Genomic DNA, 71,499 nt, shown 5'->3' with positions numbered 1-71,499 from the left:
TTTTTTTTTTTTTTGGACTGACGAGGCTTCTTTTCCTAACACTAAAACTACTATACATACCTGCCTACCTCGCCCATGGGTAGCTTAGGCAATTAAATAACTGGAGGACCTGCACATGGGGAAATTGGCGTTTGCAAACGGCAAAACATCGCAGCTGGTGCTGCCATCCCAGTATGTCTTCTGCAGAAAGAGCCTATAGCAGTGCTTCCCGATAAAAATATGTTTCAGGGGTGTACGTGAATCGCAGGCGTGCCGCTAAACGGAATCGCCGCTTTTTAGAGTGGTCCAGCTGGAACAAAAGGGCCGAACGGCTGCCTTGGGCCGGAAGTTAGCTCTCTGTCGCCCTTTACCACGCTTTCACCTTTTGCTTTTATCTTGTTCCGTCTTGATGTGTCATTGGCCTTCATACTTCGGGCATTCTTGTCTCCTTCGTGTACGGTATCGTGCTGGCTGAATAATCTCCCGTTGTGAGTTGAGCTCTTGTGCGGGTGTTGTCCTCAAGTCGTCCGCCCAGTCTTCGCGCTGTACATTCACCGTGAACATAAACCAGCTCGCACAGCTTTCCGTCTTCCCGCAGCGCCCGAGGAATCGCTGCACCCGGAGATGCAAGAGACCGTTTGAATAGCAATATTTCCATGGAAGATTAGTTGGCCGTATGCAGGCATCCGTAATGGTGGTGTCTACAGAAATGATGTGACTTCTCTGCTCCCGTCAGTCTCGCTCGGTCGCACTTCATTGTAAAATTGTTGGTACCAGCAGCTTGTTGTTTAAGCATAGCTTGGAGTTTTCATTCACCGTCCGGTGTGAGCTTTTTATCGCGTTGTTTGAGGCCAGAATAAAGGTACGTATTATGCGTAATTTATTAACCTCCTTTTCATGCCTCCGGAATATTTTAAGGCGAATACCGGCTCGACACAGATCTCGAGGATGTGGACTGAAAGTGGTAATATACATCCACTGCTCGTTCGTAATTTCACAGCAATTCAAAATGTTTTCACAGCAAGAGATGCTATATGCGTTTTTATTGTGTAGAATTTTAATTTTTTCTCTTTTTATTCTTGTTACTGCTTGATACATAGTAGAATTTTATTCACTTTACAGGTTGTTTTAATTAGAGGCCATTTGAAGCCTTATGGGATAAAAATATGTCCTCGGTGGTGATATCTGCACGCTGACTGGAAGGAAGGGATGTCACTTCTTGTAAAGGCATGAACAGCTTCTAGTGATTTCAAATTTCTAACAAACGAGATAATTAGGTGTGCCTGAGCGTATATTTTGTCACCACTTTTATGAGATAAACTTTCCACATGCTCCTTGTTTGAGGCTGTAAATTAATCCCGTAGCAGTTTTGGGAGTACAGCGACGCAATTTAGGTTTTCTTTCTTCTTTTAACAATATTGTTTCATGCCGGAGTGATAAGAAATATTCAGCGGTATGCTTAATGCAAGCGAAGACAGGAGTAAGTTGCGTTTAAGGGAGGTCGAGCAATGGCAAAAAAAAAAGAGTAAGCGATCTGGCAGTCCTCTTTTAAAAACCAATTCGCAATACTTTGTGGTCACACGTCGTTGACTGCCGCAGCGTAATATGCAGCGTAAAACAACGTTGAGCTAGGCTCCTGTTATCAATATCGCTTATTTTTAACCTTAATATATTCTTCCGTGCGCAACGCAAACCAAAACTGGACACGGCACCGCCTCCCCTAGTAAGTTCAGCCGCACTTGAAGCTGCGCAACGTTCAAGAAACCTGCTCGGCGATAGCCCAATTCGCGATCATGTCATACCGAGTAAAGTGAGCCGATGGCCACGGCGGTCCTTCCTGTGCAGTACAGGGCAGAATGCGCATGTTCTTACTATTATTTCGTCTGATAAGTGGTCGGCGGTAAAGTATGTTGTCCGGGTAGCTTCACCAGACGTTGCCCACTGCAGTTTTTTTGGCTATCTCTCAATAACTTTCAGTGAAAAATGTTTCTAAGGCTAAAGCACTCCTGTAGTAAGAAACTCTGTAGCTCATATAGAAGCTGGTTTTCGTAATTTCAAGCAGGATGTGAAAGGTCTTTGTGAAAAGTATTGATCAGGGTGAGATTGTTGGGAGCTAAAAAAACAATTTTGATTAGAGCCTAAGAGATTACAAAGTATACTTAAAAAATAAAACACCAATTATAAAACTTTAGGATGCCAGTAAAAACATGTAAAAAGTTTATTCAAAACAAGCAATTCGTCTTAGACACGTTGCCAAAAATAGTTTAACTGAACGATCTTCTTTTCCACTGAAGTTCGTAACAGGATATAGTATAGTAAATAAGTAGCACGAGTGTTTTCTGTATGAATATGTCACCACCACCCTTAGTGAATAAAGAATAAACTGAACTCTACTGTAGTAGACAGAAACGAGAATGCATCACTGTGCACTGCAAATTATAGTGTAGGCAAAAGCAAAAAATACCGTCTGCCATGTGCAGCATAATAAATAGGTGGTTCATTGCTTCAATTTTGTCAATTAGCGAACAAAATTGTACCCCGAAAACAACACAGCCAAGAAGCTGCAGTTATCGCGGGAGTGGTATGAGAAATGGGCGTGCCGAAAGCAGAAAGGGGTTGTCTGTTAAAGACGCCTTCGTGACATTCGCGGCGCAGAATGAAGGATGGCGCAGCTGGCGAGATCTTTGTGCATTTAAGAAATGTGATAGGTCCTCGACTAGAACGACAGGACGCCGACGAGACGTCGGCGACGAGCGGACGCGTCGGCAGATTTCGTCCCAGACGCGCCACTCTGTCACACTAGAAAAATGATGGCGCCAGATGAGCAACGACCGGATGCCGTCGTCACAGAGTAAAAGGCTGTCACGCGAGCGGCGCCGATAAAAGCGGTCGTTGACGTACCGCACAACCCCTCTTCGGCACATTGGCTGCCCAGTGAAAACTTCACGCCACTCAAAAGTCGGCCTCAGTAGCAGATTTGTATTTATCTTATAAAGGTGATAGCGAACTCTAGCCGGCACTTGGCATTTGACAGATTTTCAGCTTTCTGCTGCGTCCGGAACTTCGCTGAAATGTAGATTCAGCTTATCCGCAGAGCCATCTGTGCGAATTGACCGATTTTTCACACGAATGTAAGCAATTCTGAAAAATACAGTAAGTTACCGAGAAAAATTTATGGAACAGTCACTTGATTGACTGAGGGAATCAATAAATACGTAACTGAATCAATATATAGAAAAAGCAAATCAGAGGTGACAGCGTCCCGGTGAAAAGCGCATCGTTTGTGGGGTCAATCCTTTATGCCGCAGCAAACATGTATTCCCTACATCATATCGGCTTAGACCTTTCCTTTTGTGAAAATATTAAAGCACAGCAATGCGACGCTTGCTTGTAGTAACCACAAGTTTGTCTACCCCTGTGCAGTCCCAGACATGAATTAATCATTTGCACTGCAAACACGCGTAAGAAAGTGAAGAAAAGATTCGTTTTTTTGTGTACAATCAATTATGGTTTTAATAATGCTTATATTTGCAAATTTAAGTTTACAAAACCTCTGTTCAATCCATTACGTTAATCCAACAAGCTTATTAATTGTTTTTATGTGATTTGCTAAAGCTCACCTAGAATAATTACTGCCTAAACAGTCCCTTTTTTCTAATAGCTGTTACCTATTTAGGCAAATCCACTGCATTGTCGTCATGATCGTTTGCTAAAGATTTATGAATTTCCTACGTGTGACCTCAGATGCTCTGAAACAATAGCTACAAGGGCTTCTATACTTTATTACTGATTCTTGACACCACCGTACACGACAAAAAGTTAGAGCCTATGTTTTTAAAGTAAACTTCAACATTAACCACTTAACAATGACAATATTTTGCATCCACGCAGTTGTTCCCGTAGCGGTTTAATGAGAAAACACCAGAACCAGCTGTCTCTGGTGATTTAAAAAATACAGAATGAACCGAATAGATTTTTTACGGACGATAACTATGAAATGCTTAATGAATCCCTGAGCAAGATAAGTAGAAAATAGAGACTGTTAAGACTCATACGAGGACGCAGCCTGGTCTGGTCACACTGATGAATACCACGCTAGCTGAGCAGCCTCTATTGCCAAAGTCCGTAATCTTCATCAGTCTCAGTACAACACAGGACAAGTGGCTCTCGAATATCCCTTCAATTAATCCTTTCTTTTGCCAGCTGGGGCCTCCTTATCCTCACCTCATCCGCCCGTCTGCCTTCTTCTGTTACGCTTGCCTTATTTTCATTTTCGGTCGGTACCCCTTAAAGCCATTCGGTCATGTCGTCCTCGCAAATGCCTACACGTGCACATTTCTTCTCTATGTCGACTACGATGTAATTACCACGCGTTTCTTCCCTGACAAATTTCTCTCTTCCTCTCTGTTTAGGTTGCACCTATCATTTTACACCTCCTTAGGTTACACCTGCCAGTATTCTCAATAAACATACACAGGCCATGAAATGTATTCAAAAATATGGGTCCGAGACACCTTTTTAAAAGAATGCTTCAATTATCTGCTTTCTTGTTCTAGCGATTAATGGGTTGTTGATAGAAATATTCATTGTTTTGAATGTTAAGTTGACTGTGTGAATTTTTATGCATTTCTGACTTCATTCACACATTGGAACTATTCAGTGTAAAATTTACTCATTGCAAAAGTATGCACTTTCCTCATTGTTTACTTTTCAAACAAAGTGAAGAATTTGGAAAGTGCTTTCTCAATGTAATAAGTGCACGACGTTCTTGTTCCTTTTGCTGCCTATTCTGAGCTGTGCGGCGGTTGCTTGGGCCCTGTCAGGCAGATCACATCTGCCTTTTGCCCCTGCACCCGAGACGTTGTTGTCTGAAGAAAGAATATCTATTTCTATATTTTCCTTTTGATGCCTAACTGCGTTGTGTCCTAATTAAATTGAACCCTTTTCGTTATCATCAACGATCCTTCAGTATAGGTGAGTACCGGTAATGTATAATAACTGTTACTTGAGAGATACACATGTAAACTGCAATTTACATTGCGAGAGTACTTGCCAAATCTACTCCGCCCTAATATTCTTTGCCTAGATATATCATATTCGTGTTCTGGGTCTGCGGTCGCTAACACCTCTAAGCACATATACTCTTCTACCGCCACCAATGCTTCGCTGTTTATGGTAAGCAGGTGTGGCGTTCCGAGACAATAAAACAATACTTTTGTAACGGGGGCTTAGGTTAGCGCTCAGGCCGCGGCGAAACCACGACGGGGAAAGAGGCTTTGGTCTTTCCAGGTCAGCAGGTTCTCGCTCTCAGCGATGGCAGTGCGGTTCGGGTAATGGCCTTCTTCTTCAAAATGACCCCGGCGAGCAAAGGAGCCATCCTGGCGACACATGGTGCCGACAACACAACCTGGTCGTGGTACGGCTTGTGTTGTGGGACATGCACAGTATCGTGACCACGTCGGAGGAGATCATAACACAGTGTGAGGGGCTCAATGAGGTACTTCACGGAGGACGTGCGCACCAGGACACGGTAGGGGCCAAGGTGCTTCGAAAGTTTCTTTGAGAGGCCGGGAGCAGTGGAAGGAATCCACAGCCAGACGAGTGAACTGGACGGAAAATCCGGATCAGGCTGACATACGTCGTGGCGGTGGTTTTGGCGCCCCTGGGTGTCTGCCGTGAGCGATCGTGCAATCTCGCGGCAGACTTCTGCGTGCTCGGCAGCTTCAGAAGTAGTTGTACACTCAGGTGAGGCAGGGCGGTATGGGAGAACTGTGTCGACGGGAGCGGACGGATGCCGGCCATAGAGTAGAGAAAATGGGGAGAAAGCGGTTGTAGAATGAATTGCAGTGTTGTAGGGGTAAGTAATATAGTGTAGAACGAGGTCCCAGTTCGCGTGGTTGGCAGCAATGTACATACATAGCCAGCATGTCGCCCTGGGTGCGATTAAATTGTTCAGTTAGGCCATTTGTTTGCAGATGGTAGGCTCTACAAGTCCGATTACTCATATTGCAATCGGCGGGTAGGGCTTTAACGACGTCAGACAATAAGACGCGTCCTCTGTCACTGAGGAGTTCACGAGGACTATCGTGGCGAAGTATAAAGCACTGCAAAATGAAGGACGCCACCTCACGAGCTGTAGCAGCTGGAAGCACGGCGGTTTCTGCATGCTGAGTCAGGTGATCAATGACACCAATCACCCAGCGGTTGCCAGCAGACGTGTACGGCAGAGGACTGTATGAATCTACGCCAACACGATCGAAGGGGCTAGTCGGGCAGTGTAGTGGCTGCAACTCTCCAGCAGAGTGATGAGGCAGTTGCTTACGGCGTTGGCAGGACGGGCAGGAGCGGACCTACATCAGGAGGAAGTTATACATGCCGTGCCAGCAGTACCGGAGACGGATGTGAGTGTACGTTTTGAATGCTCCCGCGTGGCCGCAGCGTGGGCCAGCTGAAACCAGGTGCAGATCTGGGACCGGAGATGTCGAGGAATGACGAGAAGCCATTTACGTCCACCAGAGTTATAGCTGCGCCAATAAAGCAGATCGTCGCGATTTGCAAAATGTGGAACTTGGCGACGAAGGGTGCGGAACGCTGGAGCCGTAGATGGGCCGGAAATAAAGTCAAGAAGAGAGGCAATTCATTGATCGTTACGCTGCTCAGAAAGCGTGCCGCAGGTGGTGAGTGAAGGCGCAGTGGATTCGAGGGGAGAGAGGCTGGTGAACTCGGCCAGTAGCGGAACAGGACAGGGCATCAGCGACCTGATGCTTGCGGGCCGACTGATAGACGCCGCGTATGTTTACTATATTCTTGTAAGCGAAGATCTCATCCAGCTAGGCTACCGGAGGAATCTTTCTGCGAAGAAAGCCAACATAGGGCATGGTGGTCGGTGACCAAGTCAAAAAGACGGCCCTAGAGATAACGTCGAAACATGCCAAGGGCCAATACAATGGCCAAGCACTCTTTCTCCGTCACGGAGTAGTTGCATTGGGCTTTCGTGCCCACATATTCGTCGAATCCAGACTTGCGAGCAGAGCCCCGAAGCCAATGCCACAGGCGTCCGCGTGTACTTCGGTTGAGGCTTGCAGGTCGAAGTTACGCAAGATGGGTGGTGCAATGAGGAGACTGCGCGAAGTGTAGTAGGCGTCGTCGCAGGCAGGCAACCCATTCGAAAAATCCACGTTGCTGCCGAGAACCTGAGTTAAACGAGCAACAATGGCCGCAGAGTTGCGAATAAAACGTCGAAAATAAGAACAGAGGCTTAGGAAGCGGCGCAGTTCTTTAATGGAAGCAGGCTTTGGGAACGCAGTCACAGCACGACGTTGGGCGGTGTCGGGGCGGACGCCCTCTTTGGGCGCAAAGTGGCCTAAAATTGTCAGTTCACGAGCAACAAATCGACACTATTTTAACTTCAGCTGAATGTCGGGGTCCGTAAGGCAGGTCAAGACGTGCTTCAGCCGACACAAATGAGTCAGAAAATCGGGCGAAAAAATCCCGATGTTGTCGAGAAAACAGAGGCACGACTTCCATTCCAGGCCGCTCGTAATGGTGTCCATCATGCGCTGGAAAGTAGCTGAAGTATTGCAGAGGCCAAAAGGCATGACGTTAAGTTCATGCAGGTCATCAGAGGTCACATATGCGGTTTTAGGGCGGTCGTCGCCGTCCATGGGGACCTGCCAGTACCCAGAGCATAAGTCGAGAGAAGAGAAGAGTTCCGCTCCTTGAATGCAGCCCAGAGCAATTCAATCTGGGGAAGAGGGTAAACATCCTTTCGCGTGATCTTACTCAGGCGGTGGTAATCAACGCAGAAAAGAATAGAGCAATCTTTCTTCGGCATGAGTGCCACGGGTGAGGCCCTTGGACTGTGTGAGGACTGAATCAAGCCGCTCTGAAGCATGGTGTCAGCCTGTTCTTGAATAACTCGGCGCTCACTGGCGGAGACACGATATGGGCGCTGACGCAGAAAAGCGTGGTCACCGGTGTCGATGGGGTGGGCGACAGTCAAAGTGCGCGTGAATCGAAGCAGGAACAAAATTGATGAAGCATCGCGAGAAGTTGACTGCGTTGAAGTGCAGGGAAAGATGCGTTGATGAAGGGAAGGAAAACGTCTGGATGCAAAGTGTTGAAGGCAGGAACCGGCGGGCTGAGGGCATCTACGTAGAGGGACGGCGAATCATCAGCCTCATCGGGATAGAGATTGAAATTAATGATCTGGACTGTACCGAGGCACTCACCGCGACGCACAGAGGAAACATATGTGAACGGAATGGTCACGAACAACGCGCTACGGCCAGCTGACAGGATGCGGACGGCGTAAGGTATGGGCAGGTACTTGAGACACAGAAAGAGGGGCGATGGTGTAAAAAGTACATTGCCGACGCGAACAGCGTCAGAACTGGTGGGCACAAGAACAGTAGAGCAGGCAGGCAGTTCCAGCGTCTTCGGCATCGAAGGCTTTAGCAGGAGCAGTAGCAGGGGCATCGGGCGACGAGGAACCGCTGAGGGCAAAGAACTCGAGTTCCGCGCGAGCACAATCGATGACTGCGTCATGGCGCGACAGGAAGTCCCACCCCAAGATGATTCATTAGAACAGGTTGGAAAAATAATGAATTCAATCACATAGAGTGTCTCCTCAGACAGCGCAGTACAGCAAGCCAATATTAAAAATCCGTTGGCAAAGCATGGCCCTAAGTTCCCCATGAGCATCTGCTGTTGGCTGGACCCCTCACTAACACATCCGATGACGACCCTGGTTCTCCATCGCATTTCCCGTACTGGCTGTGCCGGCTTCAAATTATGGCTATCATGGGCTACGTTAGCCAGAATTCTCCAACTCTTTGCCATTCCTGGCTCTGTCTTCTTTAATCATGACTATCACGACCCATGTTAGCCAGAGTTACCTCACTGTTTCCAGAATTGGCTATGCATTCTAGAAAGCTGTGTATATTGGCGTAGCTTTTTCATCACTCATTAAGTGTTAAAAGTAACTGGCAAACAATGGTGAACCTTCCGCCGTCTGCTAAAACGACATGGCAACTCTCAATATTGCCACAGCCGAGAGAGACAGTTTATGATTTTTCGAACTCGTAAAGACTGACATAAGCTCACCTGTATAAACCTGTCTCATATCTGTTAACCATAATTGGCATGTATACGTGGCCAAAGTAGATGTTCTACGTTGATCCTTGAGATCAAAACTAATGTTCCTGGAGAACATTAGAGCATTGGAACAGTATTATACTAGTAGTGCTGTGCTATTGCTCTACTACTACTACTACTGCAATTCTATCATAATACCAATGCTACGCGGACTTTGAAGTGGCATTTGGGTCAAATGCTGTTCGATGTTTCGAATGGCATCCTGGGCGCTGCCCTAATGAACGGCTCCTACAGCACAGAAGAAATTGTCATTTTCAGCAGGGTCCAGGGAATTTGGTCGATCAATGTCTTAAACGCGAATGGACACCACCGTTTGAAGATACCGTAATCCTGGCCAGTGCAAAAGACAAGATTAAACTTGAGGTTATTGAGGTGTTCTGAACGATATCTGGCTTGGAAGGCGACTACGTAAGTTCCCCATCGGTTGCCCTCACCTGGAGAGATGGTGCGTAACGGAAAAAAAAATTTGCATGATTGCCAGCCACGCATTGGTACCAGTAAGACAGAGTTGACATGGATACGCGGCGGAACTCCCACGCTGGCTTCGTAAACACTTGTTTGGTGATCATGTTTTCTTTCTCTTGGATTGTTAACTTTAAATGTTTCTTCTGTCATATTTGCTGCAATCGTCGTGCGCTTCTTAGTTGTCTTCTCTTCCTCTCTTAAGCTTTGTCAAGTTTTGTGACATGTTATTCTCTTTCTTCGACTGGAATGGTATACAGATTGTTTTGGTAGATTGCGCTTCACCGTTCTTGATGTCAGTAACTATGTCCTCGACAATCTAAACAGCGCCCGTCTTGCATATGACCATGTTCCAACTAGCGCAACCCCCAGCACTTCTTAAACGGATACTGCTCTAAATTTTAGGAGGTCTAGTTTTCTACTGGAATGAAAGCTTGAGCTCCTAAGGTGACTGGAACCGCATAGTTTTTGGCACGAAGCCAGCGGAAAGCCCCTTTTCCCCTCATTTTTTTTCTTGAACTGGTGTACCTGGCGGCGGAGCCCCGAACTACTGCTCCTTGGAAGCGGCGACGTCCGGCGTGTGTCTGCCTCGCGCCCGGCCGGCCCGGCCGCTTCGGCGGCACGGGGTGCGCCTGCTGCAGCTGCGTTCACCACGGGGACGCTATGCGCCACGTAAGGGACGAGCTTCGAGTGCCGCCGCTTGTGTCCGGAGTCCTTTGAGCTCGAATTTGATCCATGCCGCTGCCAGATGAGCGAAGGGTGGGGGTGCCAAAGTATTATTCCTCTAAAGGTTGTAACATTAGTGCGGTGGGGGAAGGGACACGCCATGTCATGTCTTCCCTAAGCATGCTAAGCTCTGAAGAATGAGCCCATATGGCGCAGTTAGCCTTCGCGACAAAAACTGTAGGCACGAATTTTTATCGCGGCAATTTATTCGACTGCGACTAATATACAAAACTTTCTGTGTTCCGAATCCACATGACTGAAACGACAGTGCCTCAAACCGGACTCATTTCTGTACATAATGTTACGTATATTTGTGAGGGAGACGTTATTGAAGATCTAAAGAGCCATGCAGGACGAAGCAATTGTTGTTCTCCTCGATATAGCGGTAATAGAGGTCGATAAGCGATAGCGCAAGCGCTACATTGTTGTCAGCCAGGTAAGCTGTGCAACACCTCGTAACATATGGCGGAAATATTCCCTTGAAAGCACAGGACCAAATGCATGACAGCCGCTCTTTAGCGAAAAGGGGAAATAAACAACACGAAAATTACAGGTCACTTATAGAGTGCGCGGAGTTTATTCCAAAAAATGTGCACTCTGTACCACATGTTAGTGCACGACCATCTCGGATGCGACGCGGAACAGAAATACACAATATAAGCATGCTCGTCTCCCCTATTCCGAATATGCAGTGCATTAACCGAGAAAACGGCCCGCAGGCAATGTATAAGTGTGCTTGAACGTGTAGTAGATAAATATATCGTGCAATGGTGTTTTCATACGAGCATGCGCACATATAGGAAAAATTGAGGGAGAACTTCTTCGCTCATGCCCGAGACCATCAAAAAGTAACAACGTTGACAATTTACTAAGAGGCCAATGCGACGAGAATCGCCCGCCAGATGCCGTTCGTGAAAGTTACGCACGCATGTCTGGTTGTAACAGTGCTCCGGTTACAAAAACTGCGTGCTGCATACTTTTTCGCATGCAGTTAAAGTGGCTGCTTTTATATGTCGAGCACACGCTTCTCTGTTGGCTCTGCCTACGTGATTTATAAGTCCTATTTCAGATCACTCCCCCCCCCCCCCCCCCCCCGCCCCATCACGGCGCCGAGGCTGTTCATCTTGTGGCTGGAGCAATAAATGAAGGTGATGCCTTGATTTACGTTCGGCAAAGGAAATGGTTTAAAACTTAACTCCGGAAAACTTCGCTGGGTGATGCCAAATTGAATTATCATATGCACAGCTACCACAGCAGCGAGCGCGCCTGTGCATACTGTCATTCTCCAGGCTCGGTTTACTCGTCGTCGCTCGATGAGGCTGCGGGGTTGTACCTGTATCTCCAGTCCATGGTCATTTAGATATCTGAATGGTATAATCGTTACTACCATTGCGATTTCCAGGCTGTAAATGTCAATCTTCTTCGTGTTTAAATGCTGCCGACTCTGAACTTCCAGCCGCAACCGCTGAGCCGATGTCAGCACGGTGCTACGGGAGCAGACCGCCGCGAGACGTGTGACACCACACACGCCTCTCGCCTGGGCGGCCGGCAAATGGTGCGAGCGCACAAAATCTACGAAATAATGCCATCTGCACAAAAAGAAACGAAAAAAAGACTGAAACTTTAGATAATCGGACCTACTGAAGCCAATTTCGTCAATTTTATAGAAAGTCGCAGTTTAATGCGGTATCCCTTTAAATTCAAAAGACAGCAGTGCATGCTAGCAGTTCAACTATAGGTGGCCTGAAAAAGAAAAAAAAACTTCAGAAACAGAAGTCTCACCTTCCTCCCGTTAATAACCGCTGCGAAGCATGAAGAATACATTACAAACAACAGACTTTATTGAACTGTTCGTAACAGCAGCAATGGGAAAACAAAGGATGCTGCGCTGTGGCCAATGATATTTCCAAGTGAATAGCATGTATCGAGTCTCCTTGGCACAACACTGACTCAGACCCAGCCTAACCTCGTGTGATACTCATGAGGATGTGGTGAGTACCGACCAAGAAAAGTGCATAAACGAACCCATGAGTACCTCACAGTTCTCAAGAAACACAGTTCTCAAGTCCTTGTCTAAGTCGCGCTGTTTTCTTCTTTTTTATGGCATATCAACTCGCCCAAGCATCAGTACCTCACAGTAGATCTAAGGCACGCTAACTCAGTGGTGAAATACGTCCAAGGCACAACGCTCTAAGTTAACGACATCAAGCCTTTTTACAGCTTTTTGGATCACGGAGCCAGAAGAGCCGCTTGTGAGACGGGAACAATAAGAGGTCATGCAGTGGGAACATAACAAAGGCCAGGCCTCTTGTAAGCTCCGTCTCAAATAAATTCTTCAGTATGAGATTTACTTTATCGCGCATACAAAATGCGTGCAATGGCTTTCGTAAATTCGCTAGAGAGAACATGCTGACATGAATGTGCCGGCTGTTTTGCCAAGGGGCCGACCAGGAGTGGGTTTTCAACACAGTATCATGTTTGGCTGGTCTAAATGGTACAGGCCAAGCACTATGAAGAAATAAGCTCACAAAAAATGCACTCATTAATGCAGTGCGCGCCCTCTCAAGGATTGACGATGAATTAATATATACAATGTGAAATCTCGAATAAAGCAAAGAAGGCTATTCTATGAGCGGACGGTAACATAGCTGTCCTAATTACATATAAATAGAAATTATGCTACCAGGCGACAATAATTCGGTGCAATATTTCCATCTGCGCAAGATATACAGACTCAGCTTCCACAAAAAAAAATTGTAAAACTGGTATTCGAGGGGGGGGGGTGGGGGGGGGGGGGGGCAGGTGTTTCTTTTTAGTGAAAGCGAGATCTGGCCGGCTGGCAACGCATGGACTTGACAGAGCGGCGCCCGACCCACGGAACGTAAAAGACGAAAGCGGTGCACACTTCCTTGGCCTGGAAAAAGGAAAGCAAAACAGTGAATGCAAGGAAAAAAATAGAGTATCAGAGTTATATACTGCCAAATTACCTCATAGTTAGGCATTTAACTGACTAAAACTGCATGTTATCAAAATAAACTTGGCGATACTAATTGCATCAGGTTTTAAGCAAGTGCTACTTCTATTTTTTTCTCTTTGTTTTCTTCAGTCTTTTGGGCCTATAGCAGAAATGCTGAACAGCTTTTGCTAAGAACTGCCCTATCATCATTTCTTGTCTTGAGCTTTGAGAAGACTAGCGCAATAGAGCACAATACTTTAGACCGTAACGCAAGGCGTTCGGAGTGGCAAAAACTCTTACGCCTTAAAATGTGAAGAGTCACGTTGAAATTGAAGTGTTTTACGAATTCCTAAGATTCTGAGTCCGTGCATTTCAGTGCAGACCGTTAAAAAGGACGCCTGCACAAGGACTATATTTGCATCGTAGTTTGTGGACTTCCTTTTCATTTTTATAATTCCACTGTGGTTCCGTGAACATCTCGGGAATCGCAGTTTACCTTATCATTTAAGTAGTTTTGCGGCGATGGCAATGCTGACGAATGTTGCTGAATAGAAAGCACAGAGCAATGCTTGATTTTAGGCGCGAAATAAGGTTCACGCCCAAATTTTGCATCTGATACATAAATATATCAGTTGCTCATGCTGTGACGGTGTATAACTGTTGAACATTGCCTAATTTAAGACAGTGTAAACCTACCTGCTTTTTCTTGGGCCAACATATGTCTGGGCTGTAGGTCTCTGCTCCTCTGCATGTGGACTCAGCTGTCGTGAATCTCAGCCGGTAGTTGAAACCAGCGGCGCTCTAATAGAGCACGTGTTGCGGTGAAGAAAGTAAAAAAAAGAAAGGTTACAGGAATACTAGGTTTCACCAAACGCGGCTAAATGTTTCTGCGAAAAGAGTTCGAAGCGGCAATAGTAACGTTCGTTTTAAGAAAGTTTTTTTTTTTTTCAAGTGTACTTCCCGCCTTGACTCAAAACTGGTACACAGGGTATGCTACATTTCGAGCAGGAAGAGGAGAACTGACGTTAACGGGGTACAGTCATTACCATTATTTAGAATGGTGCTGGCCAATAATACATTAAATTGTTTGGTCGCATCTCTAGCTCCTACAAAACAACGCAGCCAGTGGTACGTTAAACACGTGTCTCACAACACGGCTTCGCTTCACGCCAAAGAGTGCCCGCTCTCCGTCATACACGGAACAAAATGACTTGGATTACATGATCACAAGGATTGCATCATGAAACACTATTAACGGTTTTTCTATTCTCTCGCGCAATGTAAATGTGTACTGAGATAACGGCAGTGCAAAGGCACAATCATGTGCATATCTTTTTTATTATGCCTAAATTTTATTATCATTCCTAACGTCCTTATTTCTCAGTGATAGCATTTCACGGCTTACGGCATAGTACTCAGCCGTAATGTTTAATAACATCGAGGCCTAATGTTATTGGTCAGATGTAAAATGATAATAATGCGAAGGAGACATGACTACTATGCTTCTTTCCCGCAGCAAAAATTGTTTGAGTTCTGTAAGGAATAATTAGCTAACACCCTCCTCCCCCCCCCCGCCTCCAAATTTTGAACATTGCCGCTCTGCACTAGGGCTCCAGTCCTGGTTTTGAGACCGCCGCAGTGGCGCCCGCGTGTAATGCGGCAGGGTTCGAGATTTGTAGCGATGAGGCAATTACTTGTGCTTATATCGAGTTATAGTGAGAATAACTATCCTCCTAAAAGCTATTATAACCACAGCCATGATTTTATGTAAAAATCCAGTACACCCCATTCCTGGCAGTGTGGCACGTATTTGCTTGTGCTAATTTTCAAACAATAAAACTTTTGTAAGCAAAAATGGTGCCGTTACGCATTGCACATTATAGCGGGGGTTTCAATTTATTCAGCAAAGGTTTTTACAGCCATCAGAGATGAGACAATGCTACTTGTGTAGAGATATTTTAAAAGGTGAGTTCTAAATTATATACCTGATAGAGCTGTATATATAAAGGGATATTTAACGTATTATAACAAATCAACTTTTGATTTTTCATTTGAAGGGGCAATGTTGTATCACGAAATTGAAGACCGGCAAGATCAAAGGTAAGTAAAGTTTGTAAATTTTTCAAATCGGCTACGTCGCCCGAAAAACTGAACGCAAAAAAATCCATTTCAGATCCAGTTGAAGTGGCTTCCCCTAATAGCACATTTATAAATTTATAAATGATGACGCTGTATATAGTAGCGTCACCCATCACTTTAAAATGCGTAAACGACGTGTCTATTGGCTTCAGCAGAAATCCTAGCAACGCCGTTTTATAAATGTGCAAGTGGGAAAGCCAGCTCAACTAGCTGTCAAATGCGTACTTTTAAGTTCAGTATTTCGAAACACGTAGCCAACTGAGAAAATTTCAAAATTGAACTCACCTGTGACCTTGCCGGCCTTTCGTTTCGCAATTTAATATTGCCACCTATTATTGATAGTTAAAAAGTTAATCAGTTATATTTGTTAAATATGACCTTTATTAGCCGAGCTGTCACGTATAGAACGTCCGAAATGCTTTAGCATCCACCAGCCAAAACCTCTTCCTAGTATCTCTCGTGGCATTTCCAAAAAAAATCTCTGTTCAACAGTTTGAAACACAACGTACGACTAAATGTTGATAAGCGACGACGCGTAAGCGTGAGGAAACTGAGTATTAAACACAAGCGTTAAAAGATACTCAACATATTAGCGCCCATCGGCAAAGCAGACCGAGTCTTTTACGTTCGCCTTACCTGGACGTCCACTTCGAAGAGCTCGAGAACCGTGTCGAAGTACTCGTGTCCCGCTGTGTGCTGGGCTACGGCGAAGTGCGCCATCTGGCTGTAGATGGGATCGGCGTCCCATCTCCTACGGTAGAAACCGCCCGGAAGGCTGGCGCCGAGCACAACTCCAGGCAGGAAGACAACGCAGAGAGCTAAGAGCTGTATGCCTGACATCTTTGCTTGTACACCTATTCCTAAAAATCGGGTCTCTAAATTCCAAGTAGCGCCAACAAATATTTTTCTCTCTTTAGCTCTGCTCCTCCCAAACACCAATCTTGATGAATATACCGGCCTTATTGAAGTACCTTCTTCCAGCACGTTTGTTGGATACTCTTGACTTGCTTGACAATGCGGACGACAGTCACTACATTCCGATCTTCGTCTACTCTGCTGGCCTCCCTTAGTCTTCACTAATGCTCTGAGCGGCTGATTCGGGCCCTTTTATCAAGCCCCGTGTTGAGTTGAGTGAACATTAACGGAGTCAGAAAAAAAAGCGCGATTTCTCTGAACTCAGCGGAACTCGGAGGCGTTTCTCACAGGTTTCGCAAGCGGCAACAAATGAAATGGGTCATGCGACACGAGGGACGCTTGCTCCGTCTCTGGGTCGGCAACTTGTGAAATTTTGCTCGACGTCGCGTAAATGCGGCCGTTCGGTGTCCTGGACTTCCTCCCTGCTCTCTCCTCACACCACAGCGTTTGAGTTGGCTTGATTCATCTTGACAAGTCACAGCCGCCCTTATAGATACACGCTGAGTGTACGTGACTCCTTATCTGCCGGCGGGACGCCGTCTTATTTTTGCTTCTTCCGCCGGGACGATGACGGCTCGGTTCGTGGAATTTGAGAAAGTACCGCACTCATAGCTTCCTTGTGTGACCCGGGGTGCTATCGCAGGTCGAGTTGGTTCCGTCTTGCATTTGTCGGTTTTTATTTACATCGCGCCTTCCGTCTCGACATCGAAACCACAGGCAGAAAAACGACGTGTCTACACTCTACTATGCAGTAGTACTCCGTTCCCGCCGTTTACTCCAGCGTCCATTTGTGACCCCCAGACCTTTTGGGTGGCGCGATAGCCACGCGATAGCCAAATCTTGCGGGCTCTTTGGCAGTGGTCTGAGAAATGTGGCGCAGTTGCTCTTTTTTTTGTGACAAGTTCTGTTTCTACCACTTCGTCATAGCTTGAACTGAATTCTTGGTTTTTTAATGTCCATTACTGCAGATGTGAATAACGGCAACCAGCGTGTCACTTATTTTAACGAGAAAGCTGTCAAGAAATACCTCAGATACGAGATTTCACCCAGTTTTTTATTCAAGTTACCTGATTAACTGCGAAATGAATGAAGTAATAGCTCCCTCAATATTATATAACCGTCCGAAGAGCAGATATATTTCGCGATTACGTGTTTTTGTTTAAGCTAACCTTACCACGCTGGTGCCGTTCCGGAGATGTGTCTTAAGTCCTGGTGCCTTGATCTTTCCTTGAGATGCAGCGAGGGCTTGAAACCACAGCCGCATGGAACGAATCATCGGTTCTCTCGAACTCATCGATGGAGTGGCGTTCTGAATGCGGGAGGGGTTGTTTCTCGAGCAGAAATTATCGCTGACACAATTTTTCAACATGATTTGAGTGCATTATCAATCATTGTTTTTGTTTTTCCCTAAAACAAGAGAAATTTGCGTCCCTAAATTTTTGATCAGACTTACTGGCATTAGGAGCGTACTTTGGTCTTTAGTTCAACAAACTATTAACAGGGGAAACACCGTTCAATAAATTGCCACTGGATACAAACTCGTTGTTGAGCATTTCTTGCATGGTGAGGTATTGAGTGCCATGAGCGCTTGTTATTCAAAGGCAGTTACTGCTTTTAGAGGAAATTCAGCAGAACACCCGAGCTCTGTCAGCGCAAAAAAATAATAGGAAATCCAGGATGGAATCCAAAACCTTCTTGCAGGGCAGCGAATACGGCCGGAAGAAGTATTGGACTAGTTGAAGAAATCGAGTCTGTGAAAACCTGCGTGATTGAAATAAATTGTGGAGCAAAACAACATTCTTCATTGGAAAGAAATCTTGCTGCCACTTGTTTTAAGCTGCAGGACTCTCACTACAACTTCAAAAAGGCTGAGAGTAATAATTCAATCCTTAGCAGAATGTAGGGTACCGACAATAAATTATGAGCGGACACTGAGCAACAAGTGATTTCACTGTGCTGTGAGAAACTAAATAATGAAACAGGCCCTTAGGTCGTGGATATTGCTCACAGAATGCGATATTTCTCGCGCACGAAGTGGCTACCGCTGAAAGTAGTGTTTTTGTCATTAAATACAGCGGTTGCCGTCAGTGCTCTCAAAAATAAAGGGACCAAATTTAGGTTTAACTACGTACTTCTGGAGCAAAGTTAGGCTTGGAAGCCAAATAAAAACTCAGTTTCGGCAGAACCATCGTGGTGAGATAAACTTCTGGGTGGTAAGGGTGGTAAGAAGTGTTAGGGTGGTAAGAACTCGTGAGTAAATGACCCCAGGAAGGGGCAGCATACGCAGCACTCAGAATAATCGCTCGTTCACGCGTGCACCGCGCTGCATGCCAACTTCATCTTCCTCGTTAAACACGTGTTGTTCGTCGTTTTTATTTGCAAACTGCGAGCTGCAGCGCTGGCAGCATTGCTGTACGCGTCGCTATTTCTGGCCACTTGCTAGAGCAGCAATTCAGTGAATTGAATTTCTAGATTTATTCCATATTTCTTTACCAGGCTTCACTGTGTACTAGCAGTATCTGCGGAGTAGTATACGCAGTGCAGTCGCTAGCCAGGGAAAATATATGTGAAAGAAATAAGTCGACAAATTTGCTAAGATAATGATAGAATGACAGTAGTTGAGCCATAATGGACAGTCGTGGCTTCGAATGCAAAGCTGCCACTAGCAGGATTAAGTTTAGCCACATTGCAACCGTAAGTTCAATTAGTTATTTTCACCAGTACCTGTGCATGAGAATTAGACACACATCTGTGCAATTTTAGTCTCGCAGTGAGAATGAGTTCAGTGATGCTTAATTCACTACAAAAATGCCGCGATCACGTCCTTCAAATGTCTTTTTTTTGTAATAGCACATTTAACAGCTCAAATGATATTGATTTGTCCAGGAAGCTGAGACGGACAGGCAATTCAACTGGGTCGTCTGGTGTCACATGGATCGTCTACTGGCAGCTGCGCAGTTTCCTCGACTGCCTAGCCATCAACCATGATAGGCAAGCCGAGGAAAGTTTTGTGGTAATTTGTGGTTTCTAACATTGTCTGTCATCTGTCGTACAGATTAGTTGAGAGTTCTACTGCTGCTTATTGTCCAGTGTGGCGAAAACTAATTATAACACACTGGTCAACAACAGATAATGAAGACCCGACTCAAGGAGTTGTGTAAAGCATTCCCACAAACATGGGCACAGTCCTCCACGTCTGCATTTTTGCCTGGCGATGCTGTTCTTTTTCATAAAGAGTGAACCAACTAGCCAAGCAACACCCGCTGCTCGTCCATAAATCCTTGTTTTTTCTACCAATTCTACTTGTCGGTAGTTAGCTGGTTGTCTCCGGATATACGCGATCTTACTATGCCAGAGTAAAGACTGCTTTGTTCTGCAGGAAGTTCAATGCGCATTGCTAGTTTAAGTTGCGTCATTATTCTTCAGGTGGGAGTCATATGTCAAAAGACACACTCTGCGGGCGGGTACGGCTTGTCTCTACTAAAGCTGCGCCCGCATTTAACGCCGCCGCACACTAGTGAACTGCCAGGCAGAAAATTACCTACCTTATAAGATTTCTTGCTGTGTAACCTAAAACTAATCCCAAGATTAAATTATTGTACGCCGGAGAATTTTGGTGCGTTGGTTTACTTGATATATTATTATTGCGAGTGCTGCATGGCGTTTCATCGTTTACATCTGTGCACGTGCAGCTTCACCTTCATCATTAGCTCTTGTAGATACCCATCATCATACACTGATTCCATTAGCAACTGGGGTTGAATATAGTGCAGTAATAGAGCAATCTGGGGATCATAAGCTTTTATGTGAACTGTTGTTATTCTACAGGGAGACTGATTGGAAGTAGCAAAGTGAATACTATATTTCTATGTGATATCTGTAATGTGTAAGTAATTCAATAAAACATGGTGCAGGGATAGTTGGGGATTCATACTTGGAACGAAGACAGCGCTAAGAAGGACAACCACAGCAAAGAAGTGTTCTTTGTGTCGTGTCATCTTCTATTCTGCGGTTGTCCTTCGCGCTGCCTTCGTTCCAAGAATCTAATATCTCGGTTTCATTTTTTTTTATCGACAAGCTGTTTGTGTATGCTTTCTGTATTCATTGCCTTTTCACATGAAATCCACTCAATTGCAGATTCTGTGCTGTCTATTGCTTCTTTCTGTATCATAACATTTTTCGTGCTTTTTTTAAGCTTTCAATGATGAACCAACTGGTACAAAGGTTATTTTTGTTTAAAGCAAGAAATATATATTTTTTTTTGCACTCGACCTCTCGCGTTGGAAGTTGCGTTGTCTCTTTATGTATTTCACCGAAAAGCACGGCACCTGGCGCGACACGACACATATGGCCATATGACCACTACAGTTCGCCTTCACTCGCAATCATACATCTTTAGGGCTGGAGCGAAAACAGATATCACATGAGATTCGGAGGGTGGCATGCGATTAGCGAGTTTCGTTTCCGAAATTCGAACGGACCCGCTTTGTCTAAAGAAGAATTAAAAAAGAGCAGTTAAACAAGGGTATTCAATGTACTGCCTAGCACGAAGAAGGAGCGACCAGCCGGCACGCCAGCCGCAACACCAGTACTTTATTTGTGCCCGAATAGGAACGCCGAGAGCGCTCGCCTCAGAGCACACGTGACTGAGCGATGTCCGCACCACTGCTTCGAGTAACGCGAGACACGCTGACGTGTTAGTGCGGCCCGCTCTCGCCGAGGTGCCTCGCTCTGCAGTAACCGAACATACCGCAACTGCGCGCACCGGTCCGCCGCGCCGTCTCCTCTACACGTCTGACATTACATACAATATAGCTCTGACAACGCTGATTGAGTGCTGCGTGACCACACTGAACAACATTCTCAAGGCTGCATTGTGCCGCCTCGGCAGCTCTACGAAAACTATTCTCCCGAACCTGTTCGACTGCATAATGTGCCGACTGCCTGCAGTGACAACGTCACATAGGAAAGAAAATTCTGCATTTCGTCTGGCCGAAGTGTCGACGGTGCCGCTTTCTGCTTTGAAGAGGCGACACAACTTACGGAGCAAGAGCTCAATTTCAAATATTCTTTCCTCGCTTTAACCAAAAATCGTGTCGATTAACAGATCCGAAAGGAAAGGCAATAAAGTGTTCTATTGTACCTGCTATCGTTTCTATTTTTCTTTGGGCCTCCTCAAAAGGAAATAAAGGGGCGTTTATGGTGAAAACGCGCTTTTGCGCAAATTGTGTATTTTATTTCACTTCGACGTATTCAGTTTCATCAGCTGTAACATTTTTTTTATATGTAATAGGCATCTAGGGCAGTAAGAAGGACATTTCTTAATTTCCGAGAGGAAGTTGAGATGTGAAAAAATGTTAAAATAGTATAATTTTCACATTTAATATATATTCTAAAAACTATTTACACCGCACCGTACAAAAATACATGATCATATCGAAAGTTACAGTCTGAGGAGATGCCATTAAATGTTCGGATTTTTATCAATTTTTGAGCGGTGCCTGCTTTAACGCCTTTTCGAAACGTTAAAACGAAGCTCCCCTCAAGAGTATAGTTTTGTGAAAATATTTTAGGATTAAATTACGCACGTTGAGAAAAGTTTCCGTGAATTATTTTGAACATAACATATGTAGTCGAGCATGACGGACGGGATGTTTGACGGCATATAATGACCCATGACTGCTCCGTCCAGCCCGGACTTTTGACAGGTGCCCGTCGGTAACTTGTTTCTTCCGTTGCGGAGAAGACTCGCTGTGCTTCGAGCCGCTCTGAAGGTACGAGGCATGTTCTGAGCCACTCCTGGCCGCCAACAGGGTCAGAAGATTGAATTTTGTACAATGACACCTGAGATCTACCTTGGCATTGCAATGCGTAGAAGTTCAAAGCGCTTCGCTCGAGCTGTCAACTTTTTTTTCTGTTACCTAATCTGAAGGTTAGTCGTGTATGATAATTCGTGGGATAAAATGTTAAGCAGATAATTTATCTCTCAGATAATGTCGAACATTGAGCGTTCTACCAGTCCCTGGGACCGTTCAACAAAGTGAGAGAACTCACAAAGGCAGCGTTGTAAATTTCGGTACAGGCAATGAAGAGTTTTCTGCGAAATTCCGTGGCGTTTAAAAATTTCTTGCGTGCCCCCCGATCGGAGTAGGCAAAAGTACTAAAGCTTATCGCAATTTCATAACACCCTCCATTTAAGCATAGGCATTTATAAGAATATTTAAACACCAAATATATGTACCCACGTGTACGAACCAATTTTACATGTCCGTCTATACACTTGCATTAAAAATGTTTTCAAGCATAGATTTTTTCCCAACGACTCTACATATTTGAAACGGCTCGCTTAGATGAAATTATCTTTGGACCTCCTTCTTTAATCCTAAATATTCAAAATTTTCATTTTATCTAATTTAATACAATTTACTCAAAATCTTGTTGCGTTTTATCCCACTTACTCTGTTATTGATAGATTGAGGGGCAGAAAATTTGTAGTTACAAGAGTTGTATCCCTTATATCTACTCGTCGATGTGAAGCTGATTCAGGGTTGTCATGTCTGCGCTCACGTCGATTCGTTCCCTCGGGCACCTTTGAAATCGGACGCAAGAGCGCTGTATGTATGTGAAAAAAAAAATCAATAAAAGCTAAATACGCCCAGGCCTCTCCCTATTCCACGGCTGTTGTTGAAGTTTTTTTAACACATTATTATTATACTCGTTTAGAGTACTCGTACAAACCAGCGAGAGCGAGTAAACTATGCGTAGAACTCATGTTGCCCTTCTAATGAAGCGGCCAAGCTCGTCTTCGCCAAGCGCTGCTGATTTCATGGGCCTGAGATAGACCATCATTTTCATTACGAAACTTTGGGAAGCCGCTGCTCTGTCTCCTATCCCCTTCACTTTCCTATCATTCCATGTAGGAAGGCAGAAAAGCGTGCTGCCCATGATCAAGACAAACAAAAAAAACTCGACAACTGCTATCTCTCACAAGCGGTGACATGCGGCGCTCGGCGCTTCCTTCTGGCAAAACTTCCTCTTTTGAAAACGTCGCCGACTTATCGGCGTTGAGACAGTGTGTGGCACAAGGTCAGCCGATACCACAAATCCATGCAATGAGCTTTATCAAACGACTCTGTCGATGTGGTGTGCTTCTAGAAGACTGCTTGTCCAACTATACCACCGCAGTGAACAAAGCGCTGATCCCAATGGCAGCGTTATCAAAAGTAGGAAATTTCTTCCAAAATAGCGAAGCTCAACGAGTGTGAGAGCTCAAGCACAGCGCATGGCGGTATTCTTGGAATAAAAGTCCGAAGTGTCTACAGTCTAGAAGAGCAGACTTCAGTTCCGTAGAATGGGTTTTTTTTTGTATCAAAATTCAAAACAAAATTATATTTGCAAGGAGAATATTTTGCTTCTGTCGTTCATATCGTAACGATTCAGGCGAAATAATCAATGGCAAGTGGACCGGGTCAAATTAAAATTCGCAAACAGTCGCACTGTTAAAAAGCCGGCGCTGTGTGCTGTGTGCAATGCGGAAGCTCGTAAAATTCCAGCTCCGCCTTGAGGGCATGACGCGATAGCGTAATAGGCTAATTTTCTTGTATGCATAATTGGTCATTATTTATATTCATAAATCTCTGAGGGTCCTCGTACCACTCCTGGCACCCTATTGCAGCGTTTAAGCGATACGCCGGTGCCCAGCGATGGCAGGTGTTGCCACCGGTGGGCCTTGTGCGACCCAGGTTTATCTCCGCGAGCGGCCAATCATTAACTTAACTGCCACTGGCCACGGTTAGCTGCTCACAATCCAGTGGGCAGGTTGTGTGATGACGCCACAAGGTCACGTGACCTAGGTGGGCCGCCTACGTGCTAGGTTGCTTCTCTGGGGAGGAGGAGGAGGAACTTTATTTATGTCATGGCCTAATGGCATCATGACCTAATGGCGCCGTGACGGGGGCCCAGGCGGCAACTCAGCGGAGGATCTGAGGCCTTTGTCGCTCAAGAGCCGCCGAGACCTGCTGGACGGCCCAGGTTTGCACGTCACGGTCAGAGCATTCCGCCGCAGCCGCGAGTCTTCTCTGGGGATTTTTTTCGTATTTTCGCTCACGCTCAAAGACGCCAACGACGGCGACGCCGGATTTTCTGCCACCCGAGCTTCTTAACGTTGTCGCGTTAAAACAGGCAGCACCTTTTCAAGCGGACGTGACCATGATGGCGATGCAACAGAGCCGCTCCATAGTTTTGATTTGCCCAGCTCCTGACCTGTTTCGCGTGTAGTCCTTTCTAAGATATGGAACCGAGGTACCGGCCACCCGCTCTGCTTGTACAAGTGAGCAAAAGCTTCCGGTCGGGACACCGGGGTGCTCGATGTAACTTCAGTGAAGTCGTCGAGGACAAGGTTCATCTGGCGCTAGATGGAAGCCAGTTAACAGCGACAAAACTATTTTTTCTGGCTCTACAGCAGCCGTAAGTCAACCGGTGGTACTTCTGGGCGCGTGGGTGCGGCCTGGCCGGCGACTATGATTGACGCTTGATATCTCTGTTCTGTTCAGGTCTGTAATCCACACTGTTTATGCGCAAGGCCCTGGAGCAGCCATTCAATAATACTGCTTCTATCCTCACGCATGCTCCGCTGCACTGTAATTGGCCGCTGTCCTGCTGGTTCTGGATATATTAAGAAAGCAGGCCCCACTGAGACCAGGCGTCGAAGATAACCTCTGAAAAATGGTACAGCACGCACGCGGCGAGAAGCAGTAAAAATTAAATCAAAGCCCAATCGCGTGCTTCTTCGCACAACTGCTATCTCTCACAAGCGGTGACATGCGGCGCACAGCGCTGCCTTCTGGCGAAACTCCTCTTTTGAAAAGTATTGCTCCCCTATGTGCGGCACGCCTTCTTTTAACATTCCTGCAGGACACTGATATTGTTTCTAAATGGTGACAGAAGGAACAGATTATGGTCTACTGTGATGGAATGTGTGCGTAGATGGTGTATTCTGAAGTGGACTATGTTATACTGTGCGTGAATGTGTGCAAGGATGGTGGCACTGCAATGGACTATATTCTACTGTGACTGAACACGTGCATAGATGGTGGCCTCTGGAATGCACTATGTTCTACTGTGATTTAATGTGTGCATAGATGATGACTGTGGGAGCGGAATATGTGCTATTATAAGTGACTGTGCGCATAGCGGGGCACATTCGTCATGTTTTAGGTACATATTAACATATAAGTGACGCTACGATGGAGCAATGGCCGGCAGAGCAAGCAAGGCTAATCCCACCTGTAGCATACAACAACTCAACTCCCCTTCGAAAACTTAGCCTAAGCATCATCTACGCTAGCTTTCATGCTTTGACGATGATGTCATCTCCCCAATCAGCCGTCGTTCTGACTGGCGGGTGAAAGCCGGGCGTAGCCATGTCCTCGCGTTGTCTGCTCCTAACGCGCTCGGTTTTAAGCCGCGACTTTCGTTTTAGCACGCGCATACAAGGCAACGAAAACAAGTCTCAATTTCTTGTCCCGGTTTCTGTATGCTCCAGCACGTCCGGGGTGCTGCACCGTTTCGCAGAGCCTTCCCGCTATGCACACGCGCTATTTCTAGCTTCTTTATTTCGCTTTCACTAAAAAAATAATAACTGTTTTTTGGGGGAAGTAAATGGCGCAGTATCTGTCTCGTACATCGGCGGACACCTGAACTACGCCGTAAGGCAAGGAATGAAGGAGGCAGTGAAAGAAGAAAGGAAGAAAGAGGTGCCGTAGTGGAGGGCTCTGGAATAATTTCGACCACCTGGGGATCTTTAACGTGCACTGACATCGCACAGCACACGGGCGCCTTAGCGTTTTTCCTCCATAAAAACGCAGCCGCCGCGGTCGGGTTGGAACCCAACAACTCCGGATCAGTAGCCGAGCGCCTTAGTTAACCACTGAGCAACCGCAGCGCATGAAAGAAAATGAAAAATTGGTTATCGGGGAAAGGGAATTACGCAGTATCTGTCTCGCATATCGGCGGACACCTTAACCGCGCCGTAAGGGAAGGGATAAAAGAGAGAGCGAGAGGAGAAAGGAAGAAAGAGGTGCAGTAGTGGAGGGCTCCGGAATAATTTCGACCATCTGGGGATCTTTACGTGCACTGACATCGCACAACACACGGGCGCCCTTGCGTTTTGCCTCCATAAAAACGCAGCCGCCGCGGTCGGGTTCGAACCCGGGCACTCCGGATCAATAGCCGAGCGCGCAAACTACAGAGCCACCGCGGCGGGTATTCTTCATTAACGCTGTCCTGATTTTTCGCAGCTCTGTTAGAAGCGACGAACTTGGAAATAGAGAAAAGACAAATGCGCATAAGAAACTCACAAACACACACACAGACACGCAGATGTTTGTAGGCTTGCTTTCCAAAAGATGTCGAACGATTCGAGAGTCCGTGCTTCGCCCTGCGTTCTGCACAAAAAGAGACCCCCGACCTCTGACCGCACAACGGTAGGGAAACGCCTCATGGAATCAAGCACACAGGAATGAAAAGGATGCTTGCTAGCTACGGACGACACTCACGAAACCAAACAGACGTAATAGAGGCATGCGCTATCTAACACGTTGCGATGGTCGAGCTTATCGCGTCTCTCGCTCGCTTAGTGTGCCAAGAAAATGTCAGCGCGGCACTGTTATTGTTAATGTTGCACTATTCGTAAGATAACTATTAGAAGATTAAGTGCACTTTTTGTAAGGTTCTATGACTTGCACGCCAGTTGAAAAGAGAACATCTGTTCCTCGGACAGCCGTCGTCATCGCCTCGGTGGACGTAGTTGCTTCGACGCGCGACCTTTCTTTCAATCTTTGCAGGCCCGTGCTCTGCCCTATCCCTCTCCCCTTCAGTCACAATGGCAGTCAAAATGAGCAGCAGCGCCTTTCAGCTCGCGTTGGCGAAAGCGTGGCTTAAGCGCGCAGGGTGGCTACTGCTAATGCTGGGATCTAAAATTCGTGGGCTCGAATACATACCTCTCTGCGTTTTTTTTTTACACTCGAAGATGAGAAGCAATAAAAGGGGGCGAGAGGTTAGTCTCTTTGGGGATTAACTAACTTGCCTAAACCTTCAGTTCTTTTCGGGCTGAACTTGCAACTGTTGCTCCCCTATGAAACGGATGCAACAGTTTGTCCCTGGGAGCAGCCTTTAAAAAAATGCAAAGTGCCATTTTCAGCTTAACTCAGAATAGCATAATCCGGGTGTAAGTATTTATTGCATATAAAAACAAGAAGGGTAACAGCAGTTAAAAAAACATGAGATTACAAGGATGCGAACTCGAAACCTTTGTACCGGCAACCAAGCACGGATACCAGCAGAACAGACGGCACGTGTTTCAAAATATACGCCTTATACGAAGCAAACACATTGATTCGGTTTTATAAACGCAGTTTAATGAAACGTATTACTCTTCAGAGCAAAGTATAGTGAATTTGCTGTCATATCATTTTGCAACAACTTAAGGTAAAGCTTGAAATACACGCACAGTGGTTTAAATCGCATTTCAGGCCAAAAATAAGTGTCGAACCATGCATACATTCTTGCTGGTAATTTACAACCATAAATACGCGTTTTATTTTTGTTTCTTTGCGGATAAGCTGGTCTTATTTGTAGAAACTCACAGCTGCACATTGCGACCTATTGAAAACAAATACTGAAGGCCATGGATCACTTCGTTTTTTATGGGCGCGCAGCGGCGTTGGGGAACAGAATAATTACTGTCCACCGTTTCGCTACGTGTCGCCAGCCCTTATAAAGCATCAGATAAGCCCGTAAAAAAAACGGCGACGACTTGAAACTACCTATACTCACTTAACGCTAAGCCTTTCAACTCACATTCGGTATGTATTGAAGCCCGTAGTACTTGTTTATGCACTTTCTCAGCTGCCTTTCGCCTCGAACGTTCCACGAAGCATTTTTCTCACGCAAAACAATCTATCCGCTTCGGCACGGATAGCGGCGGTGCACTCACTCGCCTCCTGGCTCATTCACACTTGGGCATTTGGCGGCGAGAGAGAGCGAAATCCGCCGGCGCTGAAATGCTGCCTTGTTCACACTTCCCGGCCATAACCTCGCCGCTCTTGGCGTACAAAGATATAATTAGAAAACTGCATAAAGCGACGCTGTCGACGTACCATAAGCGTATGCAAGCTTAGGTGCGCTAAACGCAGGTATTTTGCGACACTTCACGTCATATCTCACAATCCCTCTGTTAGTTCAGCGTGTGCAGAGACGCAACGATAACCGCAGACTATTGGTGCCACCTGGTTGTTACTACGGCAAGCATTTCGTCAACAAACCGACGCACGTCCTCAGCCTAGCAGCGGCAAACTCGTCACTCTAAATGAAAAATAAAGCAAATTTATCACTCATACGTTTTGTTGTAGGCAATGAGACGAAGCGAAAGATCGATGCGCCGTTTAACTTCCGTGGTTGCACTGAAAAGGAAGTAGCAATGACGAAAACGAAATCAGTATGAACTGAGGGGTCCTGCTTTGAGGGGCGCCGCCATATTTCTTTGGGGAGCAACGCCGAAGCCGAGGGAGCAGATTCGGTCGTTCTTCCTTCAGTTAGTCCATCTCAGGCAAAGGACTAAGCATTCGGTCCGTGAAGTCTGCACACGGCACGCACGCGGTCGCAGTTGCTCCTTTCGCGCTGCTCACAGGGACTAACGGCTGCTATAGCTCCCGCGGGACTAATTTTGGCTAAAAGTGTATCTTCTCTTCTTGTCGTGAAACGGCAGGATGAACATCTGAGAATGAAGAGAGGTCAAGATTTAGCCGTTAAATGCACTGCCACAAAAGAAAATTTTTTTCCAGTCTCGAACAACGACCGCCTTCGATTTCGTGGACTCCCTTTCGTTACGGTATTGGCAAGCGGGTGTGACACTTTGGCACGACACTGCATGCAGGAGCAGTATTATGCACTGGGACTTAATAATAGGTATAATTCGCTTTTTTGGCCGTAATGTGTCCAATGAGTGCCAGTCTTTAAGAGAAGACTAAGCTAAGCACTACATGGGATTCAATTTCATCACCCAATTTTCACTTTCCTGAAGGAATATTGGCAGTATGAGAAGCATGTTTCTGAGAGAGGAAGAAGAGGAAGACGACGCTGCTCGATCTGTTGTCACCTCAGCTCAGTAATTTTGCCTTGTTTTCTAGTTCTTAACTAGGTTATTTCCATCCTTGGAAGACGGCCGCGTCTTTAAGGCGGTACTGTCCCTACGGGAAGGGTACGGCAGCTCCGGCGCCGGTATCCTTAAAGGGACAGCGCTATCCGAAGGAGCCCAGTGGGGCGGAGGCGGCCATGGCATCACATGGCGGGGATCTGCCAGTCATCAGGGACGTCCAGCAGTGCAGTTCGTCATCATCGCTCAGTGGGGACGACTCAACTATCGTCGCCTCTGACGAGGAAGTGGCTGACATGGCGGAAATGGACAACGATGGCTTCAAAGTGGTGAGTCATCGGAAGCACCGGCTAGTCGGCATCCCAGTGATAGTTCAGCCAAAAGAGAAAGGAGTTGACTTCAGAGAGTGGAACCCTATCAGGCTGTTCGATGATATTAAAGTACTACTGGGATCTGCTCCGATTCGCAGTCGCTTCACAACGCAAGGGGCTCTTCATCTAGATATCTCAACGGAAGAGCAAGTAGACATTCTTCTGCGGTGATCTCAGATCGGTGGCATACGAGTTCAAGCCCGGTTGCCACACTCCTACATGACTAACACATGTGTTATAAGGGGAGTACCAGTGTGGCATTCGGAAAGTGCCCTTCTTGACTACTTGAAACCGCAAGGAGTTCTGCACGCGCGACGGTTAATGCGCCGGGTGGAGCCTGGAGAACAACAACGGGCAGCGAAGCCTACAAACTCTATTGTGCTAACGTTTGCTCCCAACACCGAGCGCCCTGGAATAATTGACCTTGGTTTCACCAAACATGCAGTCCACGAGTTCGTTGAAACTCCTCCCCGGTGCTTCAGGTGCCAACGCTTTGGACATGTAGCGAGAGTTTGCAACAAAGATCAACGTTGCAAGCGGTGTGGTGGTGGCCATGATTACAAAGAGTGCAAGGCAGATTTTGCTTGCGCTAATTGTGGAGGTGACCATCCAGCGAGTTTCAGTGGCTGCACATTCCGTGTAAGCGCCTTAGACCGTCGCAAGTCCTTCATTAGTGGCCCCAAACCACAACCTACTGAGAAGCCGATACATGGAAGTGAAGAGTTCCCTGCGCTCGAGTCGCACGCTCGGGACGTGGTAGCAAGCGACGTCGCTGCACGACCTGATCCGAGCAAGTCGGCAACGGCCTCCGAGGGGGAGTTGGCTGTTCGATCTGCTTCTGCAAAAAGTGTCCATGGTCCTCAGCGACCAGATCACAGCAAGACTCGACAACATGGAGGACATCCCCTTGCCTTAAAAGAGATGCAGACACCAGCTACCGTGGCCAAGAGTGGGTCCCAGTCCCCGTCTTTTGTCGAAGTGGTGCGCCAGTGCGTGCAGCAAAATAAGGAGCTCAAAAGCCGGAATCTCTCCGACCTTCTACGCGTTTTGTTTGATGTCCTGCGTTCATTTAGCCAAGCGATGCAGCCTGGCACTTTAAAGAACTTTATACAGCTGGTGCTTTCCATTGAGACCTTGATCACCGCCTTCGCAGAGAACTTCAAATCCTAGATGGCTAGTTTTCTTCAACCTGTTGCAACTAAAAACCCTAGAAAAGTGCCGTTTATCATGCAATGGAACTGCGCTGGGATTATAAGTCGATTAGCAGAACTAAAATTGTTCTTGAAAGAGAACTGTGTTCCAGTACTGGCCCTCTCGGAGGCTGGCTTGCCAAGCGGGAGGTCTTTGCCGGGATACGTCGCCCACAAGAATTGCAGCATCAAGTCTTTTCCCGCAGGAAGTGCCGCCCTTTACATACGAAGGGAGATTCCTCATGTGGCTTTGAACGTCACCGATCTTTGCACCGACAGTATTGAGGTAGTGGCTGTGAGGATTCGGCTCGCCTTCCGAACTCTGTCCATTGCATCAGTATACGTGTCCCCGCGGAAGAAGGTCGATATGGCTTCGTTTCTCCAGCAACTTTGTGACCGCTGCCCAGCACCCAGAATCATCTGCGGTGACTTCAACGCCCACCTTCCTGCCTGGGGTGACAGGAACACAGATCCTCGCGGACGCCAACTTGTAGAAGTCATCGACAGTTTGGACCTGTGCGTGGCCAATGACGGAAGTCCCAATTTCTTTCGGCCTCCAACCTCACCCACATCTATAGACCTAACCTTACATTCACCTGACGTCCGTGTGCAGTGGTCAACTAGAGCTGACCGAATGGGAAGTGATCACTACCCGATACTTGTCTTTACTGCCGACTTCCATCTGCGTGGTCCTAAAATTTGCCATGTTGTTAATTGGGACAAATACAGGGAGCACTTAGTCTGTGTTTCCGGTGATGTGACAGACAAAATGATTTATGCTAAGATGGCTGCTACCACGGCGCTCAAGCTACCTGATCATTTTCCGACTCTGGATTTAAAACTCAGGAACCTCTGCGCAGCGCGCAGAAGGGCGGAGCGACAACTGTTGCGGAAGAAGGACGACAGAGCCTTGAAGACAACTTTCAACAGGCTCAACTCTGCCATTAGACGTCATGCGAACAAGCTCTGTAGGTCCCAGTGGGCATCCTTTTGCGCTAGTTTGACTGTTTTCTCACCGATAACGAGAATTTGGCGTGTCGTTGGCAGTCTTGCTGGTGGCTCTCGTCCGAGTAAACCTTTCGAGGCGCTTGCATTGCGCACGCAGAAACATCTCGTGTGCTTGGCAGAGGAATTTGCGGATGCGTTTGTAAATTCCAGACCAGGCATTCATCCCTGCGCTCTGCCTGCTACGTCTCCGTCTGATATGGACGCCCCGTTCACACTTCGAGAACTACAGACAGCGCTCCGCAGCCTGCGGCGTCGCTGTGCACCAGGTCCTGACGGTATTACCAATCAAATGTTACAGAACCTGCCTCTGGAACACCGGAAGATGCTCCTAACCTATCTCAATCGAGTGTGGGAGTCTGGTGACGTTCCCCCTTCATGGAAGGTGGCTTGTGTAGTCCCACTGCTGAAGGCCAGCAAAGAGATGACAGACGCGGCCTCGTATCGTCCTGTATCGCTGACGTCGTGTGTGGCTAAGCTCATGGAGAAGATGGCAAGTAAGCGTTTGACTTGGTGGCTTGAGGATAGAAGGGCACTACCAACATGCATGACTGGATTCCGCACAGGTTTAAGCGCGCATGATAGCGTCCTGGACTTGATAAGCCACATTGAACATCAGAGTGCTTTTGGACTTTCAACACTAGCTATTTTCCTAGACGTATCAAAGGCTTATGATAGCGTCCTCCAGAGCTCAATACTGAATAGTCTGCAGGTCATAGGCGTACAGGGCTATCTTCTGCGATTCATTCACTCATTTCTCAGTGATCGTAAATTTAGAGTGCGGTTAGGTAGTACAATGAGCTCTGAAAGGGCGGTATCGCGAGGGGTACCTCAGGGTAGTGTCCTGTCCCCAATGCTTTTTAATGTTGTCATGGCTGGTCTTCCCGCAAAAGTGCAAAAACATTGTAGGCATGTCCATATGTCGATATATGCAGACGACATTTGTCTTTGGTTAACCGGATATCAACACAAACGCTTAGCTCTATTAGCGCGACAGGCCGTGCTTTCAGTTAAAAGTTACCTTCAAGGTGTTGGGTTGACTCTCTCGGTGGAAAAATCTGGCTTCGTCCTGTTTCCAGGTAGGGGACGACGGTATGCGCGGCTGAGCATAGACCTTGATCAGTCTTGCCTTCGTCAGGTTAACCACATACGTTTTTTGGGCGTCACTATTGACTCACGTCTACAGTGGCGACGAGCTGTGGACTCGATTGTGGCTTCACTATCTTCGCGTCTCAATGTGCTTCGTAGAGTTGCTAGTGAGCAATGGGGAAACCATCCGGCTTCAATGATCAGGCTTCACGATGCCCTGGTGACAAGCCGCATAGTGTACCAACCCCCTTTAATTTCCCCCTCGGTATCGCAGCTGGAACGCCTTGAGGTTTTGCACAGAATGGGACTAAGGAGGGCTCTCGGCGTTCCGCAGGCTGCTCCAAACAATGCAGTACTGTATTAGTCTCAATCGAAACCTCTTCGGCTAGCCGCTTCACAAAGACTTTTGCTGCAAATCGGCCGCCTCAGAGAGACTATTGCCGGGAGAGCGCTTCTACAGCGCCTTCGAAAGAGATCTGAGTCCCGGGCGTACTTGGCTTTAAATACTCTTCGTTCTCATGGTCTCGACCTTCGAGATCGACCTAAGACGTTGAAGCCACCTTGGTCCTTTCCGAGCCTCGATTGTTCCTTGACAATTCCCCACTTTCGCGCTAAGCGGAATTCTCCTTTAGCGGCAATGCGTTCGCTCGTACTGGAACATCTTGAGACCGAATATGCCAGTCATCTTCAAATTTTTACAGACGGCTCTGTCGACAAGGTCAGAGGATCTAGTGCAGCTGCTTTTCATATTCCGTCTTTGAAGTATGATTGGTCTGTTCGTTTTACTAAAGTCGTGTCCTCCACAATGGCCGAAAGCGTTGCCATTGAGGCAGCTCTAAAGAAGCTACGGTGTTGTGCGCCTCAACCTACTGTCATAATTACGGATTCAAAATCTGCCCTTCAAAGGTTAGAGTACGGGTTCCCCACTGATGCCTTGAGTCTTAGATACCTACGTTTGGTGCAGAATCTTCATAGCAAAGGCTTCTCTATACGTTTTCAATGGGTGCCCTCGCACATAGGTGTCTTAGGCAACGAGATAGCAGACAACCTCGCCCATACAGCTCTCTCCGGGATTCCACTACATAGAGTCCCTCATGAAGTCAAGCAAATGTTCAGAGATGTGGTGTTGTGCCACTTCAGTTCTTTGTGGAGCTCTCCTCATCAGCCATGTGTGACCAAGGGTCTCAAAAGGTACCAAGCCACTTTGCTGCACCGCGTTCGCACGGATTCTGCTCGTACGCCGGCGTGGATGTATAAGACTGGCCTAGCGTTGTCACCATTGTGTTCAGCGTGTGGTGTGTGTGGTGACATAGAACATTACCTCTTGTGCTGTACATTGTACAACGCGGAACGGGCTGTGTTATTCGGATCCCTCAAGAAGGCAGGAGTTCCTCACAGTTCTCTTCAGGACATTGTTTTCCCGCGCGGGAGCCAGTCGAGTAGAAGGAATGCTTCTCGCCTTCTTCTACTTTACCTGCAGGACACGGATTTGGCCTCCACATGGTGACCTCAGGAGTGTCTATTTGGGTTTTTGCGGACATTGTTTCTGTGATTTCTATTTAAGTGTCGCTACGGTGGAGCAATTGCCGGCAGCAACTGCAAGGCTAATCCCACCGGTAGCTTACAACCACTCAACTCAACTCACGTTTCTGAATTGAAACTTTCTTGTGTTCTGTTTCTGAGCACTATTGGAGGTTCCTTGCGTTGAATTTGATTATATGTTATTAGTGCAACCACGAGCAACACTTTTGGACGCTTACATGCTTGCGGTGTTTGTGGGTGAAAGTAAAAAAATAAAAATAAATGAAATAAATATTCACGACTGGGATTCGAACACGCGGCGGCGGGAACAGATCAGCATCGCAGGGTGCTGCGCGAGAGCCCCTGGTTATGGCAAAAACACAGCACTACATCAGTACGCGTTCGTGTTGACAACAGTGCTGTTGAGGCGCAGCACTGGAGCATAGGTCACCGGCGTGCGTTAGGTATTTTGGAATTGAGGATTAAAAAGTTGAAATGGTGCGTAGCTGGCTCCATGGGTCATTGGAAACCTGAATCGCGATTTCAGGTGCGTGGCGGTTGTGTCCACATGCAAAAAAAAATACTTTCGCATAATAGTTTGTGCTTTACAATGCTAAACAGCCAGCAATTATGTTTTTGCTCACTGAAGATTCAGGCCCTTAGCCATGAACGCATAAGAGCCTGGCCCGAATCTTTTCAAAAAAAAAACTCTGTTCGCATTATTATCTACATCATGAGCAGACATGCATCAAAGCTCTCAAAACTAGTGTGGTTCCTACATGATTTCCGTCTCCTCTACCTTAAATTGGTAGTCATATTACTGCCGGTTTTTATCACAGTGTTGTCACGATACATAAAAAGCTTTCTTCCTTTCAGTCATCTGTGCATTTTACATCAAATTATCAAAACATTGAATGAATAACAAAAAATACTGCTGGCGTTTGGGATTGATAAACACAGTGCAAAAGTAGTTTTTTCCAGGCGGACACCAGGTAGACACTGATATTTTAAATTCTGAGTCGCGAATATTTATTTCAATTTTTTATTTTATATTTCACTTGGCAGAAACTCACAAACACCGCAAGAATACGAACATCCTAAGACCTTGCTCGGGTTTGACCCATCATAATAGTGTTTTCCCACTTATAATAAATTCTAATTAAGACATTTTTCCACTGATGTGGCCTTATATTGTTATGTGGCGACCGGTCGAAGAATGAGGCGACATGAACGATGGCAGTGAGATGATTTTTAATGGCTGCTGCCCCAGCGCGAGCCCTCCGTCCTGCGCCACTGCCAGCTTCGTCGTCTTCGTGACACAGCCGGGGCTGCCAAGCGATCGTCCCGATCGTGAAGAGATGACACCGACGAAGAGATGCGCTCGATGGTCATGGGTTCAAAGGACGGTAAAACATAAATGGAATGGGGGAAGTGCAGGTCACCCCGGTGAGAGATATGGCCGAATGAATACTGGTCCAGGAAGCTTCCGGGCCGCTGCGTCTCGTGTCGGTCGGGTGATGGGGTCGGGTCGCGGAAGCGTCGTGATGTCGCCGTCTCTTATGATCAAGGCGGGGGACGGCACTGGGGTGAGCGGCGAGATCGGTTCGGTCTTTGTAGGCTGGGGCACGGCCGGGCGGCACGGATCAGAAACTCACGGCCGACGACCGCGGCTGACGGAGGGCGCCGAAGCTGCAAGATCAGGATGGGGATGATACTCCGCACCTCACACCAAATGTTACCTGGCGACCGGTCGCAGAATGAGGCGAGATTAACGCTGGCAAAGCGATGATTTTTAATGGCTGCTGGCGCAGCGTGAGCGCTCCGTCCCGCGCCACTGCCAGCTTCGTCGTCTTCATGACAATATTTTCATTGCGCAAAATTTCTGTTGCATACTAATGCATTTTTCCTGGCCCATTTTTTCCAAAATACAGGTGATAGTATAAGGTGTTTAAGCGAACTCATTTTGAAAGCATGTGAAAATAAGATTATCTAAAGACAGCGAATATCTTTTCTGGATCCAGCTGCCAAAGTCGGGAGGCGTCATGTCGTTTCAAGATCATATAAATTTTTGAGCTTATTAAATTAATTTTAATAACGAAAAGTTTAATTTTAAGAGTCTGGCAGTCAGTAGAAAAGTTTAGTGCCTGGCCGCGGACATGCAAATGTTATATCAGTTTTTAAAAAGAACAATCGCCTTGTATCTTATCGCGCCCTGTAGCGCGATAAGATACTGTGGTTATTCCACAAAAAAACAGTAAATCGTGCGCATGAGGCGTGCAGACGCTCAGTGTGAACGCAGCGACTGCTAGTGGCGTGTTGGAATGCCCACGTGGCTAAATTTTAACTCCTTGCAATATTGTATCACTATGTGTACTTTTGGGCATCGCCTGCTAAACCTTCCTGCCTTTCTGTCCATCTGTTTCTCTCTCTCTCTCTTGATGTACTTCTTTATTTCGCTCCATCAGTTATGACTGTCATATAGTTGACGATTACCATCCCCTTTCTGTCACCATATGAGGCAATAAATATAATGCAGGCGTGACAAACAAAAAACGGCTAGAACAAGTGACGACACCGGCTTGGCGAAATCACGCCGCGAGCCTGGCGCGGTCCCGCTGCTTCCGAACACGCCTGGCACTCTTGTTATCGGTGTTTTCTTAACCGCAGCACAGAGCGTGGTCATCCGCCCCTCCGGCGCACGTCACTTCTGGTAATCTTTTTTGTTCATGCCTCTATATGCCGGACAAGAATTGCGCAGGCAGTTCGAATTGAGCGCCATTGGCGTCGCAACACGTCATCAGCTCATGCTGCGTTGACACGAAACTTCCTGCGTGCCTCTTGCGCTGATTTCTGAGTTTTGCTGATAAAACTGCCGGATTTCCTCGCTCCAGACGCCGGCGAGGCCGGCGGGGTTTCTGCAGCGAACTAGACGACCAACGATGCCTTTCCAGCAGATCGGTGCAGCACTTCTTGGCCCCTTGCTAATGCCGACACCCGGTTACAAGTGGATTATCAACAACCGGCTGCCTGACCCTCTACGTCACACCGAAACTCCTGCCCCGCGCTACCGCAGCCGAAGGCGTAATATTTTTCGTCGCATTTAATTTCGCCAATGTGACATCGATGCTATCATCACGGGCAAGGAAACAGCATTTACTGCCGGACTTATTAAAGTAAACCTGCGCTTCATCATAACTAGCCACCACGATACAAGTGCTACCGCCCACAAATGACTAGGTTAACGGAAGGCTTTAAAAATATCGCGGAGAGACTCGCTAGATATCTCAACACGAACACAATACCTCAGACGTCATTTTAGCCATGTAGTCTTTGCTTACAGCACCAATGCGGAAAACAACACAGGAGACGATTTTCAAGCTCATGCGTGGCAGGAGGGCCACAACAACGATTGACAAAATGGTGACTAACATTGAGGACCAAGGCAACCTCGTAATAGCCGTTTACCTACAGCGCTGAGAAGCAGACTTTGAGCTTACAAGATGAAAAAACTTCTGCAACGAAACTTCTAACCTTAAAATATCTTCCTGCTTTGAGTCAATTAATATTTAAAGGTAGGCAATGCCGTGATGCTTTCAATTTTTTTATATTTCATGTAGAATGCCGCTAACACGTAGCTTCGCACATTTCCGCACGCGAGTGGAGACCATCTTTATCAGGATGAATTGCAGCAGCTTACAGATCTTTCTACGGTGTTGACGCTTACAACAAGTCTTACACGGACTTCGTCTCCAAACTTCGTCAGCTTTAAACTGAGCATGACCGAGAGCGAAGCCCAATCTTAACATGTGGGCATTCGAACCAAATCTCTCCCATCTTCGCGGTTGAGATGCAGTGTCTTTGCGGGCACAGATGTATTAACCCAATGAAAACTTGGAGTTCCACGCCTGTCTACCATCATCGTCTGCGTCTGTGCCGTTATTTAAACACGTTGCTCGAGAAAGAGATTAACATAAAAAATAATGTAAACATATAATAAACAAGAGGTTGAGTATTCCAGCAGCAGTTTTATCTTAATGAGAACTAGATAAACTAAAGTGCATGACAGTCGGTTTTATTTATTCCAGATATACGCCGTGCGACAGCGCCACTGCTCTGCGTAAAAAAGCGAGTATTTCTTTGCCCGGATGTGTGTTTGTATGTGTGTGCGTGTGTGCGAGACATGAGCCTCGTGTGATAAGCACACGAATCTATGCAAGAGACAAGTGCGAGCTAGAGTGTGTTCATACACAGCTTCATAATCCGGGTCACTCCTTTCAACTCGTTGTGTTATGATATTGTCACGTAGTGGTGACGGCAGTCGAAGCAGCGATGAGGACGGACGAAAAGGTTTTCTAAAAGAAAACTTTATTGGGCTGGCTTGCACCCAAAATGGACTGAATCACTCGGCGGCGGCGAAGCGACAAGCGTGCTCGGCGGTCGTCGAAAAGAATGGCCGGCGCTGTAGGCCGTACTCAATTTAAAGCTGATACCGAGCTTTCGAGATAAAGTGTGCAAAGTTACTAGATCATTCCGGAACAACGTATAATCAGCTCTGCGTGGCTGCGATCAATGGAGATAAATCTAGTCGCGTCTTGCGTCGCAAAGAAAGCGATAAGGTGGTGTGGCGGCAGTTTTTAAAAACGAAGAAACACTGCAAATATTCGCGGCATTACTCCCCTCTCAAAGAAGCATCGACCCGATGCATTAAAACAAATAATGTGTCTAGTAAGAGAAAAAAAAAATACGGAAGTTGCGAAAATAGAGCATGGAAATGCAGCGGCCTTTAGCGCGCATAATACGGCTTCAGACGGACTACATGGACAAATTCTGGTCGTACGCGGCGTCGCTGGGATGCAGTCATTGCGTCAGGGATGACTTCATAATCCAGTTCACCTAGCCGACGAAGAACCTTGTACGGGCCGAAATAGCGGCGCCAAAGCTTTTCACTCAATCCACGGCGGCGAATGGGTGTCCACACCCAGACTTGGTCTCCTGGCTTGTATTCCGCGTTGCGTCTTCGTAGGTTGTAGCGTCTGGCGTCGGACTGCTGCTGATCTTTGATCCGTAATCGGGCAAGCCTTCGAGCTTCTTCTGCGCGTTGAAGGTAGGCGGCAACGTCGATGTTCCCTTCTTCTGTAACGTTGGGCAGCATGACGTCTAGCGTGGTCGTGGCCTCCCTGTCATGGACGAGTCTAAATGGCGTCATCTGGGTGGTCTCCTGCACTACGGTGTTGTAGGCGAAGACGACGTAAGGCAGGATGACATCCCAGATTTTGTGTTCGGCATCGACATACATGGCGAGCATATCGGCGATGATTTTGTTCAGGCGCTCGGTCAGTCCGTTGGTCTGCGGATGGTATGCAGTTGTCCTCCGGTGGCTGGTTTGGCTGTAACGCAGGATGGCTTGCGTTAGTTCCGCTGTGAATGCTGTTCCTCTGTCCGTGATGAGCACATCGGGGGCGCCGTGTCGAAGAAGAATGCACTCCACGAAAAATTTGGCGACTTCTGCTGCTGTTCCGTTCGGTAGGGCTTTCGCCTCGGCGTAGCGGGTCAGGTAGTCGGTCGCTATGATGATCCACTTATTTCCAGATGTTGACGTTGGAAAAGGGCCAAGCAAGTCCATGCCGATCTGCTGAAAGGGCCTTGATGGAGGTTCAATGGGGTTCAGAAATCCTGCTGGTCGCGTGGGAGGAGTCTTTCGTCGCTGACAACCTCGGCAGGTTTTCACGTAGTGTGCTACATCGGCAGACAGTCGGGGCCAGTAATACTTGTCTTGAATGCGGAGGAGGGTGCGAGTAAACCCGAGATGTCCAGCTGTCGGCTCGTCGTGTGAAGCCTGTAGAAATTCTTCGCGGAGACAAGTTGTACCACAAGGAGGTAGACTGTTTTGCTCGCTGTAAAGTTCTTATTCACAAGGACCCCATTCTGCACACAGAAGGAAGACAGTCCTCGCTTGAATGAAGCGGGGGGTGAAGAAACCTTGCCTTCCAGGTACTCGAGGAGGCATTTTAGGTCGGGGTCTGAGCGTTGCTGCTGAGCAAAAGAGCTGGGGCTGATGGGTCCCAGGAAGGCATCCTCATCGTCGTCCGGCGGCGGTGCATCTACAGGGGCTCGTGAGAGGTCAGACGTGTTGATCCGTTATAATGCGATGCTTGGCAATTGGCGTCTGTCGCACCTTCGGCGATGTCGAAAAACAATCACCGTAGCTTTGAAGCAGATTGCGGATCTGGTCTTGTCTGTTCCGTTTGCCTTCCGTTTGCCAGCTACTTGCTCCCTTGATTCCTTTCTCTTTCGCGCAGGTCGAGAAGCGCGCGAAGAGCGCGTTACCGTAGGCCGACATATGAGATTTTTCTCTTAATTAAGTTTTTTTCTCAGTCTCTCTAAGAAAGTTGCAGAAAAATGAAGCGGCCATGCCTATTTCGAGACGTGCAAAGTATATTTCCTGCGTTGTTAAAAAACACAAAAGATGCCATCTCTGCGTTTAGGCATCGGCTGGCTGTTTCATTTCAGTTCATTTAATTACCCTCAAGAGCAGAAACATTAGAGAAGGTCGTGGTGCATAATATATAGCGAGAATGAGCGCATAAGGATAAAGCCTACACCAAAAAAAAGCTTAAACAGAACTACAAAGAACAAGTACCGAATAAACAGATACCTTGAAGACCAGGACAACCGGAATACAAGAATAAAATTTGAAAATAAGCAGACAGTAAGTGTAACAGCCACAATCGGCTTATGCATACACATCTTCATCATTATAATCAACCTGACTACGCCAACTGCATTGCAAAGCCCTCTCCCATGTCTCTCCAATTATCTCTGTCCTTCGTCAGCTGTGCACCCCCCCCCCCTCCCTATGAGAGTGCAAATTTTCTTATCTCATCCGCCCACCTATCCTTCTGCCACCCTCTGCTACGCTTGCCTTCTCTTGGAACCCACTCCGTGACCGATAAAGACCGGCGGTTATCTTGCCTTCGCACCACACGCCCTGCCCAAGCCCATTTCTTCCTCTTGATTTTGACTAGGATGTCATTAACCCGCGTTTGTTCCCTCACCCACTCTGCCCGCTTCAGGTCACTAAACGTTACACCTATTATTTTTGCTTCCATGGCCCGCTGTGTTGTCCTTAACTTAAGCTGAACTCTTTTCGCTAGCCTCCATGTTTCTGCCTCGTAGGTGAGTACCGGTAAGATACAGCTGTTGTAAACTTTTCCCTAGAGGGAACTTCAATGATAAACTGCCATTCATGATATTATTGATCTGAGAGAACCCCCATATGCGCTCCACCCCATTCTTATCCTTCTAGTTATTGGCCTCTCATGATCCGGATCAGCTGTAACCACCTGCCCTAAGTTACCATTTCCAGCACCTCGCTTCCAATTGTGAACAGCGGTTCCCTAGCTACAGACCGTTGAACATTACTTCGGTTTTCTGCATGTTAATTTTTTAGACCCACCGTTCTGCTCTATCTAACTCATTGAGCCGTTCATCTCCTTAGTGAATATGCAAGGCAATGTCAGCGGCGAATCGTAGATTTTTTAGGTATTCTCCATTAACTTTTATCCCCCATGGTTTTCAATTCAGGCCTCGGAATACCTCCTGTTAACAGACGGTGAAAATGCTTGGCGAAATCGTGTCTGCTTGCCTGACGCCTTTCCTTATATGAATTTTATTGGTGACTTTATTAAGGACTATGGTAGCTGTGGAGTTGTTATATAGCATCTTCTAGTATTTTGACTTAAGACTCTTCTACACCCTGATTCCGCAATACATGTATGATTGCTGAGGTTTCCGCAGAGTAAAATGCTTTCCTCTAACCAATAAGGGCTACTTATCGGGTTCGGTTACATTCTGCGCATTTTTCTATCACCTGATTGATAGTGTGAATATGATCTCTTGCGGAATATTCTTTACAAAACCATGCCTGATTATTCGGTTGATTGAATTTTATTGTTGCCCTGACTCTATTAGCGATTACTTAATCAATACCTTGTAGGCAACGGACAGTAAGCTGATCGGTCTGTAATTTTCAGACCCACTTAAGCAGAACCCTTATCTTTAGGTTCTATGCTTCTGCCCCATAGGTGAGTACCGGTAAGATACATACCGGTAACATACGCATAGAACACAATGAACTGGGAATAAGATAACTGGGCATTAGAAGGCAAAAATGTGAGGGATCAGCTCCACACATCAGGTTGCATATATTATGCAGAGTGCATAAGAGTGAATAATTTCAATTTCTGCCCGCATATCTACTTGAACTGATATTATATTTCAAATAAGAATCTTCTCCAACATATTCATCATCGCATGCAAGGCCAAAGTATAAGGCCCGTGAAAACATAAATTCATGCAAAAGGTAGCCACAGCGTTAAGAAGACTAAAATGTATGCGGTCCTATTGCTGCATTACTAAATAGAGCCGTTTTGATTTTTAAACTTTAATTCCTGCTTGCGCCTGTGTGTTAGCACATGGTTTGGTGGACCTTTTGCATTCAGATATAGAAATTAACGGAAATCAGCTAAGATACAAGCAACTTTTTCTTAATAAATGACAGATTTTTTTCTCATTTTTGCGATCAAGGGTCTTTTAAGAAAGAAATCCTGGAAAATCATAACTTTTATCTGACGTTTTCAATGCGTAGGTATTAATGAGTTAATGCGACGTCGGACGGAAGGAAATTGCACTCAATCGATGTACAAGGAAGAAACGAATGGTAAAAGACAATGGTTTTACAATTCATGACGCTTATTCTATAAGAGTGGTCGAAGAGAGAAGAGCGACACGATGGCAGCGAAATGAATGCATGCTTCAACTGGCTATGATGATAAATTTTGTGAAAAAGGATAAGGCGTGACACTTTCCTACGCATCTCAAGAGTTGGCAGTGGCAGCGTTAGTTTCACTGAAGTAATGCTGCCAGTGCGGTAGTAGTTGGAAAGAATGAAAGGCGCTGAATTATTTTGAACTTTCTAGAGTGAATATGTCATGTTTGCAAAACCGGAGTCTTAAACTAGAGAAGGATATTCTGCTTTGGTTTATGGGGTTTAACGTCCCATAACGACTCAGGCTATGAGGGACGCCGTATTGAAGGGCTCAGAAAGTTTCGACCGCCTGGAGTTTTTTAACGTGCATTGACATCGCACCGTACACGGGCCTCTAGAATTTCGCCTCCATCGGAATTCGATCGCCGTTGCCCGGATGAAGGATATTCTAATTCTAACGTATTACATTTTTGTACTTAGATAGCTTAGAAGGGACATGATCTGTATAAAGGTTCTGGTGCACGTAACCATGCCTGCAGTAACTGTCCTTAATAATGTAATCAAAGTGTTGCTTCCAGCTAAGGTTATAATTTTTATGGAACCCAAGTATTTGAAAGAAGTGACGGGATCCGAAGCAATATTATTTAATGTGTAGCAAGCAGGGGTGATATCAGTGCGTGACACTCGCATACCCTTACATTATTTGACGTTTAAATCCATGTTTAAATTTCCAATATTTCTAACATTAAATTTCTAACATTTCTAAAATTTGTGACGCTAAACTTCTAAACATTTAAATTTCCTTCATTCCTGCTGTGTTTCTCCGAAATGGTTGCTAGAAAACCTATATCCTGTCTAGTTCTTCGCTAGACCGCAAGGCCTGGCGAAAAATTAATTTCATGGGACATCCCTGCTATGCTTGTGCAAAGGACGATGCAATATCTTTTTATGCTGACTATTTCGTGCTATCTTCGGCAGCAACACAAAGCAAAATACGGCCAAGATTTCTGGGGCTCCAAAACTCCTGTTGAGCTGCGTGCCTACCTTAACAGATCCAAGTTTTCGCGTTCCTTTGTAAAAATAAAAAGCATGATATAAAACTATTCCACACTTGATTGGCTTCGCTCTGTTTCTAGGCTTGAAAATACTTTTTTTTTCTCTGCACTGTAATTCGACACAAGGTTCTCATCACTGCCCAAGTTGCCTAGCGCCACACGCTGTGTAGAATGTCGGTCGTGTTCAGAGCTAACAACAATTGCGGAAATGGCTTCGTGATAGCACCGCGATCTGGCGAGCATGAAGCAAGTCACAAGGAATGGCGGGAGATTTAAACCACTGCAGCAGGGCAGCAAAGAGCTTAAGCCGTTATTAATATCAGTAAATTCACTTCAACATAAAGCCCTCACGAAATCTTTGTCAATAAGTTAACCCATTCACTACGCATGAACCGCATTGATCGCCCGTGAATTTTTCTTTCAGTTGGTTTTCGTCTCAACCTTGATGTATAGCAGCAAACATCAACCAACTGCAAATGAAACAAAATGCGCAGTGACCCGCAGCGGTCATTTACTCATTATTGTGCGCAATGGGTACAAGAGCGTCAAAAACTCCTACTTACGACGCTCCTATGTGCTTCTTGAATTCAGTGATGACTTCACGTTATTCGACTTCGATGTGAGACTTCGCAGCTGCAGTACATCTTCGAGCTGTGCCCGCGTCCCCTATGCCTACTGTGTGTCAAGCCATGTTGACAAAGCCATCTCTGTTGGCGATCTCACCAAAGAAAGCATCAGCGCTGTATTCATCTAGCTCCCTCCCTTCAGCACGGTAGAGCAATTGCCGGCAGATAAAGCAAGGCTAACCCCACCTCTAGCATTCAACACCTCAACTCAACTCCTGCCTTCAGCGGCATGGTTCTGAACTGGTCCCGGTTAACGACAAATTTTTGTACAGGTTGCCTGAAGAAAACAGTGCAATAGGGTCTAGAAAACGCCTGAATAAAACGTTTGGCGTAAAATGGGTACAGACACAGACTTCTAAACGCAAAAAAACGATATTTCTAATACGGGCGTAAGGAGATGCCTTCGGGCAAGTTTTAGTTGCAGGTGTGAATGCAACATAAATTAATGTAGTTTATCTTTCATCTATATAGTAGGCTAAGGGCCCATTTGGGCATTAAATAGGGTGTGGGGGGGGGGGGGGGGGGGGTAACCGGATAACTTAATTTCCAGTAAAAAAAGGAGCAAAGTGTTGCAATAAATGCAAAGGTTGATATGACAACAATGCAAATACACTGAAAACAAGAATCATAGAACATGTAGGCTAGTTGTAATAAACTCAATATAATAAATGACTATGAAGAGCGCACAAAGGGGAACACAATACGTAAAGGACAGCAAACTCAAGCAGAGTGCAATGCTACATATGAGTGTTATCTGAAGAGACGCTCGGCATTTAAACTTGCATCGAGTGGCGTAAAGGTGCACTTACCACAATTATTGTGACGTTGCCCGTACCAGCGGTTGCTCATAAGAACAACCAGTGCTTTCCCGCGACACTGACGTCACCAGAAATGTGCCACTCGAGGTTCTCCTGCCGAGCGTGACATCGAGGCGCTCTTTAGCGCTGGCGGCATCCGAGTCCGAAACATGGTGGTCCAACATCGTTTGTAATTAATTATTAAAGGCGTGCACCCACGATTACTAGGTCCTAGGCCTCTTTAGTATGTGACAGCAGTATCTTATCGGTACTCACCTACCAGGCAGAAACATGGAGTCTAACGAAAAAGGTCCTGCTCAAGATGAGGACAGTGCGGCTAGCTATGGAAAGAAAAATAGTCGGTGTAACGTTAAGTTTAGTTTATGGTTTATGTGGATTTAACGTCCCAAAGCAACTTAGGCTATGAGAGACGCCGTAGTGAAGGTATCCGGAAATTTAGACCACCTGCGGTCCTTTCACGTGCACTGACATCGCTCAGTACACGGGCATCAGAACTTCGCCTCCATCGAGATTCCACCGCCGCGGCCGGGATTGAACCCGCGTCCTTCGGGACAGCAGCCGAGCGCCATAACCACTCAGCCGCCGCGGCGGCTGGGTATCGTTAGGAGACAGGAAGAGGGCAGAGTGGGCGAGGGAACAAACGCGGGTTAATGAAATCCTAGTCGAAATCAAGAGGAGGCAATGGGCTTGGGCACGGAATGTAATGCGAAGGCAAGATAACCGGTCGTCCTTAAGGGAAATAGGCTTAATTTCAAGGGAAGGGAAGCGTAGCAGGTGGTGGCAAAAAGTTAGATGGGCGGAAGAGATCAAGAACTTTCCAGGGCCGCAGCTGGCACAGGAGAGTTAATTGAGGGATATGGAAGAGGCTTTTGTGGAGCAGATGGCGTAGTCAGGCTGTTGATGAAGGTGATGTGGCCTCTTTCGGAGCAAAAAACGCACGCCCGAACCTTTTGCGTCCTTTCAAGCCGCTATAACCAGAAGTTGCTGAGCTTCTCTGTAGACATTGGACGTACTCACGCGGCGAAATTGCCACTGATAGGTGGTGAATGCTAAGCAAAATAACCACATATCTGATATACTGATTATTCAGCCCAAGCGTTCCAGAGGGCAACAAGTGAGCTCAGCCAACTTACAACGGTTTTTCACGTGACAGCGTGTTCGTGTTTACTAAAACATTACTCTCCCTCTGTGCGGTTTGTAAACAACTGCTGAAGAGTTGTGTCTGGGACGTTTCGCACGGTATGTGGCGCCTACTGAAGGCGCGTATCCACTGTAACCTTGTCGGCTGGTATTTTTATGTAGCGATAGCTACACTACGGTAGCATTTCGAGCCCTCAACTTGACGGCGCCGCCACGCTGTCATGTGGTTGGTCACGTGGTGCGGAGCAGCTGCCGATGGCGCGGCGCCGTGGCTGATCACGTGGTTCATCACGTAGTTGGTCACGTGACCAGCCACGTGGTGAGGAGCAGCTGCTGCTGCCGGTGGCGCGGCGCGACGGAGAAACCGAGCTGCCATAGCTGTGCTACCCGCCGCGGTGACTCAGTGGTTAGGGCGCTCGACTACTGGTCCGGAGTTCCCGGGTTCGAACCCGACCGCGGCGGCTGCGTTTTTATGGAGGAATAACGCTAAGGCGCCCGTTTGCTGTGCGATGTCAGTGCACGTTAAAGATCCCCAGGTTGTCGAAATTATTCCGGAGCCCTCCACTACGGCCCCTATTTATTCCTTTCTTCTTTCACTCCCTCTCTTATCCCTTCCCTTAAGGCGCGGTTCAGGTGTCCAACGATATATGAGACAGATACTGCGCCATTTCCTTTCCCCAAAAAAACAATTATACAGCTGTGCGCATGCGCCGTGTCAACAGGGTCGAAGACGAAGATCAAGAAGGATCTACTGAATCTTGGCAAATCCCCCTGCGTGGGTATGTGCCATGTGTACTAAGGAGAAGAAGAAAGCCCAGCGAAACGGTGCGGCGAAAGACTGACTTTGCAATTCAACTGAGCAAGTTCCACTCTGCCAGCTGCAGCTATCGCGTCACTTCAGGTTTAATCATGGCTAAACCACCGACAATTTTTTGCATTCTATTGGTATATGAACGTAAATAATACAGCAATCTGCGCACCAATCTGGGCACTGCGCTTAGGCGGGCATCAGTCGAGCGTGCAAGTTCGAACAGAGTCGAATTATACCGCTGTTTGGTGCACGGGACAAGGCCATTATGCAAACAAAATCGCCGCCGCAACTTGACCACTGGCTTACTGCGTATGTTACACTGCGTGCACCAAATGTAAAGTCCCAATTGTGCCGACAGCCGAGTTACTGCGGCAAGCCTTATGGACTTATCTTATTTTTTGTTCACAATTAAAGACGAGGTTTATTTTTTGTGTGCCTTTAAGTCAGAAGTGATCAACATCACCAGCATCAGACGAGCCCGCAATATGATCGTTTATTCCTAGCGGTACCTTAGACTTCTTTGTTGACAGAGAAATGTGCGCAGTAGTCCTGTGCATCACATGACTGTGGAGAAATTACGAAGAATCTTTCGGATCGTCGGCGCGGGAAAGAGCTCGGAACCCCTACGTAATTGCGCTTTCCCAGGTGAGAAAGTTCTCGGTACGATATTATACGTTTGAGGGCTGCCGCGGTGCTTGGTGTCGGAACGTAATGGACGAATTGGTTGCTCGAACCAGTTTGATACAGGGACAACAACTTAGCGTTCCGCCACTTGTTGAGTGATGCTCTGTTAAAAAACCTGCAAATGAAAGCTTAGATTATTATATCCGTGGTCATCTTTCTCTCTTGTGAACGCCGGGCAAGGCGGCCACGGGAAGGTGCTGCATTAACATAAGCTCACTCTGAACTGTACCCCAGTTAGCTGTATAGCTACGGAAGCGCAGGAATCGTATGTTGCGATATGTCAACAACGAAGGTGCAGCATTGCGCACAATCACACTCATGTGCCAGAAAGAATGTTGAAAAAAAAAAAACGTTGCACTTCAAAACAAGAAAAGCGGAAATCAAAACTTCGTGTTTTTGCTGGTACACTCCGTGGTTATGCACTTATTTAAGCTATCACCCCAATTCTAAGTAATGTTGGGCATATAGATACGCTGTTTTTAACGTGCGTAACGACTACAGATGCTCATTTTGTCAGGGATGTTTTGAGCAGCCAGAATGTAAATTCCGGTGGTTCTGAAGAACTGTTCTGGTCATATTGAGATATGCAATATGTCATCGCGCTGGCGCGGATCACGTGTAGGGCAGTTTTTGCCCCTTGCAAATGACATAGGCGATGTCAGGAAAAGGGGGGGGGGGGGGGAGATGAAGCGTACAAGTAGAATGACAAATAACACTACAAAAAGAATAAGTAAACAAAAAAATTTGGAACAACGTAGAAGGAGGAGGAATGGAGACAAGAACATTAAAGAATTTTCAGATGTGTAAGGAAGAGGACGCGGATTTAAAAGCTCGCCACCGCACTTTTTCCTCCTCTGTGAAAACGAAACTGGACCATATTTACTACATTACCTTATGAAAATTTCGTGTTAAATTGAATCACTCATCATCATCATCACATAGAAAGGACGAGCACTAAAACTTCAAGTAATGACCTGTGCTGCCGTAAAACGCTAAGCCGCCCATTCTCACTTCCAATACACAAACGCACTTAGACGCAGCTGCACCAGATGGCGCTAGAAATTGACAAAGAAGGTCCCGATGTTTGTAGCACGGAAGTTGAAGTGTGTAGTCTGTCTTGTAGAGGCCGGTGGTGGTTACAACTTTATTGCCACAAATTGGAAGGGATTAGCAGCGGCTGGGGCGAGTCAAGAGTGGCCTCCAGTCGCGGGCGACCTCTTGAGCTCGCGTGATGATGGCCAGTTTCGTTGTTTTTCTTGAACTGGCCTAGAGCGTGTCTCATTCCTCCGCCGAGGCAGCTGGCAAGAGTGTCGTCGGAGGGGGTTTGTTAGCGCATTCCCGTAATATATGGTCTTGGGGGGCGTGCGTCCCGTCCCCGCAGTGCGAGCATGCAGGGTGATATTCACCGTTTGTAACTGAACATAATCGGTAAGGGCTAAGAATTGCCTTTGTTTGTAGGCGTCCGAGTATCGTGGCTTGCGCCCTGTCCAGGTCGGGGGGAGAGGCGGGATACGTGCATCTGGCTTCTCCTCACTCTCGTAGCAATCTTTCGCCTTTGTCTTGTAGAGGTGAAAAAAAAAAATATGTTAGTTCGCGGCCACAGTTGTAGGCACAGCGCCTGAAGAGGTTACGGAAATGAGCAAGAAATCTCTATGAGCTTTATTTCATGTTCTACTGAAATTAGGCAGTGCAAATTTGCTTTTATATCTAAGTAGAGGTCCGACACTTAAATTATTCGTGTCCTACGTGTTCACGTGGAAGCAGCAACGGCGCTGCAAGTGAACGAGGAGACGGAGCGCTGGTTCAGCCAAGGAACATCATAGATGACCGCGGTACAGGTGTCCTTCACCTGTGGCAGAAAAATAAAAGAAAAAGTTATTATGTAACGCAGAATGGCTTCACCAACCTGCCCACAAAATGGCACCGGTTTCTTTAGAAATTGATCCCATACTTACAGGAGACAGCAGAAATGTGAACTCTTCTCCCCGCAAAAGGTTGTGATCAATAAGACGTGATTTCTGATATTCAGTTTATCTATGTATCAAAGTGCCGTTACAGCAACCGCCTACAAAAGCGTGGCCCTCCGCATAACATATCAAGATCCACTCTTTGCCTTATTCTTCTTACCGTTATAATTGCCCCTTTTATACATGTCCAATAGGAATTATAAAGATAAAACATGCAGCAAGTTACTGCCTAATGTTTCTTGTGTTTTCTCCCCGCAAGGGCAAAATCGTTTCAAAAACACAGGCTCGCGCTGAACAGAATACGGCAGCTGTGTCATTCAAGCATCCTGCGCGTTGCCCTTTCTTCTAGGCACCATCGATGTGGCGCATAAACACATGTTGGCGTGGACGTGTATTGAAGAGATGGGTACTTGGCACTGTACAATTGCTGTTGTTTGTGTTGAATTGAAGAGAGCTAGGTTTGAGACAAATGGGACAAACACAACAATGCGAATGTAATGACCTGTTATTGAGGGCAACTGTGTATTGTTCAAGCGATGGAAAGTCTTAATAGTGGCAGGCAGGCGCACAAGGATATTTTTGTCTAAGCTGTCACGACCGGAAAATGTTCGCATTGTGCTCTTCGTGGCCTTGGCGCTTTGATTTCTGAGGTTAAAATTTTTTTTTCTGCAGAGTGATAGACAGGAAAGCTCACATATTTGTCCGCTTTTGTTATAATTAGAAGGCTTGTGTTATTTCCCTGGCTCACCAATTTTAGATTATGTTTTTGCTTCCCAACATCAGTGTGCACAGGCTCAATTTACATTTCAAGAGGAACTTTGTAATATGCGTCACAATGTTGCCGGTGGGCGCCATATTTTCACTTGAACATGGCCTCTCAAAACAAAGCTGCTTATTGAGGCTCCTGCCTTTGTGGCGACATAGGTCGTTTTTTTACGCATCTGCCTTTTTGTACACATTGGTCGTTTTGCATGTCAATTCAAGCTCGTAAACGAAGCACTGAGCGCTGTTGACCAACATACTATTTTGCTTGACGCCACAACTTCTTTGTTTCTATTTCTCGTGATCGTCACGCTCAAGCGGAGAATGAGCGCTCTTCCATATCATGAAAATTAGAATCGAGAGTTGCAAGACGCGCTCATCTTGTTTGTAAAGCACCTCGTTATACGCAGTTTTTCGAAATTACCTTTTTCCTATTCAGTGCGAGGTAGAGTCCGCACGGAAAGAAATCGCCTCAACCAATGATTCGGACATATGCGAGCAATGAGACAGGAGGCTAAAACGCCGTGCAAGTGAACTATCAACAAGTTTTCCCGGCTGCACCTGCTACTGTAGCACCAGAAAGGTCTCTGCATTAGGGGTTCGACGACCATGGATGGCAGTGCACACAAGTGCACTTCTTCCCGTCGTGTCAGTAGCAACGGTATCAACTTTGCCAAACGATGCTTGACCGTCTTTGAGTATTTCAAAGACGCCGAACTAGTAAGACTTATAGTGGTCCTGCGGACTGATCAGAATGGAAATGTGTTTACGCCACAGAAAACTTTCCAACCCCTGGGTCTCTTTAACGTGCACTGACATCGCACAGCACACAGGAAATTCTAGAGGCCTGTGTGCTGTGCGATGTCAGTGCACGATAAAGAACCTTATGTGGTTGAAATTTCCGGAGCACTCCACTACGGCGTCCCTCATAGCCTGAGTCGCTATGGGACCTTAAACCTCCATAAACCAAACAAAAACATTCCAACACCTCTAGACCCACATCAGACACTTCACGTGACACGTGTGAAGGCGCTTTTTTAAGAAAATGTTGCACACGCTGCCTATATGTTTCAGCCTCTATCCCAAACGAACGATTGGGAGCGGCCCAGCCCATAGCCTCCTATTTTCCATTCCTGGTCATCAGCGCCAAGATTAGAGGCTGCCGAGCGTCGGATTTTCGTCAAGGCTGCGAGCGCCGCTAATCGGCGATAGGCAAACGTACGCGTGGGGCGATGAATGAGGTGCGCGCCACGAAGAGGCGCCTGCATCGGAAAATACACATAGTTCATTGGGCAATGAACGAAGCACTTCGCTCTTCGCGGCGCGCCTAGTTTTGCCGCTGGCCGTGATGAGGCGCTCGCATCGCAGAGAACGCGCTCGTGGCAGAGACTGAACAAGCAACAGCCTCCTCTCCATTCTCTCAAGACGTCCTCACAGTTGCGCGCAAAGAGCGCTGGTCACCTAGATTTTGCCTGAACAGCCGCTTTGGAGCCGATGCCCAGGCATGGAAAATATAGGAGGCTATATTTTCCATGCCAGGTGTGTTCGTGATAACGCAGTGCCGCGTATAGCCATTTACTCGCTGTGGACGTCGGTAACCTGTGGCGATTTATGTAGCCTGCACTCAACCAACCAGCCCCAATGATTGCTCTCTTCGTTGTATGTGGTATCCAACAGATTAGTTGCAGAAACTATGGCTTGTCAGCGACTGCAGAATAACCAGACAATATGTTTTTCCGGCTACCTTAAATGCACGCGTGGACGTAGCCTGTAGTGCTTACTGGTAGCTCTGATATGTCAAAATTTTCAGCCGCGCACTATGCAAATAAGGGCAGTTTTGTCGCCCACATGTAATACGCGCGTCGCCATCGGGGCAAAATGGATCGGCGCGCGGTAGGAGCAAGAAAGATTGAACACCTAATAAATGTACGCAAGATATATTCTAGCGTGAAACATAAAAATGGCTTTCTTGTTTTGAATGCTTTCTGCTCTTGTCTACATAAATTCCAGGTGTGCTGCGCTCGCATGATCAAGAACGCCGGAGTCAATTTTGTTTCATGAATGGAGTTGATCTGTGAAGTGAAAGCTGTAAGGCAGAAAAGGAGCTTAACTGCAAGAGCGATGGGCGCAGGCTAGGAAGCAGTGTGAGTGCCATAGTTTACGCCTAAGAATGACTCGCGATATTGCAGCTAGAATTTAGCAGCTGTGCTTACGTCTCGCGTCTTGGGCAGGCACAGCTCCTTGGTGTACGTCTCGGTCACGCGGCACGTTGATTCGGCAATCTTGAAAGTGAGCCGGTAGTTCGTGCCGGCCACAACCTGCGTAGAGGCAAAAACAAAGGCACAAACTGTTGGAAAGCGCTGCGATAACCTGCAACTGAGATCTGATCTAATCAGACAGCGGAAAAAAATGAAATTTTAAACACGGTTACAAACACGCCCTTCAGCAAAATACAGAGTGCTGCAATAATGTAAAACACGTATGTAGTAAGTGACACACCATGTAGTCTATTTCTGCACATTTTTTATGCACGAGACTAATTTGAAGTCACTTTCTTTGAGGCCATCTTGCTTATCAATATTGCCAAGCGCATTGAGTGCGCATATCTTTCCAGCAGAACGCAGTATGGGCTGCGCCAGAAGGAGGTACAGATTCAGCATGCAGCAAGTATAATCTATATCGACAGATAGACTAGACTTTAAAATGAATGTCAGACTGAAACTGCGTTTCATACACGCCGTACAAACCATAGCGAACCTGATGCCAGTCAGTAAATGAGGGTATTCCTAAGGAAAGCACCTGAAATATGTCCTCTAAGAGTAGGATATTTGCTGCCGAAATAGAAAAGGTTAACACGAAAAAAAAAGCTCTTTAGCAGGTTTGAAGAAGGGAAGTCCAACGGTAAAGGCTGTAATATACTTGGGTGACCGCATGACCAGTCGCCCAACAGAAAAGTACGGGATATGGCTTCGTCGCGCCCCGCTTTAAACACAGATTGGTAGCACCCTCGTTATTGCCCGATTATTCACTGTCAAAGCGAAGTAGGCAGCTGCTGATTGAAAAAAAAATTCAACAAGACTAAATTTGTAACACGGACAGCCGAGCTAGTGGGTAGGACATTATGTGGGAACAGCGCGAAACACAGTGGACAAGAAAAAATACAATGCTCGTCCCGTCTTTCCTCTCCGCTGCGCTTCGCGCTCTTTTCCACTAAATTTGTGGCTATCACAATTGCCCACGTATCTTGTTCTCTTACCTTTAACTAATAAGGGAGTAATTACACACTCGCATCCACTCACGCGCAGCCATACGGCTGCACCTGCATGTTCAAGCCCCGGACCAGGACCAATTTTTCTTTAACGATGACGTTTCCGAGAACGCTGTTGAGCTTTCCGTTCTAGCTGTATGGCTGCGCTTGCGTGAATGTCCACGAGAAATCACTCCCTTAATACAAATCTACTCCGCCTTGGGGGATTCCTTTAAACATCTGGCCGACACTGCTGCCACTTCGAGTTATTGATCAATTCGCTCTCGCCCTACCAAAAGCTTGCCGTCGCGGTTAGCTCAGTTGGTAGAGCGACTCCTCCGGTGAAGCGTTCAACTACGACGTTTGGGAGAAAGCTGCACAGCTTTCCTTTTTAGCCGTATGGCTGCGACTGGGCGGATGTCAAGGAGGAATTACTGCCTTATGACAAATATACTTCACTTTGGGTGCTTTCCCCAAACATTTGAACATACTTTTAACTAAGATGTGACTGTGGAATATTTTAATGCACTGTTGTGAACATGTTGATGGTAATTGTCTCACATTCGGATATGTAGCAAATTCTTGCTTTTAAAATTTGTACTGAGCTTGCATGGAGTGGTTAACAGTGCCATAGAAAACCAATGAGGCGCGTATTTGACAATAAACAGCAGGAAACTACAAGTGTCCCGAATGGGGATCTCAGGATATATTGGTTGTTATGATGCAGTCTTATAATATGCGAAAAAATTGCCTTCATAAACAATTTCCCGTTGAAAAAAATGCGCTGGTACTGAATTTCTGGTTATGGTTGCCAAGTGCGCTAGGATTACTACTGCAGTTTCTGCCCAAACAAGGCAAATACGATTAACGCTGTTAGAGATGAGGGGTCGTTGAGTGAGCTGACTCTTTCAGCGCCGCAGGTCCCTTCTACGAATGACGTTGTCGGACTTGGTTATGAAAGAAACTGTACAGGGGGTTTATTTTACATTATTTACAAGATTTAGGAATCCATTTGAAGGTGATGGGGGAAGATCGGATGAACTGAGAAGATCTGAGGATGATCGAGGATTCCTTCCCCACGGCACTCGTCGTCCGGTTTTAAAAGGGTCCGGTCCCTAGGATTCCCCAGGTTCGAGGACGTGTTCGCCAGGTTGGGTGTAGCCTAACTTGCGCTGTCGCACACACACACCACTTCACATAGGGGCACGCCCTCGTCACATGTCTCGCCGGAGAGAGAGAGGGTGCCGCTGGACCATCTCCCCCACCAGAGAGAGCGTTGCCTTCGCGTCCGAACGACAGTTCTCACGCTGTTAAGCCGAACACGTCTTCCGGGAAGTCCGAATGGGCGAGGCGCCGGCGAGCAGGCACAGTTGAAGGGGTGAGCCACCCCTGCTCGGTTCTGGCGGCCGCTAACTGCCTCCGTGCCGCACGGTCGATCTTCCGGGAACTATGTTGTTTACAAACGGCAGTGGAATCCTCCGTCTCGAATCCAATAACCCAAGCGGGGACAGGCCGTGGGAACGAAGATGCCTATCGTCGTGCAGGGACCCCGGCTGCAGGTGTCCCGGGCCGACTACGCAGCTAAATCAGACGGACTGTCGCCAGAATCCTTACACCGCCCAACTGCCGCACCCAACCTGAAGCCGGTATAAAAAAAAATAAATTAAATAACTTTTCTCGGCGACAGCGGAAGTCTGGGTACGGTTAACTCAGCTTTTCCTGTCTTTCAAGTCTATTCCACTCTTCTCATCTGAAATTTCGACTCCAAGGTCCCGCCGGCCGCTGCCCCGAGGCGGGGCTCGGTGCTGTAGTCAACAGATAGCTCCGAACAGCGGGCCATACTCAGGGAGTTCAGCCTTCTTATCCCCTCTTCGAATTTCGCAGGCACGAATTTTATGGCCTACAAGAACTTCCCCTTAACCTTATTAGGCTTTTTCAGGAAAGCAGTTCAATTATTTTATTTACTTAGAGCGAAAATATTCCGGACAAAAGCATTTTTAAGAGGGAAACCGTTCCAGAACGCACTCTTTTCGTATAATATTTGACTATAACAATCAATATATCCGCAGACCACCTGACGGCAGTCTCACGTTTTTTTCATTAACGTTTTTGCTATTCTCAAAGGCGTTCCCCATTGTTTTTCTATGGAAGTCTTAACTGCACGATGAGATCGATGGAAACAGTTCAAAAGAAAAATTTGCTACATATGAGAAGAATCGATTACTACTTTCAATATTTCCTTAAAAATATCTAGCAATTTTCCAATTTTGAATGTTTTATTTCGAAATTGTTGGACATAAAGTATTCTTTACGAGCGATTAACATTCCCTTGAAAAAAATCTCAGCACTTTCCTCCATTTCCATGTATAAACAATGCTCCTAAGTCGTCAGTTTTTTTTTTAGCCTTTCATTAATGAACGAAAAATCATTTCAGCATTCTTTCAGTTCGCATCCCGTCAGAGAGTTTTTCTTTTTTTGCGACTGTATAGCTATGCTCAGCAGGAGGAAGTTCAGTTTGCATAGCTACGTGCAATATGAAGAAAAGCGAAAAAAAAAAATTCGAGGTGTTTTTGCAATCCTGCGAGACAACGTAAGCGTGGAAGATTTACGACCCTTCCGTCCACCTTTAGCCGGCGCGAAACCCGGCAAAACACGACACGCCTACTATGTCGGTGTCTCGCGGCCTTGGGACAAGCGCGCGTGCAGCGTATTACCGCATTAACGGTGTTTTTCCAGGCACACGGGGCGCCAACGCCGCGTACAAGCAGGCAACTCTGAGAGCCCTTTCGCAGTGCCCTCTGTAACCGTAGGAAGGTTTATTGTCGCAGACTCCTCGCATCGCTCGTGCAAACATTCCGCAAAGAAAAGAAAGAAAGGTTAAGAGAACGAGAGAGAAAGAGAAGGACGGAAAGGCTGTGAGGTTAACCAGGGAAGTCCAGATTTACCTTAGGTTATAATGAGACGAGATTCGGATTTTAGTCTGGACTTAGAGGCTCGCGTTTGTGCTAACGGGCCCAGGCGATTCCCAGTGGGTTACCCTACACGTCGAGAGGGCAACGAAGGGCAAAAAAAAGCAGCAAATATGAGTGACCTGAAGGACCGCTGCGGGCGACCACTATGCCAGTGCAGGGCAGGGTGGGAGCTTTCAGAAGGAAAATAAAAAGAAAGAAACTGAAAGACTACCTCTAATGAGCTTGGAATTGAGTGTGCGTGGTACGTACACATCAGACTCGAGCATAGTACGGGCATGTATTTTTCTGAGCAATGACAGTAGCATGGCAAACAAGAAATGAATTGCGTTTAGAGGTTCTGGCGGGCTCGTTGGATATGAAGCGTCTTGAAGTTAACAGCGCTTTCTGAGATACATTCTTCATTCTTTGTCTTATGTTTGTGTGTGTCTTACACTGCGCTGCTAACTTCAAGGTGGCTATATGTACAACGGAACACTACAATTCATGACCTGTATAGAAGTCCAAGGCACAAGTTTTCTAGTACAAGGAAGAAATTTGCCTCAAATTGGTATCAAAATTGATGTCCACGGTGGCATGCATGTTCTTTTTATGTGCTCTTTAAAGAGCTCGCAAAAAGTTCATCATCAGCCTGACTGCGCCCACCACAGGGTAAATGCCTCTGCCATGTCTCTTCAGTTAACCCGTCCTTTACCAGATGCGGCCACCATATCCCCCCAAACTTCTTAACCTCATCCGCCCACCTAACTTTCTGCCGCCCCCTGGTACGCTTTCCTTGCTAAATAAGTTGATAGTGGTCAAAGTTAGTGCGCGTTAACCCGAGCAAATTTTAAAGCGGTGGTTATGGGCAGGGCCAGTCAAGATAAACTGTTGGAGTGTGTATGGACAAGAGGCCACTGTAATAAAGCTTAACTCCAAGCGAGCATATGCCCTCGTACGCCGTTTCTTTAAGAGCTGGTAGCTCTTTCAGAGCTGCAGCTTGCGCCAGTACATCAGAGGCCGAACTGTCAAAGCCTTCCCCACGTAGAAGCAGTTTTTGAGTGTGTCTGGTGGGTGTGGCCTTAAAACCATCGAAGCGAAGAGATCAAAGCGAAGGCTACATTCTGCGAATTACAAATCGCTGAGGCGGCTTCCGTTTTCGCACCTTATTTGCTAACTAGAGTTCTCTCGTGCACAACGCAGCAGCACGCTTTAAAAACGCTGTGCGGCTTGGCTGCTTTTAGGTTGTTTATACTGCAAGTTTTAAACCGTTATCTGTATGGCCATGCTCCGTTTACAATGCATATTTGAAAAGGAAGAATTTCAAGGTGCCGCCTACGCATTCAGTAGTGTATTTCAAAATTTCGGCACACATGAAGTCATCTTGTCTTGCAGTTTTGCGGGGATTTATTTTGCCGGTTATGAGATAGGCCCCCTAGAAAAACACACCACTCTGTAGAGCGCTCGAGCGAGAAGTAAGCAAACATTTCCTCATTACGTATATAGCGTGCAAAAACAAAAACATCATAATAAAACCGATTTTTCTTAAAAGCTTTAATGTCTTTAGTGCCTGTGTAACCCTGAAAATTTACCTTCGTGAAATAACTTTGTTCTAGTTTAGTTTTTTTTTTTATTCAGACGTTCTCTCGAGAGCAAGAGCAGTCAAGAAATTATATACAAAGAGAACTTGAGTTGTTTTCTGGCCCCGCCGCGGTGGCTCAGTGGTTAGGGCGCTCGGCTACTGATCCGGAGTTCCCGGGTTCGAACCCGACTGCGGCGGCTGCGTTTTTATGGAGGAAAAACGCTAAGGCGCCCGTGTGCTGTGCACGATGTCAGTGCACGTTAAAGATCCCCAGGTGGTCGAAATTATTCTGGAGCCCTCCACTACGGCACCTCTTCTTCCTTTCTTCTTTCACTACCTCCTTTATCCCTTCCCTTACGGCGCGGTTCAGGTGTCCAACGATATATGGGACAGATACTGCGTCATTTCCTTTCCCCCCAAAACCAATTATTATTATTATGTATTCTGCAATGAAGTGTGATGGCTACGTTCTAAGCAAAAACTTTTTATTAGGTACACCATTTCCTCTAATACGGTAGCACCAGAGGTTAGGTTAGGTTAGTTTCTGTGCCTTCCCGGGATACGTGGTCTGGGCAATCCTCCTGGGAGGCTTAACATCCAACATTACGGTGGCACTCATCTGCTTAGCCGTTCAGTGTGAGGTCCCTCTGTGTGCCCACGGGATTTTGGGCCATGTGCGCCACCTTGGTCACGTGACCTAGTGACGTCATCACAACTTGCCCATCGGATTGTGAGCAAACTGACCCGCACGGCTGCCGACAGTTGAATTAATTATTTGTCGCGAAATATTGCTCGGGAAGCGCAACTTGGGTCTCACAAGCCCCGCCGGTGGTAGCACCTGCTAATGCAGGCAGTGGCGCATCGCTGAACCACTGCACCACTGCGCCAGGAGTGGTACGAGGACTCCTTCCAGCGATCTATGAATATAGAGTAACGAATGACCAATTCCGCACATGTGGGCGTTAACCCATCAGCGCTGCTGTGTCTTATGTCTTATGGTGGAGCTTAAGTCTGATTTCGGCGAACTTCGTACCAATTTCACAATTGGCCGCTGCATACTAAATAGTCCACCATTTTTTTAACAATTACTTGTTTACAATCAGTCTGTTGCCCTTACACCACCGACCTGCGATCCTACTGTTTTGTTTTCTGACAGGATTGCTGCAATTGTGGCAGTACCCATCGGGATAGGCTGCGTACGAGCTCAGTTCTTTGGATGCTACTCTTTAAATGGGGATGACTCATGTTTTCAGGGCTACACACTATTTTAAGCAAATTTGTTTGCAGCACTTTCACCTTAGACTATAAACGTGTGATGATTAAAAAACCGAGTAATTTTTCTTCTTACATATATAAACCGCACATAACATACGTACTTAAGACATCTAGAGTGATAACGTGTTTTTCAAAGGGTCCGTATAAAATTGGCGAAGTGAAGGAACTGTGGCATAGAACACTGGCCGTAGCGAAAACCCAAAGCCCATGGGTATATCACGTAACAGCCAAGATATATTACTACGGAATCGGTGTTCATGCTTCGCACACTAGCAAAAAGAATGCGCATTGCTATGCTTTATAATATGCTGCAGCACGGAATTACCGACCAAGATGAAATTACCCAGAATGCACTATAGAGATTTATTCACGACATATTGATTCGTTAGTGTTCGATCGTTAGTGCAACCTACCTGGGTCTCTGCGTCGGTGACCTCGAGCACCGTGTCGAAGAACTCTCTGTCGCCGACCTGCTGGCCGACTGCAAAGTGCGCCAGCTCTGTGAACAGGTCGTTGCCGTCCACGTTCTTCTTTTGCCAGCCGCCTACCAGTCGGGAGCCAGCTGCAGCTCCACAGCACACGGATGCCGCCAAGAGCATCGCCACCAGCACGAACGGAGAAGCCATGGCTTGGTAGTCACAAGTAACTGCAAGTGAAGGCCAGGGTTTGGGCTAGCTTCTATGGCAGTTTTTTTTTTTCAAGCGATGTTTATTCCCTCGGGGTATAAAGGTTATGAAATGAGAGATGAGCAAGATGCTTAAATAAATGAAAAAAGGTAGGCTGATCTAAAGAAATCAAGTAGTGAACGATGATATGGACCCTGTGTCCAGGCAATATAGGAATCCGGATTGTCCAGTGAGAGTCCCACCGCCGCCAGGTGCCGAATTCTCGTCGGCTTCAGCACCGGCCAGTTTTCGCTGCACATTTGTGTTCTTCTGAGCTACAGGGCTATATTAATGCTTGCAAGCTACTGGCTTGTTAAGTTATTCCTGGTAGTTATTGAGGTTGGCTGGAACTGACTGGTGTAGTGGGAACGGTACCGTCCAGGTTTTTCCATGTTGGCGGCGGTCTAGCAGGGGTTATATGTGTTTGTGGCAACAGAAAAATCAGTTAGATGGAGAGAAGACTTTGTGTGCTCGTCTGGCGATGTTTTGTACAGTCCCATTGTGCTCGCTATCCAAATGTGCGCTCTCACAAGGGCTGAGAAGAAGCAGTTTGGCATAGCTGTACCTTTTGCTCAGGGGAACACGATATGTCTGGGTGCTTTATGTTGAAAAGGTCAACCTATCAGGATGAAACTACGCATTTTAAGAAATAAGAGACAGTAATAATCCGTCCCTGTGGCAGGAGGACCTAGCGTATACTTTACAAATAACTGCCTACGTTGTGGTGGAATGCCATCGATTTTCTCAGAAATTCGCTTCGCTGTATAATAGAGATTCAGTCAAAGAAATAATTTCCCGAGGCTCCTGGTCATGTAGAGCATCGATCTGGAGTATGACCGAAATTGAATATGTCATTAGGCTGGGGAGACCAGTTTGAAGTACACCCGAAGTTTGAATTTCTCGCACAGTTCGGCAGGCGACGTCGCTTGTACACTATGTACAGTGGGACCTGCAAAGGGTTATGGTCTTTACGGAACTGAAACGTGTCCACATGGAAGCAGTCAGTGCTCAGCATACTAACTCAGCATACTCAGTGCTCAGCATACTCGCATGTTCACAAGCTCGTTTCCGCCAGGATGTGCACATGAAGCGTCCGGATCTGTTCCAGACTACAAACAGGTGCACTGTTCGCTGCAGAACGTTGCTAGGGTAAAGTTGCCTCGAGATTGTACTCTCGTGTAGGGCTGTTCCAGCTAATCTGGCAAGCGAAGCCCGTTTGCATCATATACATGACAACCTCAAATGCTGAGAATGAAAACAGGAGTATAGGAGCATTGATAGATCGAATCTGTCAGTCATTAACATTGCTCGCGTTGAATCTCCCGCGTCTAGGGAATTCTAGGGAAGTTTGCGCTTAGCGCCGGGACCTACCAAGGTAGAAAATCGTCTCTCCATGCGCCGTTAAACTCTCTCAAGTTCAGAACAGCATAAAACATGAACGGATATGAGTCTAGCCTCGGAGCATTGTATTATTAAGCCAAGAATAATTCAATGCGGCGCATCGGCCACGGAGCAGCCATAGACAGGAAGTAGAAATGCGAGACGGAAATTTCGACCGAGTACGAGGTGCACAATCGTGACTTCGCCGTTTTCCAATTATACGCCACCAAAATGCATTCTCAGAACCCACACACGGTGAACACGGGTTGCCTAACGTCGTGGTCGACCCGTATACACTTTAGCAGTTGATCGGAACTCACCCTTGGGTGTTTGGAGGCGATGTGTCAGCGTCAGCGGGTGAGTCGGCTGTAGGCGTCGTCGACGAGAGCGCTGCTTTTCCGACGGCGGCTGCGAACGGAAGACAACACAAGAGCTGAGAGAGGGTAAAGGGCGAGGGCGTTGGAGTGCGGCAAGCGAGACGCCTTCCAGACGGGTGGCGCGGCCTTCGAGTGCGGGAAGATATAGCCCGTGGCGTGGGTCCGTTTCTTCTTTCTGATTACACGGCGGGGGAAGACACGTGCGTCGGCAAGGGAGAGAAAGCAGTTCATGAACTGGAAATTCAGGCGCGCCAGACTTTGAAGTGGCTCGTCGTTGTCAGCCCGCATCTTTGGCTGGGTAAAGCCGAGAAAACCAGAAGAGCGGCCCTCGAGGTACTACATGCTGGTCGTAAAATGAGGATCAGTGACGGATGCTAATAAATATCCGCTAGTTTTTTTTTTGTGCCCCGAAGGTTCTGCATACAATTGCTACGTCATCGCCAAGCATTCTTATAGAATGCGGTTGATGCAGGCTGAGGCAGGCTTACGAAATTGGTTATATTAAAATGTTTCTAATGGAGTGAATCAGAAAAGGCGGTTGGATAAACGGCAGTTCTGTACTTCTCTACAAGGTTCACGAGGCTACACAGCGCCCCATACCGTCCCGTAGGAAAAGGTAGCGTATGAAAAAAAAAGCAAAAGCTAACAATAGACCAACTACAAAGATAAAGGTTAGAAATAAATTACACAAGGAAAACGTCATAAACATACCCTTAGCGTGGATGAAAACTTTTCGATACAGCAGAATACAGACCGGATTTTTACTAGATTTCAGCGAAAGTAACGAAGTGGTGTATGGGTGTCAGCAGATACCCCAACAGATGCTACCGACATTTTCTTTCTTTTCTTGCGGCAAGGGAGGCTATAGTATTAAGATTGAATTGAAGGCCGAGTGACACTTCAAATATTTTGCGAAAGTTCGCCCTCCTAATGTCCAATATGTACTGTTTCTGGCACCCCTTAGAAGTCTGGAAAAGCTCTGACATTTTGGCTAGACAATTCTAGTCTGTGGTGCTTTTCATAAGCTCGAGACTAGATCCAGTGTTCCTGCCACAATCATTTAGCCACTCGTTTTGGAAATTGAAGGCGACACTCCCGGTTTAAAGCGCACGGCAGTGTGGAACAAATAGAGTCAAGTACTGGATGTTTCATTTGATGTTCTGCAAATTTTAAGAAATGCCTTAATGAGTAAGAACAGTTCTTTTTCGGCAAAGCATTGGAAGAGGAGTAGCACTTTAGAATACAGCTAACAAGCTCTAACTATCACACTGAAATAATAATAATCAATATTGCCCTTTTTAACCACTAAGCTGAATTCCTTATTTATTGAACGGCGTGTAGACCACCATCAGTAACATTCATATCAGTTTTTAGAATTTAGAAAATGTGGTTGCCCTCGGCGCTATTGCACAGCATTTTTTTTTCTATTTCGACGAATTACGTAGACTGAAAGGGTTGTTCAGCCTCCGAGGTTTCCAAAGCGCATATATTTCGGCGTGATCCAATAAAAGCAAATTCTTGAGCCACAGAGCAAAGCGTAAGAGCGCTTTCAAAAACTTCAAAGCTTATATTGACATTACGGTACCTACACTGATCCACAGAGCAAAGCGTAAGAGCGCTTTCAAAACCTTGAAAGCTTATATTGACATTACGGTACCTACACGTCACGCAATAAATGATTCCAGCGCTATTAGTAAATGATTCTAACACTAATGCATGGGCCTCGTTTAGGTCGCGGTCACCAAGACTTGTCTGGAAGCAGCCAACCTTGCCTGATGGACTACACTGGAAGGACCCATTTGACATCTGGCTTCAATCACCGTGTTTAGCAGCGTCCTTAATTGTGCGACCGTCTTCGACCCGAAAGAACGTGGGGCTGAAGTTTGGACACGAAGGGGCCCAATTTCCGGTGTCTTCTCGCGTGCCGAGAGCTGCCGCGGCGAGCAGGCGGGTGTTATCATCCCTAGTTGCCGCGAGCATGTCTGGAGACAAAGGTCTTGTTTCCGGTATTTCCTCACATCCAAGCCAGAATCACGCGTAGGGGGTTGTGAAGCACAGGAGACGGAACACATGTACACAACTATTTTGCCATGGAACAACTCGTGCGGACCTACCGCAGCTATGCGCTACACCGTCGGCCCCCTCCTCATCCTCAAGCTCAAACACGTGAGGGGCGCGTGTCTACATGGCAGAGAAAGTCTCAGATTGTGCGCGAAAATTAAATTCAGGTGTCACACCCTTTGCTTCGATGCCGTCCTCTAACTAGGGACTTTAAGGAATGAGAGCCATATGTAATTTGGCAACGACTGTGGCCGAGGGACACTGCCGTCTGCTTTTACGTCGTACGTAATGTGAGTAAACCCACACGTGATCTTTCGCCCACCGCCTAACTCCTTCGTTTGACGGCGCTCCTACCCTCGTGGTGGGAACGAGCCTCGATTTGACCAAGGTTTCTTCAAGCAGCCGCGGACCCCGAACTCCTCTCCAATGGCCTTCTAGCACGAACTACGCAGCAGCTCTCCCTGCTAGGCACCCCTCTTTCAGATGTTGGCGCGCTGTACATAAACAACAAAGGCTTACAAAAAAGAACAGGAAGACGAGACTGTAAGCCCTTGTTTTTAACTACAGCACGCCAAAACCTAAAAAATGAAAAACCAATTAGCCACCATGTCGGCATTGCTTACATAACCCTCGTCGCCCGCCGCACATAACCGATGCTCCCTCAGAGTTTCCGAGAGTCCACCGTCGCCTTTCGTTCTGGTGTTGCGTTCGCTCCTGAAAGGTAACGGTAGGTGCATGCTGGGTTCAGCGCCTTTCCGTGCTGCGCATTCAACTTTATCGGCGGTGCAGGGCGCCTCCCAGTAAGGCTGTTACAGAAAAAAATTTGGAATGAGGAACCCGTTAACGTTCACCATAGGCCATTGCAGTAAAGTATTCAGTCTTTTGAGGGGGCCGGCTACATAGAGACTTGTTTGCGTCAATACCACCTTCAGCTGTCCATCCACCCACGTGATGTACAATCAGATTTAAGAAACTCTGGCTAGTTTCGGTTTCAACCACTTCACTGCACCTGGCGCCTGGAGGAGAACAGATTCTTAAAAGTGTATAAACCTTGCCCACGAACGTAGCGCGGAAAGGCGGCGCCCGTGGCCGAATTGTCTGTTTGACCTGTGTCCGAAGCTGCTCTGTATTCCAAGGCGGCTGTTCGAATCCCGCTTGGGGACTGAGTTTTTTTCCTGGTGGATTTCGTTGTCTCGAAGACGATGTGACGCTTTTGTTGTCTTCCGTCCTGTCCCTACTGCAGCAATTGGCGCTGACGTCTGTATGCGCTTGACAATTATATATATGGTAGTTCCTTTGCCCTGGTACAGTCACGGACATAAGATTGTGGAGTGCTGATTCGCAGAAAACAATGCATTGCGGCGCGGTCAGGAGGTAGCAGATCATTGAAGAGGATAAAATCATGAAAATACCTATGCGTGCTCCATCTCTTAAAACAATAAAATCTGCTTGGCTAGCGAGGCAACGCAGAAATAATTTTTTCCGCAAATCCGCAACCAGGAAACTTTTGTCCATGATTGTGTAATGTCAAAGAAAGACTGTCGCTTTTTTTCATATTAGGCAGACATCGGCCTACAGGTGGTCAGTTTCTCAGTGGGAGAAGTGCCAAAGTAGACGGTGAAGACAATCCGGCGCAATAATAAATCATTCAAATATGTTATTATGTGAAATAAAGGCCGTCCTACTTTAGTGCTTCCGTCCCACCAAAACTGGCTAAGCTGCAGAAATTTAATAAGAAAGACATTTAAATAGCATGGACTAGCGCTGGTGCACGGTTTCCATTCTGCCAATTTTTATTTAATGTGATAGTCGGTGTGACACATGGGTCGGGAGGTCGCTTCTTTTCCGCCGACGTATGCCTTCATGCAGCGCTTATACGCCGCCATAATAAGATTATTTCTCAAAATCTGGAGGCAGAACCTTGGCCGGGGTTGGATATTGTACGGAAGGCGAAAATGCGAACCCATTCCGCGTCGAGAAGGTGACTTCTGGCGCAGCTGTGAATAGTGATCCGAGTGTCACAAGGAGACGTTCGCCACGATGTGTTGCTCTCACTCAGGTTAAGTACTCACGATAATGTCGTGTCACGAGCATTCGCTTTAGTTCAACTTTCGACCCGATAGTAAAGGTACCAGCAGAAAATAATGATCTAAGAAACACCTAGAATTTGCGGGGCGACTGCGAGAACTTTATGCTGCCATTGATGGCCAGTGGAGACATGGGCAAGCCTGTGCCGCATTCGGCAGCGTCAGTGGGCTCGGAACACCGAGGTGCTGTTACGATGACAAGCTAAACTGAGAGGCAAACTGGAAAATCACGAAGAATGAAACTACATATCCAGGTAACTAAAGTAGCAGTCCCCTCAAAAAGTAAAACAAAGATAACAACCAACGTGATAAACAATACGATACTATTCGTATCGTATAAAATTCATATCAATGATACGATTGCTGATTCAAGTAATATCAACAATAGAGAAAAAAGGCGATGCGACGAGGCATACGATAACACACTAGCTGAAATACTACAAGCAAATAAAGGTGCCAAGCAATAATGTACAGTAAAGCCAAGCCATGTAACAAAAAAGAGAAAATAAGGCTTACTGCGAGGGAATTTCGTTATCATGCCTCAAATTGATTTTGTGCACAGCCCATCTTACATTTGGCAAAAGCTAACGCTATTCTTTTACTATGATATGTGTTTATAAAATCTTTTCTCCTACTACAAGGCATCCTTGATCTTGACTTGCGCTTTCTATATTCGTACCATTTGTAGCGTATCCTGCGCGTTAGCATGCGAGCTGCATTAGGCTATGCTGTAATCTTTGTTCCGCACCCTGCAGGAAACATTTAGTTGAACCAGAAACATGTCAACGAAGGGAACAGAACACCTGTGCTACCGAAGAATATTGCCCATACAAAGAAATTGACTGTCTTTGCTGCGCGTGCATTAAGTGACGTGTTGAAGGCGTTTTCCGACTAGCGGACGAGTCGGAAACACCCACCCTTTTACCATGCAACCGTCATCCCACTTCAGAGGCCTGCAAAAACCAGTTCGAAAGTTCAGAAATTAAGTAAACTTAAACTTTCTTAAACCAAGAAGTTCATTGTGCCCAAGACTGGCGCACTGCACACAGTTTCAAAGTGCAGACAATTCGAAAACTTCATCTCCTTTAATACAAGAGGTCTACTCAGACCGATCAGCCAACCTACTGAAACACTTCGCGAGTTTGCGCGTTTTCTTTCTCTGTAGGCAACCTATGCTAAATTTTGCCGTGTCAATTGCCGCGCGATAACACGTAGGACAGCGCGAGCGGCAAGCATTTTTTTGGCACTCCCCGCAGTGCTTTTCACCGGCGCTTGGCTTCGTTTAGATGCTTGAGCATCCGCCCACAGTCGAAGTGCCACGTGGCGTGCGTCAGATCACTGGGCTAGGCGGAGAGCAAATAGGCACGGAATGTTATCGGCCAAACCCACGCCTGTCATTGATCAGAATGTGCTCACACGGTTATCGCGACGCAAGCCGCTGACGGCAGCAGTTTCTAGGCGCACAGTGGAAAACATCCAGCGGCCCTTCTTTCTGAGTGCAAACCAAGAGCTGTTATTTGCGAACACACATCCGGGAAAAGTTCGTGGCGCTCCAGTCTGCGAAAGACACCATCCAGAGGCGTTGGCAGATGAATGGCGGTTCTTGCGATAGCGATTTCAGGGCCGTGGCGGAGTGTTTTCACAAGCAGTGCCACGCGCCGTCCATCTTCGACCTTGATTGCTCTAGGCACAAGGTCATTCCTTCTTACGTGATCGTTTTGGCTGGATAAATACGCGCTCCAGGTAATCAGCCATTTCGAATAGTTCTCGTGCGCTTGAAAGAAAGACGCTGAAAGAAGGCATCAATAAGCAACACTGCAATCAACATCTCTTGGCAAATTACTTCCTTTTTCCGTGAGATACAGTTAAACCAGTCAATTAAGGTGTCATAATATCCCAGCGACAGTTTATTCATCCTTAATGACAGTATATTCAGCTATTGTATTGAGAACGTGTGCGCCTACGTTCTTTGAATTAAGTGTTGTGGAAGCCTATTCGAAGTATATTGTCATCTAAAGTAACGATACGTTCCATACTCGGTGAAAGCTTTGAAATTGCACAATGTCGCGGTTTATGCAGTTCGACAGTGTTCCGGGTACAGTTGTTTTGTAGTGTTCTTTGTTGATACAAGTAGTGACATTCGACCGTTTCTCCGCACAGTTCACAGAGCAAAGCTTATCCCTGAATAGCTTTCGTCGGCAAAAGAAAACTAGGACAAGTGGTGCCGTCGGAGATAAGAACAAGTATGGTGGAGCTCTTGTCTCGAGCCAGGGCGTTTTTGTGAAGTGGGGTCCTGTTCACATTATCCATCAAGTGCTCCTGAACGCATAGCCTTCACGTGTGTATAAAAAAGTGTACTCGATAAGCGAAGAGAAACAGCTGGCTGAACATCGCAGCAGCCGATATAGTTATGCTGTCATAACTTTCGAGCGTTTTTTTTTATATTCGTTATTACGGATGAAATCAGAAAGCCACGTTGCAGCATCATTGACACATTTCGTTTTTGTTGAGAGCATACTGCCGTTTCATAATTCAAAGATACGGATACAGATTAAAACGAATCATCAGTGCTTTAGGAAACATACTTAAAACGTGCGCTGAGTTCAAGAGAAGCACGCACTAAAAAAGGACACATCACTAAGACATAGTAAGCGCAAAAAAATAGTGCATGCAAGAAGATAAAAATGTAATCAGATTATACATTAGTAGATCAAATTGACACAAAAAAAACGGTTACCAGTTTGATGGCAAAGAAAATGCTGAAGTCAAGGCCCAAAAATTTTTAGGCGTGTGGTTTGAAGAAAGCTTATCGTGGAATTCTCATTTTAACAGCCTCATAGCTGACTTAAGTAAAAGAATTGGCTCCCTCTTTAAGATTTGTCCACTCATCCCTCAATGGTTACGAACTGTACTTTATTACTCACTCCTTTACTCCAAGCTTTCCTACTGTGTTTTAGTCTGGGGTACCACTACAAGTCACAGTTACAAAAGATTAATTACCCTGCAAAAAAAAGTGTTAAGAATATTTGAGCAATATCACGGCCCACCGGAACTACTGCGGAGAAGGCCGCTTTTCCTGAAATACAAGATGCTAAAGGCCAATCAAATTTATTATTTCAAATTGTTTCAGTACATAAAAAAAGCGAATCTTTGCAGTGTACAAAAATCTAATGCAGCTCCAGCATACACACTCCGTATGGAAACATTACGGCCGCCAAAAATACGAACGAATTATGGACGACAACATATTGAATATCAAACAGCTAACCTTCTAAATAAAATACAACAATTAGCAGGTCTACTTGCTAATGTCTCCAAAAACACGCTTAGAGCTCTGCTGCAGGAAAATGACTTAGAACTCACATAATCGGCCATGTTTCTATCCCTAATTGCTATTTTTTAGGAGTGCATTATCGTTTTGTATATTGCTTTTGTTTTGTTATTATGATGTTGCTATTTTGTTGTTGCTAAGCTTGTAACAACCATGTTCAGAATTTAGTAATATTTGCAATCTTTGTGCCGAGTATTTTGTGTCCGCATGTACGAATTATTGTTTGTTGTATATTGTTATGTTCTTCGTTACATGATTTATTTACCTTTTTTTCCCCTTCGTATTTCCCCCAGAAGACTTTGGTGTGAAACTTTTTTAAAGCTATGTTTAGCGTTTGTGCCAGACTGAATGGGTGGCAAGAGCCATCGTCAGGCGTTTCGCCTTGTGCTCTCGCTCCTCTTTCTGCATCAGAAAGAAACAAATAAATCAAATCAAATCAAAACACCAATGTGCAAGTTTGCTTGCATGAAATCTCTTAAAAACTCATTGCAGTGAGGCGTCAAGAACTGAACAAAAAAAAATAATGCTTGCTGTACCTTCAATATAGGATATCTCACGCTTCCTTAACAAATAGTTATATTCAGAAATTCTACTTGTAGCGTATTTTTCATCTTTATTTTTTTAATGCTCTGCAGTGTTAAAAATCAACCGCATGGGAAGTAAGAGGACTAATGATTCTCCTACAAAGCTAATCTCTCAACGCAGCTGTAGGATTCCTTTTCTGTTTTCTGCTTTGTTTCTCTGTGAAACCGTTTAGACGAGCAGGCCCGCTGATTTCTCAACGTAACAATGCTACCTTTCTCACTAGTATCACCTTGAGTTCCAACCTGCCATATCTAACTGGTTTCTGACACACCTGATAAGGACAAGAATAACGAGAAGACTAACATAGTTCATTAATGTATCACATATCAAAGGTTAACTTCATGCACATTAAACATCTAATTATTGTTTCAAATGCCGGCTAAAGTGAATAGTTGCAGATTGAACATGGTAGAACAGAGATCTATTTGCACAGTTTTCTCTGGGAAGGTTCGCATGGAACAGTCCTACGTGTCTTAGATTCATTCGTCTCATAGGGTGTAAAGCCCCTTTGGAGGACCATTTAGATGAATTTCGTCTGCACACACAATGAGGATAAGCTTCGTGTTTCATTCTCCGTGCTTTCTGAAGATAATTTATCTTGATTTATCTAGACATCACATGGTCACGAAAGAGAAGTTGCAACATTTCGTCATATCCATGGCAATACTG

At 46.4% G+C, this 71,499-nt stretch overlaps 3 protein-coding genes across 3 annotated transcripts in view; 1 reads left to right on the top strand and 2 right to left on the bottom strand.

Moving 5' to 3' along the window:
• Positions 1–3, top strand: part of LOC144132536 (uncharacterized) — a 30,707-nt gene extending 30,704 nt beyond the window's left edge. Inside the window, exon 7 of the mRNA XM_077665017.1 lies at positions 1–3. This exon is cut by the window's left edge and continues 545 nt beyond it. The gene's annotated coding sequence lies outside the window, so the exon portion shown is untranslated.
• A 12,140-nt stretch (positions 4–12,143) lies between these two features.
• LOC144132534 (cystatin-2-like) lies at positions 12,144–16,728 on the bottom strand. The gene is made up of 3 exons (XM_077665015.1): positions 16,055–16,728; positions 13,976–14,080; positions 12,144–13,237 (listed from the first exon to the last, which is right to left on the bottom strand). Exons 1-3 carry the CDS (start codon positions 16,256–16,258, stop codon positions 13,136–13,138), a joined length of 411 nt encoding a protein of 136 aa, XP_077521141.1. The 5' UTR covers positions 16,259–16,728; the 3' UTR covers positions 12,144–13,135.
• A 33,471-nt stretch (positions 16,729–50,199) lies between these two features.
• On the bottom strand, positions 50,200–62,843 carry LOC144132533 (cystatin-2-like). Its single transcript, XM_077665014.1, has 4 exons — positions 62,710–62,843; positions 60,758–60,990; positions 53,506–53,610; positions 50,200–50,412 (listed from the first exon to the last, which is right to left on the bottom strand). The coding sequence occupies exons 2-4, from the start codon at positions 60,968–60,970 to the stop codon at positions 50,314–50,316; spliced, it is 417 nt and encodes a 138-aa protein (XP_077521140.1). The 5' UTR covers positions 60,971–60,990; positions 62,710–62,843; the 3' UTR covers positions 50,200–50,313.
• Positions 62,844–71,499: the final 8,656 nt, after the last annotated feature.

Source organism: Amblyomma americanum, chromosome 5 (genome assembly GCF_052857255.1).
Source record: "Amblyomma americanum isolate KBUSLIRL-KWMA chromosome 5, ASM5285725v1, whole genome shotgun sequence".
Classification (NCBI taxonomy): Eukaryota; Metazoa; Arthropoda; class Arachnida; order Ixodida; family Ixodidae; genus Amblyomma; species Amblyomma americanum.
Note: the sequence above shows the minus strand (reverse complement) of the source record. Positions and strands in the feature narration are given on the sequence as shown.

Excerpts from the sequence above, each read along its gene's own strand:
- LOC144132533 (XM_077665014.1), bottom strand. The coding sequence starts at position 60,970 with ATGGCTTCTCCGTTCGTGCTGGTGGCGATGCTCTTGGCGGCATCCGTG. Across the intron at positions 53,611-60,757 it reads TCACCGACGCAGAGACCCAG|GTTGTGGCCGGCACGAACTA; the intron begins GTAGGTTGCACT and ends GCCTCTACGCAG. Across the intron at positions 50,413-53,505 it reads GCCTGCCCAAGACGCGAGAC|GTGAAGGACACCTGTACCGC; the intron begins GTAAGCACAGCT and ends TTTCTGCCACAG.
- LOC144132534 (XM_077665015.1), bottom strand. The coding sequence starts at position 16,258 with ATGTCAGGCATACAGCTCTTAGCTCTCTGCGTTGTCTTCCTGCCTGGA. Across the intron at positions 14,081-16,054 it reads TCTTCGAAGTGGACGTCCAG|AGCGCCGCTGGTTTCAACTA; the intron begins GTAAGGCGAACG and ends GTGCTCTATTAG. Across the intron at positions 13,238-13,975 it reads GTTGGCCCAAGAAAAAGCAG|GCCAAGGAAGTGTGCACCGC; the intron begins GTAGGTTTACAC and ends TCCTTTTTCCAG.